Here is a 72,089-nt window from a genome sequence, read left to right as displayed (position 1 = left end):
CCGAAGAGAGCCCCGCGAGCGGAGAGGAAACTGCGAACGGAGAGACCGCGACCACGGTAACGACACAGATCCCGCGAGAAGGAGAGCTTATGGCCATTTTGGCCGCAATTTCCCAAATTAACGAAAGGCTCAGCAAAATAGACGACTGACTTAAAGCTGTCGAGAGTCAGCCTCAGACGCCATCGGCGAAGCACAAACGTCAAGCGCTAAAAGTAGCCTCAACATCGGTGAGGAACCACTTCGCGTCCCTGAAAAAGGAGCGGGCCGAAAAAATAAAAAACGCGATCGCGAAAAGGCGCAATCGACTCGAGACAGCCGGAAAGGATGATGCAGAAGCCAAGTAAGAAGCACAAGAAGACCGGGGGGGAAACCACCGTGATTTACCAATGGAACTGCCGTGGGATTCGCAACAAAGAAGCGGAACTAATGTTATACATTGACGGGCAAGAGAACAAGCCTGATGTAATTGCTCTACAGGAGACGAACGGGAAACCAAGACTTCCGGGGTACGTCACTTACACGGACCCCACGGAGAACGGAAAGGCGGTGCTCGTTCGCAGCAACGTGGCGGCAACTCAACATGTTACGGCGCAGGGCGGGTGCGAGCACACGCTGGTCGAAATTCATGCAAGAGAAATTGGCAGCGCGGGCAATTTATTTGTAATGAGCGCGTACTGTCGGCCGTTACAACGGCAGTACGAATTTGACCGCATCGTGAGTCAGGCGAAAGGGTTGGCGGGGACCAGGCCGCTCCTGATCCTCGGCGACTTTAACGCCCCTCACACAACATGGGGCTATAAGTTCCAGTCAAAAAGAGGAAAAGCATTGGCCAAAGCAATGGAGGATCACGAGATTGCCCTCCTGAACGAGCCTGACGTAACTACCAGAAGAGGCAACAGTGCCGCGAGGGACACTACGCCAGACCTTTCGTGGTTATCGGGAACGCTAGACGTCTCCTGGAGAAGCGAAGAAGTGGACCTGGGTTCTGACCACAGCGTGATCGGCATCACGATCCGAGGTTCCCGATATCGGGCTGTGTTGGGGACAGCGCGGATCACGGATTGGGACAAGATGAGAAAGTTCACCCAGGAACAAGAAGAGGCGTCTGAGGAAGAATCGGGACGAGCTGAAACACAACAGACCTACACCGAATGGTCGAGGGACCAGAAGAAGACCCTCCAAAAATTTACCCAAGAAATCGCAACGACTTCGCAGACACCGTACGTGGACGCCAGACTGACCCACATGTGGGGGGCCCGGCACTCGTTAACGCGGCGATGGAAACGTCAGCGGCACAACAGAAAACTGGCCAAGCGCATAGCAGCCTTGAACAAGCAGATCGTCGAGCACGCGGCCAAACTATGCAGGGAGAATTGGCTGAAGACCTGCGACGGCCTGCAGGGCAAGCTCTCGACGTGGAAGACGTGGTGCCTCTTGAGGCATCTGATCGACCCGCTGAGTAGCAAAACTGCGACCAATCGCAACCTTACCAAAGTATTGAACATGTACAAGGGAGACGGCCGCAGGCTCCTGGAAGACCTGAAGGCGAAGTACCTAAAGACAGAGAAGGGACAGTACCCGGAGCCAGAGAGATACGAAGGACCCGACAACGAAGACCTGGACCGGCCGTTTTCCATGACGGAATTGTGGACAGCGATAGATCAAAGTAACAAGAAAAGTGCACCCGGCAGGGATGCCATAACATACAAACTACTCAGTAACATGAGCAGTAAAGCGGCCCGCGGCCTCCTAGGGCACATCAACGAAGCCTGGGAGAGCTCGCGGTTGCCGAAGGAATGGAAGGACGCCGAGGTCTGCTTCATTCCAAAGCCCGGCAAAGCCCTCACGATAGACAACATGCGGCCCATCTCCCTCACGTCCTGCGCGGGGAAGGTGATGGAGCGTATGGTCCTTCGCCGGCTGCAGAAGCACCTCGAAGAAACAGATCAGATGCCGGAGACGATGTACGGCTTCAGGCAACATCTCAGCACCCAAGACGTGATGATCCAACTTCACGAACTGGTCGTCAAGCCGGCAACGAGGCACACGCCGCGCGGGATACTCGCCCTCGACCTGAAGGGAGCGTTTGATAACGTGTCCCACGCGAGCGTGTTGCGGAATCTGAATATGACCAGGTGTGGCCGAAAGACATTCGACTACATCAAAGAATTTCTGTCAAACCGAACAGCGACCATCAGAATAGGGGAGGAGAAGTCAGACCCTGTCGAGCTGGGTGATAGGGGCACCCCACAGGGATCGGTCTTGTCGCCCCTGCTCTTCAATCTGGCCCTCCTGCCCCTGCCCGGTCTACTCAAGCAAATCGAAGGCGTGGACCATGCGTTCTACGCCGACGATATTACGGTGTGGACAGCTCGAGCCGGTTCTGATGCCTGGATGGAGGAAGCCTTGCAGAAGGCGGCAACAACCGTGCACGAGTACGCAAAGTCATGCGGACTGAGCTGCGCTCCCCAGAAATCAGAGTTGCTTATTATCCAACCGGGAAAATCCAAGAAAGAGCTGCCGCCGAACGTGATCGTCACCATTGACGGAACGGCTATCAAGCCAACACAGCAGATTAGGATCCTCGGCCTACTACTTCAGGCCGACGGGAAGGCACACGCCGCCGTCACAAAGATCAAAACTACAACCGAACAGATACTCAGTATGATCAGAAGGGTATCTAATAGAAACCGAGGCCTCAAAGAGGACGATGTTATGCGCCTGATACGCGCATTCGTCGTGTCACGGGTTACCTACTCCGCCCCCTATCTCCAGCTCACGAAGGCGAATAGGGACACCCTAAACACGATGCTTCGTAAGGCAACGAAGCAAGCACTGGGCATTCCCATATACTCGTCCACACAAAGACTGCTGGACATGGGCGCCCACAACACGGTGGAGGAGCTCATTGAAGCCCACCTCTCTAATCAGAGAATCCGGCTCAGTCATACGAAACACGGACGAGCCGTCTTACGCAAGATAGGATGGCAGATTGAGCCAGTACCCCTCAAGGAAGCCCTTCCGGAAGACTGGAAGACGGCCATTCAGACCAAACCCCTTCCCCGGAACATGACGCCGGGCAAGGACGACGAGAGGCGCACCGCGCGGGCCAAATCCATAGCCCGAAAGCTGGAAGAGAACCCCAGGGTCCTCTACGCGGACGCCTCGCTCCGAAAACACAGTGACCGTGCAGCAGTGGTGGTTACGTCAAAAGACAGGCTGATCGTCAGCGCGTCCATAAAGACAACAGACGCCGCAGTTGCAGAAGAAGCGGCCATGGCCCTCGCACTCGCACAGCCGAGCGTGGACACCGTGGTCACTGACTCAAAGACAGCCTACAGAAGCTTCCGCAGAGGGGTAATATCCTCCGCGGCCCGAGCCATTCTATCCAAGTGCAAGCCTCCGGGAAGAGCTATAGAGCTCGTGTGGGTCCCGGCTCACTCGCAGGTAGCAGGCAACATCATCGCAGACTACCATGCCCGAGAAATGTCAATCCGGGGCGAGAACGAGCCGGAAGAGCTACCGCATCCGGTTACCAGCTTTCGGGAAATTACAAGCATGTACCGAGAGGAAAGGTGCAGACTGCCAGAACCGCACCCCAAGCTCACCAGGCAACAACAGACGATCCTGCGCCGAGTGCAGGCGGGATCGCTTGCGCATCCCGTATTGATGAGCCGCATGTACCCTGCGGAACACGACATGCTCTGTCCTTTTTGTAAAAAAGAAAAGGGCACCCTGCCGCACGTTTTGGCAGAATGCAAACAACTCAAAACCCCCCTCCTCCCCTTCCCGCCAACACCCCCAATCCCCAACCCCTTGAGCGATGGGAGACCTTGTTGTCCAGCCCCGCCCTATCGATCCAGCTCGCACTGACAGACAGGGGCCAGGAGCTGCTGGAAACATATGGGTCCCGCAACTAGGGAACCACCCCGTCTGGTGCAAGCATGCACCACCGAATTATTTCGGGCTTAATAAATGTTGATTCCTCCTCCTCCAGCGACTCCTCTCTTCTCATCAATGACCAAAGTAGCTGAGCTTTAACTTTAGAATTTGACCGTCTAATGAGCAGTTAGGGTTCATGGTCGACAATATCGACTGATTTGATCTTCTGGCAGTCCAAGGAGCTCTCAAGAGTCTCCGCTAGCACCACAATTCAAACGCGTCAATTCTTCGGCGGTCAGCCTTCTTCACTGTCGAACTCTCGCATAAATACATAACAACTGGAAAGACCATCGCACGAGTTATACGGATCTTGGTTGGCAGACTAATGTCTCTGCTCTCTACTAGGCGGTCAAGGCTAGCCATGGCTCTCTTTCCCAGAAGCAGGCGTCTCCTGATTTCATGGCTGCAGTCTCTTTCCGGGGTAATCTTGGAACCCAAGAAGAGAAAGTCTGTCACAGCTTCCACTTCTTGTCATTTGATGCTGCAGGCCTTGATAGGGCAAGACGCCATGATCTTCGTCTTTTTTTTTTAATGTTCAGTTTAAGCCCAAACTTCTGACTCTCTTCTTGTACGCGCATCAGAAGTCTCTTGAGTTCAACTTCACTTTCTGCCATTAAAGTGATATCATCCGCATATATAAAGTTGTTGACATGTTTTCCAGAAATCTTCACTCCAACTGAAGACTTGTCCAGACCGGCCTTCCTCATGATGCACTCTGCATATAGGTTAAATAGGCAGGGCGACAGTATGCAGCCTTGTCTCCCACCTTTCTCAATCGAAAATCAATCAGTAAGACCATGCCCAGTTCTGACTGTGGCCTCTTGCCCTTCATACAGGTTCCTGAGGAGACTGATGAGATGAATTGGAACTCCCATTTCTTGGAGAGCTTGTCACAATCTGCTGTGATCTACGCAGTCAAACGCTTTCGCTTAATCAGTAAATCAGAAATAGATGGGTTTCTGGAACTCTCTTGCTTTTTCATAATCCAGCGAAGGTTGGCAATCTAGTCTCTAGTTCTTCAGCCCTTACGAAACCCAGCATGCAAGTCCGGAAGCTCCCGATCAACATACTGCTGCAGCCTGCCTTGGAGGACTTTCAACATCACCTTGCTAGCATGCGAAATAAGCGCGATCGTGCAGTAGTTGGAAAAATCTTTGGCATTGCCTTTCTTTGGAATGGGGATGTAAACTGACCTCCTCCAATCTTGTGGCCACTGTAGGGTTGTCCAAGTTTGCTGACTAAGTGTATAAAGAACGTTAACAGCGTCATGGTTGAGGTTTTGAAGCACCTCAGCTGGAATGCCATCAATTCCGCTAGCTTTCTTCTTATAAACTATGAAAAGCTGGAAAGCGGCTGTAAATGATCTGGTAACTATAGATTTGTTGAAGGACAGGGGGGACATGGTGCTAGAAAACCTGATCACCTTGTACAAGCAGTGCGTGGTGTCATCGACGGTGCCGGAGCCATGGAAGAAGACAAAACTTACCTTAATTCATAAGACAAGGGACACTAAGGACCTGAAAGATTACAGACCAATTAGCTTACTCTCTGTTACGCATAAGGTATTTATTAAGGTAATCACAAATAGAATCAAGACAACCTTAGACTGCAATAAAGCAAAATATTGAGCAGGTTTTCGGAAAGAGTACTTTATCATTGACCATATCCACACCATCAATCTGGTGATAGAAATATGCTCGCAAAATAACCAGCCCTTATACATAGCATTCATTGGTTACGAAAAACATTTGACTCTGTGGAAACCACGGCGGTCATGCAGGCATTGCGAAATCAGGGTGTAGACGAGCCATACGGGAAAATACTGGAAGATGTATATGTATAGTGGCTCCACAGCAACCATAGTTGTGCATAAAGAAAGTAACAAAATTCTTATAAAAAAGGTGTCAGGCAAGGAGACACGATCTCCCCACTACTATTCACAGCTTGCGTAGAGGAAGTGTGCAAAGAATTGGAATGGGACCTGTTAAGGATAAGGGAAGATGGAGAATACCTCAGTAATCTGCGATTTGCTGATGACATTGCCTTGCTAAGTAACTTAAGGAATGAATTTCAAAGCTGATTGATTACCTAGACAGTAAAATGAGAAAGGTATAGGCTTGAAGCTCACTAAGGCAATGTTCAACAGCCTCAAGAAGGAACAGTAGTTAACGTTAGGTAGCGAAGAGGAGCAGAACAGATTAGTGAGGAAGAAGTCCATCAAATAATTAGCGGTAGAGGAAAGGTGGAACAATTCAAGCTCCCCCTTGAACAATAAAGAACACTAAATTCAGAGATATTGCCGAATGCGCGTGGTAGAAGTAGGCGGCAGAATTCTTAGAGTGGATACCGCTTAACTCTCTAAGAAACGAAAGATTTGATTAAGAAACGCCAAACTACGCAAGCCTCCTGCAGTACAGAGGAGATAGAACCAGCAGAGATATTAACGCTAACCAATAAGCGCAAGGCGGCCGACATAAGGAAGCATACCATGGGGAAAATTTAGCATGCGCTAATGAACGGTCGTAGCCTGAATGCGGCAAAGAGGAAATTAGGCATAGCCAAGAATGATATGTATGCTCTAAGGGACAAGGCAGGAAATGGCATTACTAATATTGCCAAGATAATTAAGGTAGCCGAGTAGTTCTATACAGGCCTCTACAGTAGCCAAAAAAGTCCGGACTCAAATGAAATTGGATGTAGTGAAGCGCAATCAGACATTCCGCCATTAACGAAGAATTATGTGAAGAGAACCTTAGAAGCCATGAAAAGGGGGAAGCAGCTGGGACCAGGTCATCATCGTCATCATTACCACTCTGACTATACCCACTGCAGGCCGAAGGCCTCTCCCATATTTCTCCAATTAATCCGGTTCAGTCCTTGCTGCATCCACTTGACCCGTGCGAACTTATTAACCTCATCCGCCCACCAAACTTTCTGCCGCCCCATGCTACGCTTTCCTTCCCTTGGAATTCAATTTGCTACCCTAAGCGACCATCGGTTATCCTCTCTTCGCACAAAATGTCCTGCCCATGCCCATTTCTTATTAATTTCCACTAGAATGTCAGTAGTTTGAGTTATTTCTCTAACCCACTACGCACGCTTCCAATCTCTTAATGTTACCCCTACCATTTTTCGTTCCATAGCCCTCTGAGTTGTCCTCAGCTTAAAAATAGAACCCTCTTGGTAAGCCTCCAGGTTTCAGCCCCATAAATGAGTACAGGTAAGATGCAACTGTTGTATACTTTTCTCTTGAGCGAAACCGGTAAGCTGCTAGTCATAATCTGCGAGTGCTTGCCAAATGCGCTCCATCCCAATCTTATTCTTCTTGTTATTTCCTTTTCATGGTCCGGATGTGCGGTGACTACCTGTCCTAAGTAGACATATTCGCCTGCTACTCCCAGTCCTTCGCTACCTAACGTAAACTGCTGTTTCTTCTCGAGGCTGTTGAACATTACCTTAGTCTTCTGCATTTCGATTTTTAAGCCTACCTTTATACTTTTCCTGTCCAGGTATTCAATCATTATTTGCAGTTCATCCCCCGAGTTACTTAGCAAGGTAATGTCATCAGCAAATCGCAGATTACTGAGGTATTCTCCATCTACCCTTATCCCTAACTGCTCCATTCCACGTCTCTGAATATACTTCCTGTAAGCAAGCTGTGAGTACTACTGGAGAGATCGCGCCTCCTTGCCTAACATCTTTGTTTAAGGAAATTTTGTTACTTTCTTTATGCAGAACTATGGTTGCTGTGCAGCCACTATTTATATCTTCCAGCACTTACACGTGCGGCTCTTCTACCCCCTGATTTCGCAATGCCTGCATCACCCCCGAAGATTCAACTGAGTCAAATGCTTTTTCGTAATCAATGAATGCTATGTATAAGGGCTGGTGATATTCAGAGCATTTTGCTATCACCTGGTTGATGTTATGGATATGATCGATAGTAGAGTACCGTTTCCGAAAACCTGCTTTATCCGTTGCTTGATTGCAGTCTAAGGTTGTTCTTATTCTATTAGTGATTGCCTTAGTAAATATCTCATACGTAACAGACAGTAAGCTGATTATTCTGTAATTTTTAAGGTCTTTAGAGTCCCCTTTCTTATGAATGAGGATAATATTTGCATTCTTCCATGGTTCCAGTAGCGTCGATGACACCAGGTACTGCGTATACAGGGTGGCCAGTTTTTCTAGCACGATATCCCCCCCCCCCCCCTTCCTTTACAGTTATTTGATCCTCTCCAGCTAATTTCCCCTTTTCATAGTTTCTAACGCTTTCTTGACCACGTCCTTCGTCACTGGTGGAATGTCTAACAGTTTTTCCCTACCGCCAATCTCATTACGGTCCTGACTACTTTGGCTGCTGTAGAGATCTGTATAGAAATCCTCGGCTACTTTGACTATCTTGCCAATATTTGTGGTGAAGTTGCCCGCCTTATCCCTTATCGCATACATCTGGTTTTTGCCTATGCCCAATTTCCTCTTTACCGCTTTAAGCCTTCCCCCGTTCTTTACATCGTGCTCAATTTTCTCCATGTTATACTTCCTTATATCGGCCACCTTGCGCTTATTGATTAGCTTTGATATCTCGGCCAATTCTATCTGGTCTGTTGGACTTGAAGCTTTCATACTATGGCGTTTCGTAATGAAATCTTTCGTCTCCTTAGACAGCTTACTGGTATCCTCTCTAAGTATCCTACCACCTGCTACTATGCTACTACAGCGCACTCAGTAACGATATCTCTGAAATGATCGTTGATTGCTTCTAGGGTAATATCGCCATCCTCAGTCAGAGCTGAATATCTATTTTGTAGCGAGATCCTGAACTCTTCTGCCCTCCTCCTCACCGTTAATTGGTTGAAGGGTTTCTTTCTTACTAATCTGTTCCGTGCCTTCTTCATATTTAGGCTACTTCGGGACCTCACTTTCCTGTATCGCACTTTTCAATTACCCCTACATCTTGCATAATGGTGGGGGTTGAACACAGTATGAAGTGAATTTCATTTTTAGTCTCCCCGTTAGGACGTTTCCATGTCCATTTCCGGTTCTTCCGTTTGCTGAAGAAGGTATTCATGATTCTTAACTTACGCTCTGCAAACTCAACTAGTAACTCCCCCCTGCTATTCCTAGAACCAATGCCATAGTCACCTACTGCCTGGTCTCCTGCCTGCTTTTTCTCTGCCTTGGAATTGAAGTCGTACATTAGTACAGTCTTCCAAAAAAACAGCGCGAACAAACGGGGACGACAGGAAGAAACAACAGGAACAAGCGCTGACTCTCAACTGAAGTTTAATCGCAGAAACCACATTTATATAAGGTACAGAAACAATAAAACACCAAAACCAGACCGCACGTGTTGCTATGTGATGTCCAGATATGCAACTTCGCAGTCACGCAGGAGCAGGGAAAGTTTGCTGACACACAATCTTTCTTTCTTAGCCATATTATACGCCTCGATGATTTCCCTAGTCAACTGGTCCCCGTTTGTTCGCGCTGTTTTTTTGGATGATGTATCACAAACTCGCCCGCTTAACTATCCTGTTGAATTAATGCAGTATACTGCGTCTTTACTTTTCGCACTGCCGATTCTACATCTTCGTAGAAGCTTTCAACTACCTGGTAATCATAACATGTGGGTGCATATTCCTGTACAACCTTCAGTTTATAGCGCTTATTAAGCCTAATGACGATGCCTGCCACCCTCTCGTTTATACTATCAAATTCATCAATATTGCCCGCTATATACTTATTGACAAAGAAACCTACTCCTAGTTCTCGCCTCTTCGGTAAACCTCGATAACACAGTACCTGCCCATCCTTCAGTACTGTATATGCCTCATTCGGCCTCCTAACCCCCCTAAGCCCTTGAGATCCCATTTCATACCCTCTAGCTCCTCTAACAACACTTCTAAACTAGCTTCAGTAGCTAGGGTTCTAGCGTTAAACGTTGCCAGGGTCAGTTTCCAATGGCGGCCTGTCCAGCGGAGCCAGAAATTCTTAGCACCGCCTGCTGCGTCACAGGTGTCACCACCGCTGTGGTCAGTTGTTCCGCAGCCGCTGGTTACTGAAGGCCGGGGTTTCATGGAACTAATCTTGAAAGGTTGCGGCCAATTACTGCACCAGGGTGGCCAACTCCTGTTCTGGTGAGGGAATGCGTTGCCGGAGGTGTTCACCGGCATCAGGTCGCACCCCACACCTGTTTATGCAATTCCATCGACACGCGGATATTTTTTTTATCCGGTGGAGAATTTCTTGGAACCGGGATTTTAACCCCGGTCCTCTTGCATGCGAAGCGGAGGAGGATCAGGCAACTACAGATTTTTTGAAGGACGGAGAGGATATTATGCTAGAAACACTGGCCACCCTATATACGCAAGGCCTGATGACATCGAAAGTACAGGAATCATGGAAGAACGGTAACATTATCTTAATTCACAAGAAACGAGACTCAAAGGACTTGACAAATTACAGACAAATCAGCTATACTATCCGTTACGTACAAGGTATTTTCTAAGGTAATCGCTGTGCGATCACGACAACCTTAGATTTTAATCAACCAAAGTATCAACCAGGATTTTGGAATGAGTGCTGTACTATCGATCACAAATTCACACTATCAACCAGGTAATGGAAAAGTGCTCGCAATATGATCGGGCCCTATAAATATCATTCATTGAAGATGAGAAAGCGTTTGACTCGGTAAAAACCTCAGCAGTCATGCAGGCTTTGCGAGATCAAGGTGTAGGTGAGCCACGTGTGAAAGTACTGGAAGATATCTATAGTGGCTGCACAGCAACCATAGTTCTGCGTGAAGACAGTGATAAAATTCCAATTAAAAAAGGTGTTAGGCAACTAGACACGATCTCCCCAGCATTCTTCGCAGCTTGCTTAGAGGGTTATTAAAAGGCATGGAATGGGAGCAGTTAGGCATCTGGGTTTATTGAGAATATCTCAGTAACCTGCGATTTGGTGACGACATTTCCTTGTTAATAGTCTCTCTCCTTTAATCCCCCTATTGCTCTTCTCCAGTGCAGGGTAGCCAACCAGAATTATTTCTGGTTAACATCCCTGCCTTCCGCCATCCTCTTCTCCTCCTCCTCTTCCTTGTCAATAATGAATAATGAATAATCAACTAGCTAATAATGATCGAGAAACGAGAAGCAGAAAAGTAGTCCTAAAAATATTATGCAGAAGACTAAGGTAATGTTGAACAGCGTGAGAAAAGAACAGCAGTTTAAGATAGGTAGCGAAGCGCAGGAAGTGGTAGGCGAATATATCTTCTTAGCACAGGTAGAGACCGTAGGTCCCGACCATGAAAGGGAAAAAACTAGGATATTAACTGGGATGGAGCCCATTTGAAAGGTACTCAAACATTATGACTAGCAGTTTACCGATATCACTGAAGAAAAAAGTGTATAACAGTTGCATCCTACCGGTACTGGCCTATGGGGCTGTAACATGTGGGTTAACAAGTTGAGGACAACGCAGATGGCTATGGAACGAAAATTGGTAGCTGTAACGTCAAGAGGTAGAAAGCGGTCACCGTAGGTCAGAGAAATAACTGAAGTGACTGATATTCCAGTTCAAATTGGAAAGAAAAATGGGCATGAACAGGACATATAGCCGAAGAGAGGACAACGGATGGTCACTAATAGTAACCAATTGGATTCCAAGGGAAGGAAAGGGTAGCAGGGAGCGGCTGAAAATTAGGTGGATGGATGAGTTAAGAAATTCTAAGAGGTCACTTGGATGCAGCTTACACGGGACTGGGTTAAATAGACGAAAATGGGAGAGGCCTTCACCCTGCAGGGTGCCGCCGCTGCTGCTGCTGCTGCTGCTGCTGATGATGATGATATATTTTTATTATCAAATACATTTGAATCACTCTAATTTGATCTTGAACATTGTTTTTGTTTTATTCGACGGTATTGTCGATATCATTCAGAATGGCTAAACTAAAAGTACAAACATCCAGAAAACATGACCGAACTGATGAGCATACAGTAGTGCAATCGTAAATATGATACAGGTTATGCATACAATAGTATTCGTATCAACGGCTTAAGAAAAGTAGAAGAATTCTAGAGATTGATTGATTGAATCTCCTTTATTGAATGGAAGGCTCATGGACATGAATGGGGATGAAGGGTAGTAGACAGAATCTTCATTGTTTAGGTCATCACTCGAATCACATTGCTCTAACCAGGGCACAAAGCGAGCCATAATTGGCAAATATCATCTGTGTGTTAGCATCAGTTTCTAAAAGGCAACCGTAGTTCAGGCGGTAGGGTTTGATCTCGGAGCGTCCAGTAGAAAAAGCAGGGCAATCCCAGAGTAGATGAGATATGCCGCCGCGAGTTAGAGTCGTACAGTGGGGGCACGTAATCATTTTCTCTGTATACTGACGCCAGCGGGCCATAATACGTGGCAGGTAAGCCACATGGGCGATGAGCTTATTCAAAAAGACTTCTTGACTTCGGGTGAGGTGGGTTTTTCTCGTAAAAGGTGGGTCTGGTGTGGCCACCTGCATGCGATGCTGATTGAGGCTACGAAGACAGGTCCGAGTATAGTGCAGAAGGGCAACAGAAGGGGTGAGTTGCCCTCCCAAGGTCGAGAAAGGATTAATCAAGGGGGTGGGGAAGTAATTGGGGACATCCCACCTGCCAAGACAGCCGCGGCGTGTGCCGCCGCATTGCCCCTGATTCGTCCGAGTGACCTGGGGTCCAGTGAATAGCGACAGTTCTGGTCGCGAGTTTATGGCGTTTAAGGAAGCGCTGTATGGCCGTAGCTGTTGCATCTTGTGAACCTGGAATAGAGATTCTCTTGTAAGCTTCATAGGAATCAGTAAGAATACGTATTGAACCAGTTCCGGTGCAAGGCACTCCTGACAAGGCTCCCCAAATCTCGAGTTCAGCATGAAGAAGGGTACCTTGAGGTAGGTGGCAGGCGTAAGCGCCTGAAAGGGAAGGGTTGTCGTCGCATACCCAGCCCATAGATGCAAATTCGCTTGTAATCGATGCGTGGGTGTATATGTCAGTCGTATCAGGGATTCGCTCTTGTCGGTGATGGGCAACGAGGAGCTCCCGAGGAATAACAAAATCACGGTTTATAGGTCCGCGATGGAGGCGTCTGACTACTGGAATCTCCCAAGGGGGAGAAGAGATGCATATAGGGCTGGTGTTTTGTCGTTACACTGTTCATCCCAGGCCAGCAGGCGACGCCCTTGGACAGTGTTCTCTAGAGGTTTTCGATGACGCGTCTGTGACTCGGTAATGATGATAGTGAGCGGTGGAAGAGCGGCCAAACGTTCAAGTTCGGCTATAGGAGTGCGCTTAGGTAGACCGGTAATAGTGCGTAGTGTTGCGCGATGAAGGCATTCAACCATAGCGAAGTCAGACTTCGACAGTTGGAGGACAGGTGTGCCATAGAGGATTTTGCCGACCGCCGCTGCTCGGGCCATCGCACGAGGCAGGCATGTTGCCTCGCACCGCCGTGCCGGTTGGACAGGCGACGAATAGTGTGTAGCAGTGCTTGCCAAAGGCATTGTAGCTGATGAACCTATTTCTGGGGACTGTTGCAGCTGGAGATGGGCAGGCCAAGAATGCGGATTTGCCCATTTGAGGAGGTGATGGTGTTGCCTCCGATGTGAAGATGGATCGGCATACTGGGGTTGGTTTTATGTTTTCCGGCGATACTAATCAATTCTGTTTTATGTGGTGCGAGTTCGAGGCCAATTTTGTTTAATGTATCTTCAAGACAAGGAAGGGCCGCCTGAAGTTCACTCTCCATAGAATATTTGTCTACGTAATCCGCTGCCTCAGTCCAGATGGTAATATCATCGGCATATATAGCGAATCTTGCGCTTGTGCTGATTTCCAGATTGTCGGCGACGCGTGTCATGGCCAAGTTGAACAATATGGGTCCGAGAATGGAGCCCTGAGGTATACCCCTATCCAAGTAATAGGTTTTCGGCACCCATCCCGGAACTTTGCCATGTAGCTGAATTGATCTAGATGTCAAAAAATTGCGGATCCAGGTTTGGGCATGAGTACTAGGAAAGCGTTTGGCGAGTTCCTCCAGGTTAACCTAATGGGGAACATTGTCAAAGGCTTTGTGTATATCGACAGCCAGGAGATAGTCAGGTAGCACTTTACGACGAGCTCTATTCAGAACTCTTCGCAAAAGCCAAATGTAGTCATGCGTTCGGAGGTTATGGCGGAAGCCGGCTTGAGCTGGATGAAATCGAGGACTTACATATTCAATGTAGTGACTAATTCGGGCATGCAGCAGGCAATCGACGAGTTTACAGAGATGTGAAGTCAGGGCGATTGGACGCAAAATACTAGAAAGTCGAGGGTTTATGCCAGGTTTAGGGATAGGAAGAATTAGAGAAAGCTTGAGATTATCCGGTACCGTTCCGGTCTCCCAGTAAGAATTAATGATATCGAGAAGGGCATCCTGGGCTGCCGAGTCGAGATTTCGAAGCTCCTGCCAACTGACTCGGCCATGCCCGGGTGTGGCGCGAGCTCGGCCTCTTCCGAGGGCTGCTTGCAGTTCTTCCTTTGAGTATGGGCGATCCAGGTCTGGATATAGGGTTTCTCACTGGGAAAATGGAAACTGCTGGTGGAGGCGTTGGGCTGGCGTGTGGGAAAAAGGTGTGTATAACTTCATCTTCAACATCAGCCGGGTTGCCATTGAGAAAGAGATCGGCGAGAGGTGGGGCCCCGCGTGTCTTGCCATTTAGGCCACGAAAGATGCGCCAAAGTTGTGATAGGCCCGGTACTTGTCCAACACGGTCGCATGTAGAGTGTCAAGCCTCACTTTGCAGGTGAAGATGGTATGCCCGGATAAGCTTGAATTGTCGTCGAAGAAGCACGAGATCTTAGTGACGTTTACCGCGTGTGCGAAAACGTTGCGTGAGGTGAACTGCGCGACGGTTAGCCAGGTGAGCATACATGCCAAATGTGGAATCGTCACAGGGGATATATTCGAGAGCTTGAGTGCGGGCATCTCGGAGAAAAGACAGGAAGGAGTCAAGGAGTCAAGGGGGTCGTAGTATTAGCACGAAACTTGTCCCAGTTGAAAAACGAGCGGGTTGTCCGAATGCGAAGACATTTACGATTGAGAGTGAGCAAGAGGGGCAAATGATCACTACCCCAAGAATTAGAAAGGATTTCCCAGCGCTGAAGAAGACGCGGTGATGAGAACGTAAGGTACAGTGTAGTGTCCGCTTGAGAGGGATGGAGACCAATACGGGTCGGCACGTTAGGTTCGTTGCACAGGGTAAGAAGAGTTTGATCAAGGGCGTTATATAGGTGTTTACCACGTTGATTACGCTGAGATGAGCTCCAGGCTGCGTGATGTGCGTTGATATCTTCGCCGATAAGAATAGGATAAGGGTGTGCTGCGTTTTCAAGGCCAGGGAGGAGTGGTTAGAGCGCCCGTCTCGGCTGCGGGAGGTGGTTAGTTCGAAACCCACCGCCGGACACCCACCGGTAAAAATGGGTACAAGCGTCCCCCGGCCTGGCGCTCGGCTTTTCCAGGGGTGTGCGTTTGGGAGAAGCTCCGTAAACCTCGCTGCGCGCCCCTCCTCCGCAGTGGGCCCAAACCCAGTTTCGAACCACGCAGCCTGCAAAGGTGGTTCTGTTTGTCTTGGAAAGGTACTTCCTTTGACCCTCACCTGAAGTGCTCCCTTCGAGCCTCAGCTGCAGCAGTCCTAAAAACTTATGGCAGGGTTCTGCCATGACGTTACCTGGCCGAAAGTAGGCCGATGCCACGACGAAAGATTTTTGGCCAGGGGGGAAGATTTTTACTCCAACAATTTCACGAGTGGGAGAGCAAAGGCACTGAAGAGACATGAGTGGCAGGACAATCGTTTCGGATTAAGACGGCCGCCTGTCCCACTAAACGGCCGTTTTTATGTTGGATAGTAGGAGTCTGGTAAGTGCAGTAACCAGGAATTTTACAAGGACCGCGCGTTTCTTGAAGGAGTATGAAAAGAGGGCTGCGCTGAGGCACGAATGTACGAAGGGTAGGACCGTTCTGATTGAAGCTTCTGCAGTTCCATTGAATCTCATGAGCCATAGTACTCATGAAAGGGGCATAGATTTACGGCGCTGTGAGTGTGGTACGTTGGAACTCCTCAAACATAGTCTGCAAATGGCTCTGCATGGAAGTGAGGGCAGCAGTAAGAGTTGCATTAACATCCTTTGGCAGGGTTTCTTCCAGCTTCTGTGTCTCTTGAGCGCGTTCCTGTCGGATTAGCCCCAGCATGTTGGTGTAAGCGGAATCAGACGCTGTTACCAGTTGCGGCCGGCGGGTAGGCGAACGGCTTTTGCGGCCCTTCTGTGAGCGGCTGCGTTGCGGAGTCTGGGAACGAGTTCGGGTGTCCATTGCTATATTGTCCTTGGTTATCATCTCCCGGAGACGCTGATTTTCGCGGTGTAGTTCAGATATTTCTGTTCTGAGGCTCTCAATGACCTCGGCTAAACCTGGAGAAGAGGTCATTTCAGCATATGATACATGTTTAAAGACAGTATGTGAGGATGTCACCTGATGCGTATTCGGTTCATCCGACTCCTTAAGTGCCGATTTGTCGACAGGCTTTGCATAAGCTCGAGCCGGGCACTGGGCACTCAGGGCGATATGCGCGGAAGCGCCGCAGGCTACGCAATGAGTAAACTGCTTGCAGCCGGGGTCCTCAGGGTGCGGGTTCTTACCGCAGTCCCGACAAACGGCGGGAAACGAGCAGTATTTGGCTACATGGCCGATGCGATGACAGTTATAACATGCGACTGGGCGCGGGCGGTATTCACGGACTCGTGTAATCTCATAGTCGAATATTAGCCGATAAGGCAATGTGTCTGATGCGAAGGTCAGAAGTAGCAAATTTGTCTTGCCGAGCATGCGTGTCCGTGATTTCAGCTGTCTCGCAGCGCTGATGTGTCATGATATAGTCCATCGTGAGGCCTTCTGTAATTCTGATCACACCTCGCGTGCTGCCAATCGCAGACTGCTTCAGTGGGGACGTGTCCACATCGAACGCTTGGGCAGAATCCCGCGTTCGGGCGACTAAGCGGGTCAATGTACATAGCTTCTTGAAATGCTCAGCGTCCCTGACAGTTATGCGGATGCAGTTAGCAGCAGAATCAAAGCGGAGAATGGCCATATCCGAAAAATACTGAGACGGAGCACTTTGCTCTATTGGGTATAACCTGTTTCGGGATCTTTGCGACATCCACTTTGTTAAATGGCCTGATCAGAGCAGTGAAATGAGGACGAATCACCCGTACTGTGTGCAGGCGTTGCGGGGACGCTTGACGCTTGCGATACGTTGAAGTCATGCTGCATCCTGTAGCTGTCTTAACCTGAGCAGGAGAGCTTTGCAGAGACAGTCAGAGCTGCGGCATCCATTTCCTCGTGCACCGTCGGCAATAGCGAGTAATCAAAGCTCCCTGTATCCTGTGGCGTTTGTGGCGTCGGAGTCAGCGTTTGGCTGGATCCGAAGTACGGCGCCGCGTTCATCTGCTCATGCCCCGCCGGTAAGAGCGGGTAATCACAACTTCTTGTAACTTGGCTTGACTGTGGGGTTGTAGTCGGTGTAACCTGTGGCGTTTGTGGTGTTGGGGTCAGGGTTCGGCTGGATGCGAAGTACGGCACAGCGTCCATCTGCTCGTGCCCCGCCGGTAAGGGCGGATGATCGGAACGCCTTGTAACTTGGCTTTACTGTTGGGTCGTTGGGCTTTACAGGCTTGGAATGTCCGGCGAGCAGAGGCCAGTAATTGTATGTTTTCAAGATTATAATGAAAAACAAGAAATCCTGAAAAATGCTCGTAAACTTAAGGGTTCAAATGTATCCATCTAGAATGATTACTCGAAGAACACGCTTAGGATTCGAAAACTGCTGTGGGACAGCGCCAAGCTTGAAAAGGATCAAAAAAGGAAAGTTACACTAATAAACGATAAACTACGAGTTGATGGGGTGTTCTACAAGTGGGATGAAAATAAAAATTGCAGAGTCAGACTACCTGATAGTAAGAAAAGGCAAACAGAAACACCATGACTTCCGCCACCCAACATGAAGACATTGAAATTATTAAATATAATCCCCGCAGTATCTCAAATAAAGTGACCAGTTGGAAGCTATCATTTTAGGTTATGATCCTCATATAGTCGTTATCACCGAGACATGGCTACGCGAAGATATAGACGACGCGGACGTGTTTCCGCCCTCATATCAGGTATTTCGCCGAGACAGATCCTCAAGGGGTGGGGGTGTGGCGGTTCTAGTTCAAAACACTATCAAAGCTTTTCCTGTCCAGCAAATTGATGGCCACGAAAGCGTTTCCTTGAAACTTTTTTGTTGGGGCTTTTCTTTGTTATTGTTTGCTGTCTATCGCGCACCTGATTCTCCGCCGCAGTTTCTAAAAGATTTGCCTGACCATATGAATAATTTTCGTCATGACAAGATGCTTCTGGTGGGTGACTTCAACCTGCCAGAAATAAACTTGAATTGCATTTTCCCGATCCGAGCTTAGAAGTGCAGTGTGGGCATTTGTGTGATATTATGTTTAGCCATGACATGCAACAAGTGGTTAAAGAGCCCACTCGTGTCCAGGGAATCTGTCACTCTGTGCTTGACCTCATTTTTGCAAGTAGGTCACTTGATCAGTATTCTGTCTCTATTGAACAAGGCATTTCGGATCACAACATGGTTTATTTTTCCTGTCCCTTACAATTACCTTCCTGCTTGCCTCCCCCAAAACTCATTTCTATTAAAGATTTCTCTCGCGCCCAGGATGAAAGTGTGCTAGATCATCTAAACTTCGAAATTGACAGCTTTCATGGAACTAACGTTCCTGATTTGTGGAATAAATTCAAGGACGTGTGCAGGTACTGCCTTGATACATTCATTCCAGATAAAATAAAGAAAACTGGCAAAAAATCGCCCTGGATTACTCGAGAAATCTTGCGTTTAACTAGAAACATTAAGCGCTTAAGATGAGGGAGCACCTGTCGTAGCATTATTCAAGCTAAGGAATCAGAACTTAATAAGGCTATTGGGGAATCCAAAGAGTACTACTTCAAGCATACCTTGCCGAATTTTATTCGATCTGCACCACATAAATTTTGGAAAACTTTATGTAAAAAGAAAAAAATCAATTGATCAAATAATGCATGACGGAGTGGTCCTCGTCGAAAAAACATCCATTGCAGAGAAATTTAATTGCCATTTTCATAGTGTGTTTTCTGAGCATTCTACATATGAGCACTATGTTAATCATGCATGCTTGGTTGTCCCAGACATTGTATCACCTTCTGGTGTGGTTGCTATGTTGTTAAACCTCAAAACAAAGACATCACAAGGACCTGACGGCATACCTAACAGTTTTCTTCGTCGCTATGCTGAAGCCATTTCCAAATTTTTGGTTATAATTTTTAATGCCTCAATATCATCTGCTAGCCTTCCTTCTGACTGGAAAACAGCACGCGTTGTGCCGGTGTTTAAGAAGGGAGACGCACAAATTGTATCTAATTATCGACCAATTTCCATTACTTCAAGTTGCTGTAAATTAGCTGAACATATTATCGCCAATGAAATTACTAAATTTCTAACTGAAAATAATGTCTTGTCTTCTTACCAGCATGGATTTAGGAAGGGGTTTTCTACTGTAACACAGCTTACCTCTGTTATCCATAACTTTGCAAGTGTTTTGAATAAATCAGGCCAGGTTGATGTTATATTTTTAGATTTCTGTAAAGCATTTGATCTAGTTTCGCACCGTAAGCTAATTCACAAACTTCGTCTGATCGGTCTTCCAAACTTCATAATTAGCTGGGTGTCTTCATATCTGACTAACCGAACTCAAGTTGTTTGCATAGGTGATCAATTCTCTAAACCACTTCCAGTAACATCAGGAGTGCCACAAGGCAGCGTACTCGGGCCGCTGTTGTTTCTCATTTATAATAATGATATTATCAATGCAATAGCTGACCCGATTCAAATTCGGCTCTTTGCAGACGATTGCGTCCTTTTTCGTGAGATTAACGATCTTAGTGACCAATTACTCCTTAACTCTAGCCTTAATAAAATTCAAGAATGGTGCAGTGAGTGGGATATGAAACTTAACACAGATAAAACGGTCTTCATTAAAATAAGAAATAAGCGAATCACACATTAATTCCAGTACAATCTTCCGTCTCATCCTTTAACTGAAGTCAGCGAATACAAATACCTGGGAGTCACTAACTAATAAACTTAATTGGAACCGACATGTTTCTAATATATGCGCATCTTCATTTAAAAAGCTTTCCCTTTTACGACACAAACTAATGCAAGCTCCGCCTATTTTAAAGCTGTTAGCATGCTCGTCAATCATAAGACCCAAGCTTGAATATGCCTCCACTGTTTGGGACCCGTACACAAAACGCAACATTCACACACTCGAAATGATCCAACGCAAAGCCGTTCGTTTTATTTTTTCCAAGTATCGTGCAATGGATTCACCAACAGAACTAATGAAGCAACATAACATCCCAACACTCGAATTACGAAGAAAGATTCAGACTTAAACTTCTGTTTTTGCTGAAACACAATAAATTGTTAATGAACTCCTGGCCTTACCTGAAACCGTTAAACACCCGTCTGACAAGAAATCGTCACGAATATCAATTAACTCCATACAATTCTAGAGTAAATGCTTTTAAATATTCCTTTTTTCCTCGTACTATAGAAGACTGGAACCGACTGCCACCTCACCTAACAAATAGCATCGACTCGATTGACCTAATTGAGTCTTGCCTACCTTAACTAACCTGTTGTGTTGCTGCTTTAAATATTTGTGTGTGTTTTAAATAACAAAAAAAAAATCTTTTTCCTTGTACTGCCGATTTCACTGACGTTTTTCATTTGATTATTGTACCAAATGTTCGATTTTTCTACCCCTGGCTGCCATGATTATTGTGTTCTAGCTGTGTATATTTTTTTCTTTATATATGATGTATTAATATTATTGTTGCCACTCCTGCTTGGGCCCACCAAAGGGCCTGCAGTATATTGTAAATAAATAAAAATAGTCGGTGGTTGGCCCGGAGTGAAGGTCACCGGACGTAAAAGTTTGAAGGTCACATCTTCCGGATGCGCTGTGGCGGCAGCGCCGCCCTGCTGTAGCCCGGGAGCAGCCGTGGTCATAATGGGCCCTGAGAGCATCGATTAGGCTTAGCCCGTCAGAAACGCCTGGTCCTTGAAAGCTTCGAATCGAACAGCGAGCCGAAAATAAAATTGTTGCAAACAGGTGCCGAATACCTTAACTGACCGTTTCGAGTGGGATCAGGCCATATCGGGTCTAAATATATTTATCGGACCGAATTGGTACGCAAATAATTAGCTCGGTGGCGGGGACACGAGAGAAAGCGCTTACTGGTTGCCGATTTACAAATGGCCGTCGTACTGTGCAATGCTCAATTTAAAGTCGCTCCAAAGACATCTAGAGAAGCCAGCCAATGATATTAAGAACACAAGAATAATATGGGCGTAGATGCGGTTTGGTGCAATCCTTCAAGATAAATATCTGGGCATCTAGTGCTACAAAGGTGATAAAATCGTATCTCAATAACCCGGAATGCGTTCAAACAAGGAGAACACGGTGCTTCTGCGTGTAGTGCGCAAAATAATAGGGCTTCACTTCAGCACCGGCTGGCAGCCGCAAATAAATACGCGGCGAAAGGTGCAGAGCTCAGAACAGAAGTCTGTCGTTTCTCGTGCACCCGTCAATGCGATAAGACGGTGTGTAAGCGATGATAACTACACAGCATCAAAAAAAGAAGTTGGTTTGTTTTCTTCCTGACCAATTTGCAATGACTCACAAATGGCACAGTTTTTAACAAACCAGTAAGACTATATTACGCACTTCACGACTCGTGAAACAAATGTTTGGTTGGTTTATGAGGTTTAACGCCACACGGCAACAAGGCTATAGGAGAGGTTGTGGTGGAAGGCTCCGGCAATTTCTACCATCGGGGATTCGTTAATTTGTGCACTGACACAGCACACCATTTCTCCGTCCACACTGCAACGAGTTCTCCGTAACATTTTTCTCTCTTGTGTGTATGGGGCCATCAAATATAATTTAGGAAAGGAAGTAAAGAAAGTCTTGAGATATGTAGATTATCGAGTTCTCAGTAACATTTTTCTCTCTTGTGTGTATGGGGCCATCAAATATAATTTAGGAAAGGAAGTAAAGAAAGTCTTGAGATATGTAGATTATCGAGTTCTCCGTAACATTTTTCTCTCTTGTGTGTATGGGGCCATCAAATATAATTTAGGAAAGGAAGTAAAGAAAGTCTTGAGATATGTAGATTATCGAGTTCTCAGTAACATTTTTCTCTCTTGTGTGTATGGGGCCATCAAATATAATTTAGGAAAGGAAGTAAAGAAAGTCTTGAGATATGTAGATTATCGAGTTCTCCGTAACATTTTTCTCTCTTGTGTGTATGGGGCCATCAAATATAATTTAGGAAAGGAAGTAAAGAAAGTCTTGAGATATGTAGATTATCGAGTTCTCAGTAACATTTTTCTCTCTTGTGTGTATGGGGCCATCAAATATAATTTAGGAAAGGAAGTAAAAAAAGTCTTGAGATATGTAGATTATCGAGTTCTCAGTAACATTTTTCTCTCTTGTGTGTATGGGGCCATCAAATATAATTTAGGAAAGGAAGTAAAGAAAGTCTTGAGATATGTAGATTATCGAGTTCTCAGTAACATTTTTCTCTCTTGTGTGTATGGGGCCATCAAATATAATTTAGGAAAAGAAGTAAAGAAAGTCTTGAGATATGTAGATTATCGAGTTCTCCGTAACATTTTTCTCTCTTGTGTGTATGGGGCCATCAAATATAATTTAGGAAAGGAAGTAAAGAAAGTCTTGAGATATGTAGATTATCGAGTTCTCAGTAACATTTTTCTCTCTTGTGTGTATGGGGCCATCAAATATAATTTAGGAAAGGAAGTAAAGAAAGTCTTGAGATATGTAGATTATCGAGTTCTCCGTAACATTTTTCTCTCTTGTGTGTATGGGGCCATCAAATATAATTTAGGAAAGGAAGTAAAGAAAGTCTTGAGATATGTAGATTATCGAGTTCTCAGTAACATTTTTCTCTCTTGTGTGTATGGGGCCATCAAATATAATTTAGGAAAGGAAGTAAAGAAAGTCTTGAGATATGTAGATTATCGAGTTCTCAGTAACATTTTTCTCTCTTGTGTGTATGGGGCCATCAAATATAATTTAGGAAAGGAAGTAAAGAAAGTCTTGAGATATGTAGATTATCGAGTTCTCAGTAACATTTTTCTCTCTTGTGTGTATGGGGCCATCAAATATAATTTAGGAAAGGAAGTAAAGAAAGTCTTGAGATATGTAGATTATCGAGTTCTCAGTAACATTTTTCTCTCTTGTGTGTATGGGGCCATCAAATATAATTTAGGAAAGGAAGTAAAGAAAGTCTTGAGATATGTAGATTATCGAGTTCTCCGTAACATTTTTCTCTCTTGTGTGTATGGGGCCATCAAATATAATTTAGGAAAGGAAGTAAAGAAAGTCTTGAGATATGTAGATTATCGAGTTCTCAGTAACATTTTTCTCTCTTGTGTGTATGGGGCCATCAAATATAATTTAGGAAAGAAAGTAAAGAAAGTCTTGAGATATGTAGATTATCGAGTTCTCCGTAACATTTTTCTCTCTTGTGTGTATGGGGCCATCAAATATAATTTAGGAAAGGAAGTAAAGAAAGTCTTGAGATATGTAGATTATCGAGTTCTCCGTAACATTTTTCTCTCTTGTGTGTATGGGGCCATCAAATATAATTTAGGAAAGGAAGTAAAGAAAGTCTTGAGATATGTAGATTATCGAGTTCTCAGTAACATTTTTCTCTCTTGTGTGTATGGGGCCATCAAATATAATTTAGGAAAGGAAGTAAAGAAAGTCTTGAGATATGTAGATTATCGAGTTCTCAGTAACATTTTTCTCTCTTGTGTGTATGGGGCCATCAAATATAATTTAGGAAAGGAAGTAAAGAAAGTCTTGAGATATGTAGATTATCGAGTTCTCAGTAACATTTTTCTCTCTTGTGTGTATGGGGCCATCAAATATAATTTAGGAAAGGAAGTAAAGAAAGTCTTGAGATATGTAGATTATCGAGTTCTCCGTAACATTTTTCTCTCTTGTGTGTATGGGGCCATCAAATATAATTTAGGAAAGGAAGTAAAGAAAGTCTTGAGATATGTAGATTATCGAGTTCTCAGTAACATTTTTCTCTCTTGTGTGTATGGGGCCATCAAATATAATTTAGGAAAGGAAGTAAAGAAAGTCTTGAGATATGTAGATTATCGAGTTCTCAGTAACATTTTTCTCTCTTGTGTGTATGGGGCCATCAAATATAATTTAGGAAAGGAAGTAAAGAAAGTCTTGAGATATGTAGATTATCGAGTTCTCAGTACCATTTTTCTCTCTTGTGTGTATGGGGCCATCAAATATAATTTAGGAAAGGAAGTAAAGAAAGTCTTGAGATATGTAGATTATCGAGTTCTCAGTAACATTTTTCTCGAAACCCACCGTCAGACACCCAACTGTGAAAATGGGTACAAGCGTCCCTCGGCCTGGCGCTCGGCTTTCCTAGGGGTATTCGCTTGGGAGAAGCTCCGTAAACCCCGCTGCGCCCCTGGTGGGCCAAACCTAGTTTCGAACAACTTCGCAACCTGCAAAGGTGGTTCATGTTCGTCTTGGCTCTCCCTCTGAGCCTTGGCGCAACCAACATACGACTATAAAAAAAAAAGGGCCACATAATGGGCTTTTGCCGCGCGAGGCGGGCTTATTGTTGTCCGATGGCGGAACTGATCACTGCCACATCGGCGCAACTATTTAGGAAACCGAAGCGGTGGCCTTGTGGTAGAGCATCCGCCTCGCATTCGGGAGGTAGCGGGTTCGATCCCTGGTGCCGCCGGGTACCCACCGGTTATAAAATGGGTACAAGCTATCCCCCGGCCTGGTGCTCGGCTCTTCTGGGGTGAAATGCTTGGGAAAAGGGGTCACGGCCCAAATAGTTGCTCCGATGTGGCAGTGATTCGTTCCGCCATCGGACAACAATAAGTCCGCCTTGCGCGGCAACAGCCCATTATGTGGCCCTTTTTTTTTTTTTCTTTGTTGCTGTTGCTGCTGCTGCTGCTGATGTCGAGGCTCAGAGGGAGAGCCAAGACGAACATGAACCACCTTTGCAGGTTGCGAGGTTGTTCGAAACTAGGTTTGGCTCACCAGGGGCGCAGCGGGGTTTACGGAGCTTCTCCCAAGCGAATACCCCTAGGAAAGCCGAGCGCCAGGCCGAGGGACGCTTGTACCCATTTTTTACAGTTGGGTGTCTGACGGTGGGTTTCGAACTGACCACCTCCCGTAGATTATCGAGTTCTCAGTAACATTTTTCTCTCTTGTGTGTATGGGGCCATCAAATATAATTTAGGAAAGGAAGTAAAGAAAGTCTTGAGATATGTAGATTATCGAGTTCTCAGTAACATTTTTCTCTCTTGTGTGTATGGGGCCATCAAATATAATTTAGGAAAGGAAGTAAAGAAAGTCTCGAGATATGTAGATTATCGAGTTCTCAGTAACATTTTTCTCTCTTGTGTGTATGGGGCCATCAAATATAATTTAGGAAAGGAAGTAAAGAAAGTCTTGAGATATGTAGATTATCGAGTTCTCAGTAACATTTTTCTCTCTTGTGTGTATGGGGCCATCAAATATAATTTAGGAAAGGAAGTAAAGAAAGTCTTGAGATATGTAGATTATCGAGTTCTCAGTAACATTTTTCTCTCTTGTGTGTATGGGGCCATCAAATATAATTTAGGAAAGGAAGTAAAGAAAGTCTTGAGATATGTAGATTATTATCTCGTTTTTGTTGAAGCCAGTGATCATCAAAAAGACGGGTGGATGAAGTTTTAAAGATTTGTCCGACATAGGGTATGGTGTCAAATTTACTTTCGAAATACAGGAATGAAATCAGCTCCAAGTTCTGGATATTAACACGCAAGGGAAGGAGGATCACGTTTGTTCGTCTTTTTTACAACGATCAGAGAAGCCTTTGCTTAGTTATCATTCATAGCATTCGAAGATACTGAAGTGTGGCATAGCAGTGTCATGTTTGGGATCAGCAATTACTAAATCATGCGTCCACGATATAGACCAATGTTTCAAGCAGCAGGTGCCGAGACGAAGGCTAGACAGCTTTCCGAATGACGTCATAACACTTCCTTGCAATACAATCCTTGAAAAAGATAAAGTCGCTTGGTAAGCATGATCCACAGAGGCATTCCAGTAGAGATAAAAGAAGTATGCAGTGATTCCATATCCGTTATCACATAGGCTTAAACAAGTTGGCACTACATATGGGGTTAGGTTGTTGTTTTCGGCTCCTAATAAGCTGGGGAAAATGTGCGCTATTGTTGACAGAACACCCAAAAAACGACAAGAAAAATGAAGCAAAGGATAAAATCCCTGCCAATTGGAACGTGAGTGGCAGTTTGTGCCATGTCCAGAGGTGTGTCCTATGACATACATTTTAAATGCGGCAACAACTATATAGCCCAAACCGGGAAATACATTAACACGCGCTTACGCCAGCACAAAACGCCTTATAATGGTTTTCCTTCATCAAATTTTGTCCTACATTACAGAGAATGTCATCTTAAGAATCAAAGTGTGTCTAATGTGTCAATTAAAAACATGGACTCCTCTTTTAACAGGGCGAAACTTATGTTTAGAAATCAAGATAAATTGAAAAGGGAACTGTGTGAAGGGTATTATATTCACAAGAACAGCAACACGGGCGTGAGCACCCCTTGAGATAATGTAAATGACTGTGAAAATTCATATCTAGATTTTTAACTAACATTTTTTTATTTATGGGCTGAAGGGGAGCGCATGCGCTTCTTGTCTTTTGTGAGTATATTACCTGCGTATTTGTTCTCAAATAAACTTCAGAATTGTTAGTAGTGCTTGTCCTTACTCCTCTTTGTGTCCCCTAGCTGTCGCAGAGATGGCAAAGTTTTCTGAGGTGGGTTATTCGCCGGTGGGTTTTGAATCAGTCACCTCCCGAAGCCGAGACGAGCGCTTTGAACACTAGGCCACAACGGATGGCATAAGTCCACACGAGGGATCAGCCAAGAATTGGGGTGGAGAGATATTTTTGATGTGTATATTTACATAGCGAAAAATAAGATTATTGCTGGGGAATAGAAAAGTAAGCGAAAAGATGAATTGCCGAAATAAGAAGCAGAAATTATTACGTGCGGCGGAGATGAACACTGGGGGATTTGTATCCATGTGATCTGCATTAGCAGAAAGCTCTACTACCTCTTTTGGTGCAGATGATTGGAGCATTCCCGGATCTTGTGGCACTGTATTCATCCAGCGAGGACACCTCCTTGGAATGCGTTATCATTACGCGCACAGACTACAATGAAAAATCACAACTGGCCACCTACGTCTGGAATCTTAAAGGCAACGACAATTCACAGTGAGTGGCTGCAAACGTTCAAAAGCAATAGATTCTTCAGAATGGTTAGCCCTTTCTTCTTGGAAAGCAGATGATGCAGGATTAAGAACGCATATAAGGTCCCTAATGAAGCCAGAGTAGCGAGCTTACTTTTTATGTGTCCTTCAGCGCTAGGAGGTTAAAAAACAACCCTAATTTGCAGATGAACCGACAGCCATGGAGCATTCTGCACTCCACTGCCATTGTAATGTTATTAGTTTAGGTACTGTTTTCACGCTTGTTGTCGTCTTTTATTGCTGCTTTCCACATATTTAGTAAAAGCTTCTTTTAAATGTTTACCTAGATGCCCCCAGTTTATGCCCTATTTTACTGTGTTACGAAAGAATCAGCGCTTGCGACTAGGCGGAGACACGTACCCATAGGGCGGTATTCCACTGACCGCCTGCTGAAATGGATATTTCGGCTGGCAGCTTACTTCTAGCAGTGTCGCAACAAGTGCATATGTATTACTAAGCCGACACCGTTTAAGGCGCCGTTCCCTATAAAATACTGCGTTATGGCGATACAAAGTGCAGCCCTGCCTGCGCCTCGCCCCGATCTCTCGCTAGGTTCAGTCCTGGCCGGCTCGAGGAATCAAATCACGCCTTATTACTGTTATAGTAAATAAGCCATCCTCTTCATCCTGTCGGCCTCAAACAGGTTGATGCAAGAAATTGAACACTACGGCAACGCACTCCCTCACCAGAACAGGAGTTGGCCACCCTGGTGCATAAATTGGCCGCAACCTCTCATGATAAACTCCATAAAACCCCGGCCCTCAGTCACCAGCGGCTGCGGAACTGACCACGGCGGCGGTCAGACCTGTGATGCAGCAGGGGGTGCTACGAAAGCCTGGCTTCGCTGGACAGGCCGCCATTGGAAACTGACCCTGGTCGCGTTTAACGTTAGAACCCTAGCTAGTGAAGCTAGTTTAGCAGTGCTGTTAGAGGAACTAGTGGGTATGAAATGGGATGTCATAGGGCTTAGTGAGGTTAGGAGGCCGAATGAGGCATATACTGTACTGAATGATGGGCGTGTCCTGTGTTATGGAGGCTTACCAGAGAGGCGACAACTAGGAGTAGGTTTCCTTGTCAATAAGTATATAGCGGGCAATATAGATGAATTCTATAGTATTAATGAGAGGGTGGCAGTCATTGTAATTTGCCGTAATAAACGGTATAAACTCAAGGTTGTACAAGCCTATGCACCTACTTGTTGTTATAATGACCAGACAGTTGAAAGCTTCTACGAAGATGTAGAATCGGCAATACGAAACGTAAAGACGCAGTATACTGTACTAATGGGGGACTTGAATCCCAAGGTAGGGAAAAAGCAGGCAGGAGACCAGGCAGTAGGTGACTATGGCATTGGTTCTAGGAATAGCAGGGGGAAGTTACCAGTTGAGTTTGCAGAGCGCAATAACTTGAGAATCATGAATACCTTCTTCAGCATACGGAAGAACCGGAAATGGACATGGAAAAGTCCTAACGGGGAGACTAAAAATGAAATTGAATTCATAATGTGTTCAACCCCCGCCATTGTTCAAGATGTTGAGGTAATCGGGAAAGTGCGATGCAGTGACCACAGGATGGTGAGGTCCCGAATTAGCCTAAATGTGAAGAAGGAACGCAACTTATTAGTAAGAAAAAACCCCATCAACGAATTAGCGGTGAGGGGGAGGGCAGAAGAGTTCAGGATCTCGCTAAAGAATAGGTATTCAGCTCTATTCAGCAGATATTCAGTTATATCTCTGACCCACTCTGCACGCTTCCTATCTCTTAATGTCACCCCTACCATTTTTCGTTCCATAGCCCTCTGAGTTGTCCTCAACTTAAGTAGAACCCTCTTGGTTAGCCTCCACGTTTCAGCCCCATAAATGAGTACAGGCAAGATGCAACTGTTGTATACTTCCCTCTTGAGCGAAACCGGTAAGCTGCTTGTCATAATCTGCGAGTGCTTAAAAAATGCGCTCCATCCCAATCTTATTCTTCTTGTTATTTCCTTTTCATGGTCCGGATGTGCGATTACTACCTGTCCTAAGTAGACATATTCGCCGACTACTTCCAGTACTTCGCTACCTAATGTCAACTGGGGTTCCTTCCCGAGGCTGTTGAACATTACCTTTGTCTTCTGCATATTGATTTTCAAGCCTACCTTTCCACTTTTTTTTTGTCTAGGTCATCAATCATTATTTGCAGTTCATCCCACGAGTTGCTTAGCAAGGCAATGTCAGCAGCAAATCTCAGATTACTGAGGTATTCTCCATCTACCCTTATCCCTAACTGCTCCCATTCCACATTGCACTTGTTTGCTTGGCGCATGTGACGTGTTTTATTGAAAAGTTTGCTCAGATATGCACGCATTATCACCATTTGCCTGTATCTTTAGACAACAAAAATAAGTACTGCAGAGAACGTTATGACGATACTCCCTGGTTTTTCTAAATAAAGGCAGAAAACATTCCCCTTTATTGCTTTGCATTTTAGCTTTTTGATAGTAAGGGATACGCGCACGCGGCGTAGTACTAGCTTCATGCAATGATTTGCTCAGTCACTTTTTGCGTTCCCTTTTCACCGTTCACTCCCCTCTGAATGTGTACGGTAGCCTACTGGGCATTGTTTTAGATAACATCCCTGCTATTCCGTTTTTCTCTTTCTCTGTTTCTCTTTCGATGACATGTTTCGCGTTTCGCAGGAGCCTTTCACATGCCAGCGCATGAAAATTTAACCAATTGTATAGAAGCTCCAGCATGTGCTTTCCACTTAATAGGTAGCGTGCGTGTGTGTGTGAAAGACGCATACACACACTCGCGCACACAAACGCTCTCTCTCTCTCTCCCTCCCTTTGCGCTGCTTTCCGGGCTATACACAACTCAAGCCGACACATAGAAACATAAGCAGATTTGCTTACCTGACGATACCCTGTCATAACTCGGCTTTTCGAAAAAGCTGAGCAGTAAAACCAGTGGCTAACACAAACTAATACTTTTAAACATGGACAATGCCGGCTACGCGGGCACCTTTTCGCCAGTGCTGGAGCTACTTCGCAAATCTGTCAATCCCTTCTGTTTACATTAGGTCCTTAAACGGTTTAGTTTCTGCATTCAAATGCTACTGATAAGTGAACGTGAGAGGTCATCGGCGCTTTTAAGGAGAATGCCACTCTCCGCGCTCATCCTTCGCCAGATCACTGTAAATATTCCGTTGCCATTATTGCTCTTCAACTGCAACTCTCCTCGCGTCTCGTAACCTCGCTCAGCCTCTCCTTGTGTAGCAGAGACCGCTACGCCGCACTCACCCTCACTGCAATCCTAGGCGTAAGAATCGCGCAATGCTCCGAGCGGCTCGGTTTCTGCAGCATCGTTTTTTTTTTCATACTTGACGCCAATATTCAATAGGAGAGGAAAGCGCTTTTTTTTTCTATCCTCTTTTTCTCCTTTTCTTCAGAAAGCGTAACCGGATTGTGTGCTTACTTAAACTGGCAACGTCCTACTGCACATGTCCCGAGTACGTCAAAATTTAAACAAAATGGCGAATTGTCTCGAATAGGGCATTTCTACGCGAGAGACTTGCAGACAATACTTGTAAATCACCTTACACGCAAGCCGGGAACACGCTGAAACTATTTAAATAATATTGTGAGCATACGTAGTGCGAAGCGTGCTAGTCTCATAAGATGCTCTTCTTGCGCGCGTATCCACGATCACTATAACCAAACTGTCCTTGTCAATTTCATACGCACTGGCGACGCTCCAGTGCACCAATTGGCCCAAGTTTCTTTGTCCTGCCTAACTGCGCACCGTGTGTGTTAGCGTTTATAGAATCCCAGCTTGACTTCACTTTTCATCACAAAAGGCTCATGACTAGGGCTATTTCCCTTGTTTATAAATTTATATTCCTGCCCTCTAGCCACAACCGAAAGCATTTTTTATCACAGTTGGAGCACCGGGGTGCTTCCGGACCGCACAGGTTTACGTGTCCTGTCCATGCTTTCTTTGTTTGGACACCATAAAGAAATTACTCTTGGCAAGGTTTCTTTGGCAACTTCCGGAGCAGCCATGTAACTGCTATTTTTCTAAGCCATTGTGTTTGTAATGGTTGAATCTTTTTTGCCTCATTGCTCGCTCTTTTTTCAGCAACCAGAGTGTGTTCCACATAACGAAGGGAAACGCCCCGGATCAAGTATATTTCATTCTCGACGATGGTGAGCAATGTTTTTCATCATTCTGCACAACATTCAATCGAAAGGGCGGACTTTACGTCAGGATTTTTGCTCACGACAATATATTTGGCATTTCTCTGAGAAGTTATGAAGAGTAAATATCTGATGAAGAAGAGTACCACTGAGTAAACAAAAAGGACGAAAAGGCAAACATGCGCGACGCCTACTTTTCCTTCTAACCCTTGTCCTGTCTTGAATGGTTCTCCTCTCTATTACTGGGGAACTGGCGCAGATGTCCACTTTTTAGTAGTTATCTATCGCGCCGTAACGATGCCGGAATAGACGAGCCAGTCTGGTAGACTTGTTTTGATTTCCGGGCGGTTTTATTGGACTAGCTTTTTAAGCTTAAAATATATCCGTGATCACCGTTACTAAGTACACTGCAAATAAATTTCTAAAAGCCAAAACTTGCAACCAAATGTATTTGCATTCTCTAATTTGCTGAAACATTTCATCAATTGTTGGCATAGAACACCCGGTAAACCCGACGGTTTTCGTTTTTGGATACAATTATAGCTAATGCGGTCTCAAATAATGAGGTATCTATTTCCGAAAATATCGTGGCGCCTGAAGGAGGCGAAACGCGACCGCTTCGACTTAGACGACACTGTTGCTGTGATTGGCACGCAGGCAGGTTCCGTTTCTGTTGCGCTGGTTCTTCCCATTACTCTCTGCTGCCGTCCTGTCAGGACTGGACAATATTTAGACACCATGGATGAGTAATGGGGATACTTTGGCGTTATTCAAATATACTTGTAAACATGTGTAGTGCCGTCACTCGGACTCAAAAAAGATGGCACTGAGGACCACTTTTCAATCTTAACAGTTATTTCAGAAAGGCACAGCTGTACATGCATGGTCTTCCATGCAGTGGTGCATGGTCTTCGAACCATACTAATTCTGTGTTTTCTTCTATCCGCTCAACAAAAACTATGCGCCCAGTATTTCTACTGTTTAGGCAACATCAAAACCTGCATTGCCAGCACACTCTAATATTCAACCGATTTTTCTGCTCCCTGGTCAGAAGAAAATCTGGCCTCACTTCTCTTTATCTGCCATGAAAGAAAGCTGGAGTGCCGAGAAAATGTTTCGTATTTGCAAACAAGGCCCCTTCCACTTTTCAGCGCTCGCGATACGATAATGGTGTGGGAGCATGAGGCAAGGCTGTCTTCTTATAAAACGGAAATGTCGGACATTATCAAGAGTTCATTGCTGACCTTATTTATCTCATTGAGCAGAGCTGAAAGAAAGAGGAAGTCAGGACACGAAAAACGCTTTTCGTGTCTTGATAATAAAGAAAGAAGCATATATATCTAGATACAAAGAAATCAGAACCAGAATATTATCTAGCAGACATAGGGGGATAAATATTTCAATTCCTTCTCAGACAACGCAACGTATGAGATCCTGATTCACATCATGTCCTGGTGATGAATGTGAAAAGACAAGGTTATTCGCGTGTGTCGTCAATTGTGTGCCTTTGAGAATGCCGTCTATCTTGTGGCACGTCCATGACTGTTTTATTTTCACTAAAATCAGCTCCAGCTATTGTTGTAGCCTTTCGGACGCCAGCACTTTCTTTACGTTTTTCCACCACTACCACCGCGTAGTAAACGTGCGGTATAGCCTGTGTTCTTGAAGTATACATTTAAATACTCATATGAACCTATTGGTATGCCGGAAGGTTCCGAGGATTAGAAAGAGATCAACGAAATGTTTACCAGGTGGGATGGCACACAGCTTTGGAAGCAATATTGGCGTAATGAAATGCTCACACCTAAGGCCGGAAAGACACAGGACACGCGTCTGTCCTATGGTGTAATGAAATGCACACACCTAAGGCTGGAAAGACACAGGACACATGTCTGTCCTCTGTCCTTCTCTACCTTCGATGTGGCCTTCTTATTACGCTATCGTTCCTTCGAAAATAAATACTTTTCTTTCGAAATTTCCCTAAGTTATTAATACTGTCTTAAAAATGGGGTGAGGTTTTGAAATATCTGGTTTCATTCGTCTTATTGGGTTTGACGACCCAAAGCGACTCAGACTATGAGAGAAGCTGCAGTGGAGGACTCGGGAAGTTTGGACCATCTGGACTTTTAAACATGAGATGACATCGCAGCGCACACGAGCTTATGGGTTTTTGTCTCCATCGAAAAGAGGGCGCGCGCTCCAGTTCGATCCCGTTACCTTTGACCGTGCGCCCTAACCACTGAGGCTTAGGCTGGTTGGTAAATCATCCTAACTTTTAAATCATAGCGCGGGAAGAACGGAGGACAAGGATAGCGCTAATCCTGTGTGGTCCCTTCCCGCGGTTTCATTTCTGAGCTAACCACTGAACAACCACGCCGTCACAACGACCATTATATATGTCATGACGCAATTTATTCCATACGCGAAAACAAAGTATTCCCCAAAATTTCGTGGATTGTCAAAGCTTCTCGGAATGATCAATATAGCATTCTTCATTTTTCGTTCAAATGATATTTCCGGTTCCTCAGGCACTGCCTTCGTTTCGCTAGAAGCGGTCTTTGTTAAGTGAACGGAGAAATTTACAAACAGCTATGTAATCCAAAATCAAACGTCAACAAGCCGTTCTCCTCCGCTGTTTTGATCTTATAAGAAGCCTCTAAATTCAGACTGCACACAATGAGGAGACCTTGGACATGCTCATGCGCCCTTTCTTCTCCCAGCAAGCATTTTCAGGTTTCAATGCCAATTTTGTGTTGCATGATTACTGCGGTAAACTAGAATGATTGCCGTCTGGTTTCTATTTGTTTTTTTTAAGGCGTTGAAGAAAAGCTCCGCTGCCTCAAATGGTTGTAGGGGGGTAAAACTTGCTTCCAAAGCGCGGCTGAGCGCATTTGAGAAAACTACTGGACCTGGTGAAAAATACGAAAACATATTATAGTAGCTGTTCAGCAATGCTTTCTTGTATCCGATAGTTTTGCATTACTCTACTGTCATTTAAACTGCGCAAACATCAAATATTAATAACAATAATTCAGATAAGTTTTATTCCATACAGGCCCGCTTTTTAGGGGTGTTATTTAGGAGGTGGGAATATACTTGAATTGCGAACAAACAGAGCTGAATGATAATAGTTTTGTGGATAAGGATGCGGGATCGAATCCCGGTCGCGGCAGCTGCTTTTCATTGGCGGCAAAAAGCAAGGTGCCTTTACGCTGTGCGATGTCAATGCACGGTAAAAAACCCCAGGAGGTCACAATATCCGGAGTCCTCTACTACGGCGTCTCCCATTGCTTGAGTGGCTTTAGGTTAAACTACACTAACCAACCCAAATAATACTCGGTCTTCTAACAATAATACTTGATTATGTATCCCTTTTGGGTGACCCAGACATTTTGGTTGACGGAGGAGGAGAAATTTTGATCGTTGCCACAGGCTCACTGTGAAAACTACACGGAAATATTGTCTAATACAATAACGTCTCTTTAGTAGTTTTCAACTGGGTACTGAAAGATATGCCAACGACAAGCCCTCAGCACTCCTATCTGACATTCTGCGTCTTTATAATTTGTGTACAAACAAGCTGCGTGCCTAGTTTTTATTGAAATATTTGATCCGGATATGTTTTCAAACCCCAAACCACGCTAATCTCTTTCAGATAAGAAGCACCTCCGCACGGCCTACTACAACTACACCGACTACGAGAACTGCATCGTCACGATCATTCCGTACTACCATGAAGACCGTAAGAGAATGAATACGCAAATCGAAGATTCCCACATTTTTGCTTGGGACGTAATTAGAGCGGAAAGCTGTATAGGATGCCCAGAAAAAATTTACCCCATGCTACGCCTTCATCATTCTGCTGCAGGAGTGCATGCGTCCTGAAGCATGTTATGTTTCCATAAACAAAAAATAGTTCTGGCGGAAACTTATCTTTAGTCTGTGCTCTGTGCTATCGCGCAATACAGCGGGTGACAACGGAAGTTTGACACACGGTTCACGCTGCTTGCATGGACTTGTCGCGTAAAGCTGTAACAAATGCCAGACGCACTTCTTTTGTCAGGTGCTTCATTTCGGCTGTTGAAAATGGGTTCGCGCATGATTCTGGCAACCACTGTGACTTTTAAGCGTTGACGATAAAGTGGCCGCAGATAAAAAAGCGAGTGCAATTCGTGTTCTCGCTTTCCCATAGTTCACAAAAAGCCGCATCTATGAATTTTACGCCATCTTGGGCGGTGTTTCGAACGCTGTATACACACGCTCTGACTATGTCTCGTCCACTTACGTCGCACTATACGGCACACATATCTCCGCACGTGAGCTCTGGCCTTTCAACACCTGCGCTCTCATGAGTACACGATATGTGCTGTGTGCGCCTTTCGAAAATGGAAATGCGGTCATGGTGTTTGAGGTCAACAAAGAAGAATTTTCAAGTGCAACTGCCTCGTCATTCTTTATGAATCGCCGCGACTCTTGTCTGAATAGCAGTGCTGGACCCAAGTGGCAGAAAGGCGGCCGAAAACAGTGGGGCGCACGCGATAGAAATTTGCGCATACTAACACTCCTGTGCCTTCGCAATGCCATTTTTTGAAGGTAGTAAATCGAACAGCACTGTTCGTATTCAATACGGCCCCGCTGAACGTTATATCGAGGCAATAGTGATTGCAATAACATGCGACAGTTTTCGAAACGGTTCTCAGCCTACCAGGGCACAAATGGATAATTTAAGGAACCGTAGCGGATAAAGCGAGTTGAAAATTTGGTTATTAAATACGTTATAGCGCGAAGGTTTGAAAAAAGGCTCGTGATATAGATGCAAGCCTCTTATGCTGTGTTTGATGTCATACAACATGGAGTCAAACAACATGATGTAAGACCGAAGCGTGGCATTGTGGTGGAGCGTCCGCCTCATGTTCGGGAGGTACCAGGTTCGATCCCTGGTGCCGCCGGGTACCTACCGCCCTTTCAATAGATACAAGCTTTCCCCCGGCCTGGTGCTCGGCTCTTTGGGGTGAAATGTTTGGGAAAGGAGTCATAGAAAAAAGGGCCACATAAAGGGCTTTTGCGGCGCGAGGCAGACTTACTGTTGTCCGATGGCGCAACGGATCACTGACAGATCGGCGCAACTAGAACATTGGGATGGAGCGCATTTGGGAAGCACTCGCAGATTATGACTAGCAGCTTACCGGTATCACTCAAGAGGAAAGTATACAGCAGTTGCATCTTACCTGTACTCACCTATGGGGCTGAAACGTGGAGGAACGAAAAATGGTATGGGTAACATTAAGAGATAGGAGGCGTGCAGATTGGGTCAGAGAAATAACTCAAGTTACTGACATTCTAGTGGAAATCAAGAAGAAGAAATGGGCAATGGACGGACATATAGTGCGAAGAGAGGATAACGGATGGTCGCTTAGGATAACAAACTGGATTCCACGGGAAGGAAAGCGTAGCAGGGGGCAGCTGAAAGCTAGGTGGGCGGATGAGGTTAAGAAGTTCGCAGGGGTCAAGTGGAGGCAGCTAGCACAGAGCCGGGTTCGAGAAATATGGGAGAGCTAGGCTTTCGCCCTGCACTGGGTATAGTCAGGCTGCTGCTGCTGCTGATGATGATGATGATGATGAACATGGAGTAGCGTAAAGAAACGTAGGCCAACTGCAAAAATATACAGAAATCGTATTATGATACCCACACATTAAGATCCGAACAATTAAAATGTCATATCGTCCACAGTAATCCGAAGGTACAGTCTGGAACATGGTAAAAATACATGTAAGACATTAATAGAAACTCAAGCTACCTCGTCAGCATAACCGTAAGATGTGTATCTGACGGCCGATTTTGGAACATTCTAGAATAAATATTTTTGATTTTGGTTTTACTTCTTGGTTATGGCATGAAACCGCAGAACAAGAACTGGTGGGCTAGTATAAGAAAGCCGTGTGTCCTCACGTCTCGTCTAGGCTCCGTGCCGTTGCACTGCATCACTTAATGTTGGGGCACGAAGCCGCCACCTCAAAGTACCTCAAGTTTAAAATTGCAAAGAAAATACTTCCCCTTTCGAAGCTATAAAACATAAGCAAGAACGTACTAGCACACGTTCATTTTGAGGATTGCGTCATAACAAAAATGTTTATCTTTTTGGCATGTCTTCCTGCGGTCCTCCCTGTTCATAATTTCATCAAGTGCACATTTCATACACCTCTGCATTTTTGGTTTCTCGAAACCATTCACTCCAACCGCCCCCTGCTGCGTCCCACTCCAGCGCCCACCAAGTGTTCGTTGCTGCAGATTTACTTTTTCGTACCAGCCCGTGTGAATGGTGTAACAGCCTGAATATTACAAGGATATTGAGTAACTGGGCCAAGCACCACGGCGCTCACGCAGGGCGCTCTTTTGAATGCATGCAAATCTGCGACTTAGCGCACTACCCTCTTCGTAGGATTTCTCTCTCCTAACCAGCCATGCTGTTCACAGGCCACACCTGCCGCCCTCTTCAAACTTTCAGTCCCACACAGAGCGGCCGTCTCTCGCTAACTTGTTCTGCACACCACCTTTAGATGAGAGCGGGACGTTCCCTTCCACGCCTGTGGAATGCAGCGTCCGCTCATTTCAGCCACCCGCTTGCTGGAAGGTTTGTTTTTATGTAAAGAAGACAAAGAACAGAAAAACGCTGCGGCATCGCCATCACCATCGCTTGTCTCCGGCGCCCATCTCGCTCGCGCTGAAGCTGTGCCCTGTGGCTGGTAATTCGACCCTGCTGTGCCCGAAGTACTGCCAGTGCTAGACGTTCCAGCCAACCATTAAGTCCACATTTCACTTGGTGGAGGTCAATCTGAGGTTCCCTGTACCAATCTCGCCCTGGAACTTCGCAGCAGAACATTGACTACCCCAATGACGGAGCCGACTTCATTGCACCTACCTCCGCCAGTCACCTGCACAGGTGCCGTTCGTCAACGGGACCCGGCTACTTTCAGTGGAAGCAGCGATGACGACGTCGACGATTGGCTGACCACTTACGAACGGGTCAGCCGTCACAATAACTGGGACGACAACCGTAAGCTCAACAATGTCATCTTTTACTTGAGCGACGTCGCTAATCTGTGGTTTCGAAACCACGAGTCGGACTTTGCCACCTGGGCGAATTTCAAGACGAAATTTTCTGATGTCTTTGGCCGCCCCGCCATCCGAAACCTCCGCGCGGAACAGCGTCTTCGGTCGCGACTGCAGCTGCCCGGTGAAACGTTCACCAGTTACATTGAGGACATTGTTGATATGTGTCGTCGCGTTGACCCGACCATGACCGAGGCCGCTAAAATACGTCATGTCCTCACAGGAATTGATGACGGCGCTTTTCACATGCTCATCGCGAAAGGCCCCACTACGGTCAAGGAAATCTATGACCTCTGTCAAAGCTACGACGAGCTCCGGAGGGAGCGTGCTTTGATTCGCCAGCCTCATACATCACTTGCTGGACTAGCCGCGGAGGGGGAGTCATCTAGCCTCTCTGAAGACATCAAGGCTTTTGTACGCCAGGAAGTCGAGCGACAACTGTCCCTGCAGCCCTATGTTAAGGAGTCGTCAACAACTGGCCTTGTTCCGGAGCTTCGCCATGCAATCCAACAGCATGTATCTGAAGTCCTCCCTAATCCTGTTCCTCAACCAGCTCCGGTCGCACCTTCAATGCCGTTACTCACGCCCACAGTTTCATCGTCCGGCGTTGCGCCACTGAGCTACGCTCCAGCATTCGCGCCGGCTCCTCCTCAAGTATTGCGCCGCACGAATGCCGAAGTCACTTCAAGTCCACCGCCTGAGCCAGCATATGCCTATGCTTCGCCCCCCATGCGGTCGGCACCAACAGCTTTTGCTCCCCCCTTGCTTCCGACACGATCTCCATGGCGCACATCAGACAACAGGCCTATTTGCTACCACTGCGGCATCCCTGGGCACACTACACGCTACTGCAGGCGCCGAATAAATATGGCCTTTCCTGCACGGCCTGCGCCACCTTATTTGGCCCCCCAGTTCTCAGTCCCATCGGGTCCTCCAACAGCACCCCCTGAACCTCCGGACTTCCGCCCTCGTCGTTCGCCATCACCACGTCGCCGCTCCATTTCGCCAATGCGCCGACGACCCGCTACCCAGCCGGAAAACTAACCGCCGCAGTTCGCGAGGCACGAACTGCGTATCCGACCGAATTTCAAAGTCCTCGTCTTAATCCCGCGAATGTTATTCCTGTCATCGTTGAAGGTGTTCATACTCTTGCGCTCGTCGACACCGGTGCCGCTGTATCAGTTATCAGCCAAAAACTCTGCCGCTCCATCCGAAAGGTGACTACGCCTCTCGAGGGACTATCGCTTCGTACCGCATCCGCTCACAGTATACAGCCGACAGCTATCTGCACTGCTCGCGTCGTCATTGCTGCAGCCTTGTACATCATCGAATTCGTCGTTCTCCCCACATGTTCTCATGACGTCATTCTCGGCTGGGATTTCCTGTCCCAGCATCATGCTATCATTGACTGCGCCAGTCCTCAAGTAGAGCTCATTGAATCGAGTGATGCACCGTCTGATGCCCTGCTCCACGAGCCGTGTCCTCGTTTTGCGACCAAACTCCTCGTAGCACATGACACAACCATCCCACCCGTTAGCGCTGTTCTGGTTCCCCTCACTGCATCTTTTACCACCGCCGCGACAGTCCTCTTTGTGCCCTCTAACGTTGTCTGCCGCCGCCGCCACTTACCGCTGCCGTTTGCCGTCCTTGACATGAAAAACGGCGCAAGCACACTTCTGGTAGCCAATCCTCTTCCGTCTCCCGCTATGTTGATCGAAGGGGAGTGCCTCGGCCGCATTGAGCCCGTGGACCTTCTGTTCACCTTTGATGATGAGTCATTTTCTGTTTGCCAAGTTGACGTCTTGACTCCAACTCGTGTGGCTTCAGATCCGCTACAGCGGGACCTTCTTGACCATTCCGTGGACAGCGCTCTAGAACCGCGCCACCGCGAGCAACTTCTTGACCTTCTACACCAATTCCGCGCCTCCTTCGACATTCCGCAATCTTCCTTGGGCCGCACGACGACCGTTTCCCACCTCATCGACACTGGCGCTCACCCACCTCTCCATCAGCGGCCGTATCGGGTGTCCCCGACTGAGCGCCGTGTTATTGCCCAACAAGTCGATGACATGCTGCAACGCGGAGTAATTAGAGAATCCTGTAGCCCATGGTCGTCTCCTGTGGTCCTAGTTAAAAAGAAGGATGGCTCCATGCGATTTTGTGTTGATTATCGCCGCCTCAACAAAATCACTCGTCGTGATGTGTACCCCCTCCCACGAATCGACGATGCCCTAGACTGTTTGCAAGGCGCAGAATTCTTTTCCTCACTCGATTTACGCTCCGGGTATTGGCAGGTGCCCATGGCAGAGGCGGATCGTCCTAAGACCACCTTTATTACTCCAGACGGACTATACGAATTTAATGTTATGCCATTCGGACTCTGTAACGCCCCAGCCACATTTGAAAGAATGATGGACACTGTACTGCGCGGCCTGAAATGGAACATCTGTTTATGCTACCTCGATGATATCGTCGTCTTTTCAACCGACTTCCCGACCCACCTGACTCGACTTCGCCAGGTCTTCACCTGCCTAACCCGCGCCGGTCTTCAACTGAACCTCAAAAAGTGCCGCTTTGGTGCCCGCCAGCGCACAATACTCGGACATGTTGTGTGTAAAGATGGCGTTCTGCCTGATCCTGAGAAGCAGCGCGCCGTCGCTGACTTTCCGAAACCGACCACTTTGAAACAACTGCGAAGCTTCGTGGGCCTCTGCTCGTACTTTCGTCGTTTTGTTCGGAATTTCGCAACCATCATAGCCCCCCTTACACAGCTCTTGAAAGGCACCCCTAACTTCTCCTCTTGGTCGCCAGCCTGCGATGATGCATTCGCGACACTGCGCAATGTTGTGACGTCACCACTAATCCTTCGTCATTACGACCCTACTGCACCTACAGAACTTCACACCGATCCCAGTGGTGTCGGCCTCGGCGCCGTCCTCGCCCAGCGCAAGCCTGGCTTCTCCGAATACGTTGTCGCCTACGCAAGCCGTGCTCTCACCAAAGCCGAGTCCAACTACTCCGTTACCGAAAAGGAGTGCTTAGCAGTCGTGTGGGCTGTAACGAAGTTCCGCCCTTACTTATACGGCCACTCCTTCGAGGTAGTTACAGATCATCACGCTCTCTGCTGGCTCGCTTCTCTCAAGGATCCGTCTGGCCGTCTAGGGCGCTGGGCTCTCAGGCTTCAGAAATACGACATCCGTGTAGTGTACCGCTCTGGCCGCAAGCACTCTGACGCCGACGCTCTTTCTCGGTCACCGGTGCGCTCGCCTAACTCATCGTCCCCTCCTCAAGCATTCTTGTCAGCACTCACCATTGAGGATATGCCTTTCGAGCAACGACAAGATCCTTGGGTTTCTAACCTGCTGAATATTCTTGGCACTACTTCCGCGGCTACGCATCCTCGGGCACTCCGCCGACAGGCCTCCCATTTCGCCATTCGGGACGGCCTTCTCTACCGCAGGAACTACAACTCAGACGGCAGAACGTGGCTTCTTGTCATTCCGCGCCACCTCCGCTCCGAGGTTCGTGCCCACCATCACATTGACCCTCAAAGCGCTCATGCCGGCGTCCTCAAAACCTATGATCGAATTCGTCAGAGGTACTACTGGCGGGGAATGTACAATTTCGTACGGCGCTACATTCGCTCTTGCACCGCCTGTCAACAACGCAAGATTTCTCGCCACCCCGCTGGCCCTCTCCAGCCTTTACCTTGTCCAGCTCGCCCGTTTGATCGCGTGGGAATCGGCCTTTATGGTCCGCTACCATGCACTGCCGCTGGTAATCGATGGGTCATCGTCGCAGTCGATCACCTGACCCGTTACGCCGAGACTGCTGCACTTTCCGCGGCGACAGCCCGAGAGATAGCCCATTTTCTTCTGCACCACTTCATTCTTCGACACGGCGCCCCTCGCTAGCTACTGAGTGACAGAGGTCGTGTCTTTCTTTCCGAAGTAGTTCAAGAGCTCCTGTCGTCTTGCAAATCGATACATCGGGCTACAACCGCGTATCACCCGCAAACAAACGGCCTCACGGAGCGCTTCAACCGTACGCTTGGGGACATGCTCGCAATGTATGTTACATCTGAATCGGGAAGCTCCAACTGGGACCAGGTACTGCCATTCGTAACGTTCGCGTACAACACTGCCACCCAAGCAGCAACTGGGTTTTCGCCCTTCTTTCTTTTATATGGCCGTGAACCATCTTGTACTCTGGACACAATTTTGCCATACCATCCAGATGCCTCTGAGTACAGTGCTTTGTCAGATATTGCACAGAAGGCCGAGGAATGCCGTCAGCTAGCTCGCACGTTTACCTCCAACACTCAAGGCTATCGCAAAGATCAGCATGATACCGATACCCCTGCTCCCACGTTCCTGGCCGACAGCTTCGTTTGGCTATGCGTTCCTGCCACCAACAAACTAGACACCAAATACCACGGACCTTATCGCGTCTTGGAACGCACATCCCCTGTGAACTACGTCATCGAGCCAGTCACCCCTTCTTCCGACCACCGCTGTCGCGGCCGCGAGGTTGTCCACGTTAACCGCCTCAAGCCATATTACAAACCTCTGGTCGTCTCTTCTCCCTGAGTCGCCAGGATGGCGACTTCTTCACGCGGGGGAAATGTAAAGAAGACAAAGAACAGAAAAACGCTGCGGCATCGCCATCACCATCGCTTGTCTCTGGCGCCCATCTCGCTCGCGCTGAAGCTGTGCCCTGCGGCTGGTAATTCGACCCTGCTGTGCCCGAAGTACTGCCAGTGCTAGACGTTCCAGCCAACCATTAAATCCACATTTCATATAGGCCAGTTGGCTTAAAAAAACAAGAATACAACAAGAAACAAGAAGAAAAAGAATCAGCTGCTTGCTGGCTGATTGCAGTGAAATAACATTTCAGAGGGAGCCTTGCACCCACCTAATAAGCCGGCCGCGAAAGCCGCGTATCCATGGACGCGAAAGGCGAAATTCGTCAGTGTGCTGCGTCATTGTCCCTTTGAACGTCTCCCCGAGGTCAGAATTACTGCGGTGCCTTTAAATGGGGGGGGGGGGGTGCGGCAGCCCTTTCATTTTTCTTCATTTTCACCACGGCAGTAGTTTCACCACGGCAGTGAGGCAGTTACTACGCTTTAAATTGCGACAAAAATTAATTTTAAAGGGATAGTCTTAAATTTTTTTCAAGTTCAGGTTGTGAGGTACAGAAGAAAGGATTTTGGCTCATGGAGGGATTCAAACAGCCTACGTCAGTGCCCCATGCGACCCCACTAGCCACTAGCTACGCTATGAACTCTGCATAAACTGTTACGACGTTTCCACACCAAAACTGTGCAGAATGCAGCCCATCTTAGGAACACACAATAAAGAATATGGAGTGCACAACGCGCCATAGTAAGCAGTGCCTATTTCGGTTCGAACTCTCTGATCCATGCGCGGGCGTCCTGAAAATCACTCTATAATTCATTGTCTACTTTACGTGCCTGTTTCGCATACTGTATTGCAGCAAACGTCTTTGACCTCTATGTTTCAAATGAGTGTTGTGAGGTACAGAAAAACCGAGCTTACCGGAAGAGGCAAAGAGCAGAGCCAGAGGACGATCCTGATACACGATGACAGAGAGCAAGTTCGAGGTTTCAATGATATGTAGGTGATGGCGCCGTAAAACGGTCTGAGAACGACGGCATTACGCTCGCCCGTCTTGTATACGTCATCACGTGGACTCAAAGCTATGGGTGACGACGCACCAAGCGCTCGTCGCAGGTGGTGAAGATCGATAAAGTTTCCCACGGCAGCTCGAAAAGCCACTCTTCGTAACCGCCGCCAGAAAATGTATGGACGATATGTGCTCTGGGGATCTAACTGTGCGGGAGATAGGGATGTCATGGGGTCTGGAATAAGATGTAAAACGTTCGAGGAAACGCTCAAATGTGCTTTCGATTTTACATTTCTAGAAAGTTTTGACTATCCCCCTAAATGGCTACCTGCCTAAAAATACCTCGTTCACGTTGAGCGATAGGGTGCGGCCTGCAAAAAAAAAAAAAAGAGTGCTTGAAAAAAAAAAAGCTTTGCCACTAATGGTGACAGCAAAGGGATAAATAAGAGCATGATACAAAAAGGTGATGTCGGTTAGAGGTTATCACTAAGGTTGTTAACGAATTATGTGGACCAAACTCCTTTGATCAAAATAGCTCTTTGGGCCAGCTGGTTCCTACTAGCTCATAAAAATACCAGCGCCCGTCCTGTCTTTTTCTGTCCCTTTGTCCCCGTGTTTTGCGCTGGTCTTTTTATGAGCAATTATGTGGACATTTAGCTTATAATATATTTGAGCCCAAGTAGGTGTACATAACGTACTATTGGCCGCTAGACAAACAATTATTCTAGCTTAAGGTGGCGACTGAGTCACACGGCCCTGCAACCAGTAGATTAAATTTACTCCTCCCATCATACCTTGAGACATTAAAGGCGACTCGATCACGTAACGGCGCTAAATAAAACATTTTTTGCACACGTGCTTCTCCTGAACTCCTGCCGTCCAGAGTGCGTAATTTTTCTGCATTATTATCTTCTCTTCCAAAGGGATCGGCCTAGTCGGCCACACGTATGGGTACTCTAACTGAGAAGACTTTTTTTATTTTTTTCTGAATTGACGTTTGCAGCACTTTCTTGTACGTTGTATCTGTGGCAGGTATGGGACGACCAATTCGGCTACCGAAATATGGAGTCCTGAAACTTTGAGAAGCTATAAATTAGAAGAAAAAATCAAACGTTAAAATGGTTGCACCGAATACTGTGCGCAGATTTAAACATAAAGAATAAAAGTACTTGCGCGCACCTGCTAACCTTAGCGCCACGTTGAATCATAGCGCAAAGATAAGGCCATACTTTGCGTGCACAGATGTATTTCATTTTCTTTTTCTTTTCCTGATGTAATGGAGGTGTGGAATGAAGTATGGTGCTCCTGTTGTAGAGAATTGGTTGGTTTATAGGGTTCGACGTCCCAAAGCCCCTCAAGCTATGAGAGTCGCCGTAATGGAAGGATTTGGATATCTATACCACTTGGAGTTTTTTGACGTACACTGACATCGCACAGGACACATGCGCCAGCGGTTCGCCTCCATTTAAAAGCAACCGCCGCGGCCGAGATTCCATCCCGCACCCTTAATAACAGTAGCGGGGGCTGTTGTAGAAAGTGCCAGTAAAGTAGGATTCCAGCGAAGTCTCGAAGAATACTTTAATCAATGTTAGCATGTAGGTGCCTGTTCGTTGCTTCCAACTTTGCACGTGAATTATTGTTTCTATGCACTTGTGTCAGCATAGCAACTGCTTTGAGATTGTGTTTACATATTGAGAATTCAATATGTTTGTTACTTTATTTTCTTATATTTGAAATTTTAGTATGGGTCATTGGTCTTGTATTATTGATTTCCTCCATGTCATCACCCTAAGTAAGGGTTAACCGCAAGGATAAAGTAGTAAATATAAGTTCACTGGCACTCGACAAGTTCGTCAAACAAAACTCTTGCCCGAACCAGCGTGAAGAACGCAAAGCACATAAGAAAGCTGTTTTGTTATCTACTTTACTGTGTTAAATTTTGTTATAAGCAACAACGTGGAAATTTTCCTGGCACTAGTGGCTTAGCAACAGCAATACTCATATCAACCATTTATTTCGAATAGATATAGAGCAGCCAAACTCACGTACAGGTGCTGTGTGTTCTCTGGATATCTCTCCAATTATCGTCCCTTCACAAAAGTCTATCATGAAAGTTGCCACCCAGCCTTCTAAAAACACGCATTACGGCAAAGGCGCCATCACGACCTCATCAGTCATATCACAGTGCTGCCGCGCCATGTGCAGGAGCTAGAATGATTGAAGGAATGAGTTTTGCATGGTATGATAAGAGGATCATTGGTTCAGACAGTTGAGTACAGCCTTTCCATTCAAGCGCCAAGAAAACTTTGCTTCAGCAGTCTTGTGGTTCAATGACAACGCATGTGCGCACACAATTGGCAACACCATTGAAACCGTTCGGGTTTTCAGCTTTTGAACACCTCGTCCCCATCTCCTGCAGTCCAGATCTTAACATCACTTCAACCTCTTCGGGTCACTCTAGACACTTTTATGGAGTTGGCAATCTTTCAAAAACCAATACACGCGGAAAATTGTATGAAAGTAGCCTTGTCAAAACTTGAAAACCGAGTAACCGTCAGGAATCGAACCACCATTATTTCACTCCTCAGCCCAGCATGCAAACAACTACGGAAGTTATCTCACTGTGTCCTCCGGTCATGTCCCGAAGGAAGAGTAAGGCGGACTGCGTGATGCCACTCGTTTCGTCAGGGGGCGGATAGCTGTGATGTACTGACATACCATCCACCTCTGGCAAGGTATACATCTGTCTGACGGGACAATATTTGCATGAGCGCTTAAAATAGCATCAGCATTTGTTTAAATCAGTAAGTACTTTCTTCTCGCCGAGTTAGTTCATATTAGCAAAAATGAATAATCTTGCGCAAAACGCTGATGAAGAAAGCGACGTGATGACAGGGCAGAATTACGCAAACATCCAACTAGCTGTATTAGATAAACAGCACCTACATTTTGCCTCGCATGCTTCTAATCTTTACTTGTGAATTTTCGACAGCCGCTGGCATGCTACCTTACCATATGATTCTAGCGCACCGACCTATTCTCTAATCTTTTTCCATGTTCGCTATCGCGAGATGCTGCTTTATCATTTTCTCTGTCGCACAAGATGCGTCAAGTTGTATCTGCAACATTTCGGCCACTTGCGTGCATTTCTGCAATGTGACAGGTTATGCTAGTCACGGTGTGTCGCTTTAGACGTTTCTTCGCCGCCTTTAAATTGAGCGTTGGCGCTTGCAACGAGCATACTAGTTCTACCACCAAAGATCCCGTTTGTTGTTACCGCCGCGGCCACGTTGTTAGTCCCTTTGCGGGCCCAAGTCAGCCCAACAAAGAGTTGATTGCTGTGCGATCACGCCCGTCTTCTATTTCAGTTTTTAAGGCCTTGTCACGAACACGGGACACCTGGTGAAGGGTCTGCGCTTCATCTTCCGGTATACCCCTTCAAGCAACCAAAGCCCTGTTCCTACCCCCCTGGGGGAGCAGCCAACAGGCCACCGAACCAGCCGCCGACTTCAAGGACTCCAGTCCAAACACGGCCTGCTGCCGGACCCCGCTCGACCCCGGCAGAAGGCTTCAACGTTAGCAATGTCCCGGTCGACAGTCCCAGTTATACAGCAGCCCCGAAAGTCACCCGTTTTCCTTGGCACCCAGGGAGATCTCGAAGAGTGGCTTGACCAATACGAGTGAGTGGCAGCCTTCAACAACTTGGGCGACATTCTGAACCTCCGGAACATCTTCGCGCTTGATGGCACCACACGTACGTGGTTGGAGAACTAAGAGTTTTTCTTACCATGGAAAGTGTACAAGAAGGCGCTGTTGGAGGCCTTTTCGAGGGTCTGAAGAGGGTAAGAGCTGAACTCCTCCTTCAGTCCAGAGTCCAGCTCTTGAGTGAATCCGTCCTACTATGCGTGAAAGAAATGAAGTGCCTTTTTCGTCGGGCCGACCCCGTTATGAGCGAGCAGAAAAATTAGATTTTTGATGCGCCGACTCCTTCCATCGCCTATGCAACCTGAATTTGCGTCGCTCGTGGTCGTCGTCAGTGAAGAAGCTCAGAAGCAATGGGTGTTCTTCAAGCGACATCTCCGGCTGCTGCAGCGCCAGAACCCACTGTTATGAACTATGCGGGCACTTTACGCCATCCTGCGCTGCGACGAGACTCGCCAAGCTTTCCTCGTCGCAAACAAGCCGCTGCTGAACGGTGCCGCTTGGCTCCCACCCGCCAAGCCTACGAACGACCCCCAAGCCCCAATAAGTGCGACGCCTGTAGGACTGCGAACAACTGGCCATTAGGCTTCCACTGCGGTGAAGCCGGCCATATTCTACGCCACTGCCCGTACAGACCCGTCGGCCTGCGCGGCCTCGCTATCGAAGCTCCACAACCCCATTCCGGTGAATGACCACAGTAAATCGACGACTACCTGCGCGGGGCAGAGTCAAGAAGCCGTCGGTATCCCTCCCCATCGCCATACAACGTTCTATTTGCGTCGCCGCTGTTATGTACAAGTACGGTCTCCTAGCCTCAGTAGGAGAAACTGAAGGCAAGAACGTTTGAAGGTAAAGTTCCTATGTGGTGGTTTAACGAAGATCGAAGGGAACAAAATGTAGCGCACCAAGACAAGAACAGAGAAAAAAGACACACACAGCGCTAACGAAGGTCCTCCGCCGCCGACGACGAGTGCAAACGACAAAGTCATTGCGCTGACACCCCTTATTACGGCGCCCTAGACGATCGCGCGCAGACACTACAAAGTGAAACCGCCGCTACTCACCACGGCAACATTGTCGACAAAACGACCGGAATCCAAGTTGATACCGCCGCCCAGCGGGGTGACAACGGCGTGCCCCGGCGGCGACCTCAGCACACAAAGTAGGCATCGAACACCGAAGTCTATAGGCAATAGTGACCGCATTTGTCGATACCGGAGCCGATTATTCTGTCCTCACCGGAGCGTTCGCCGCACAGTTCAAGAAAGTGACGATCACTTGAGATCGCCCGGTAATCCGCACTGCTGGTGGTACCCTTACTACGGCGTCCGGACGATGCACCGCAGGAGGGACAGTAAATGGACGCACTTACGCTACGAGCTTCGTGGTCTTACAGCAGTGCTCCCGTGGCGTGGTTTTGCGTGTGGACGTTTTGAGTTAGTATCGGGCGATCACCGATCTTCGCTCCAAGCTAATCAAGCTCTGACGGACAACGCCATACCTACTGCAACGACATCGATTAATCGCATCACTATAAACGTCTTCGGTGGAGACTTAACCGTGCCGCCTCAATCATATGTCGTTTGCATGGGCAACGTCGACATCGTAAGTGCCGAAGGCGTCCTTGAAAAAAATGCCCAATTACTTTTAGGACGAGGGCTCGGCCTCGCAACAGGTATCGCCCATTGCACGCATGGAAAGGCTCACGAGCTGGTCACGAAATTTACTGAAGAATACCGGCAAGAATAAGATTGGGATGGAGCGCATTTGGCAAGTACTCGCAGAATATGACTAGCAGCTTACCGGTATCGCTCAAGAGGAAAGTATACAACAGTTGCATCTTGCCTGTACTCACCTATGGGGCTGAAACGTGGAGGCTAACCAAGAGAGTTCTACTTAAGTTGAGGACAACCCAGAGGGCTATGGAACGAAAAATGGTAGGGGTAACATTAAGAGATAGAAAGCGTGCAGAGTGGGTCAGAGAAATAACTCAAGTTACCGACATTCTAGTAGAAATTAAGAAGAAGAAATGGACATGGGCAGGACATGTAGTGCGAAGAGAGGATAACCGATGGTCGCTGAGAGTAACAAACTGGATTCAAAGGGAAGGAAAGCGTAGCAGGGGGCGGCAGAAAGTTAGGTGGGCGGAGGAGATTAAGAAGTTCGCAGGGGTCAAGTGGATGCAGCTAGCACAAAACCGGGTTAAGTGGAGAAATATGGGAGAGGCCTTCACCCTGCAGTGGGTATAATCAGGCTGATGATGATGATGATGATGATGATGACCGGCACCTAACAAGGGCATGAAGATTGCTTTTCTCCATGATTCAGCAGACATTATGGACATCTTCGCTCTCCCCGAACAACCAGAGATGACGCACTTAATCAAGGCTACCTACCAGCCCGCATTAGACGTCAATCCAGTGCTACACCGAGTCAAATGAGACCAGATACGCATCCTTCGTCAAAGCTACAGAGAATGCTTTTCGTCAGCAATGAAGGTGAGTTAAGCTCGACTGCCTAAGCACCGCAGTATCACCTACGAACATACCAGACCTTTGCGAAAAGCCCCTACCGTGTATCACCACGGGAGCGCCAGGCCATCCGACATCAACTTAAGGAAATGCTTCGCGAAGACGTCGTCCAGCCATCGAGGAATCCCTGGGAATCAACAGTTATTCTAGTGTAGAGGAAAGACGGATCACTCCACATCTACGTTGGTTACTCCCGCTTGAATAACAAACAAAGAAGGATGTCTACCCGCTTCCCCGCACCGACGACACACTAGACCATCTTCGAAATGATAAGTATTTTTCGTCGATGACCCTAAAATGCGGGTACTGGTGAATTGAGGTCGACGAAAAAGACCCCAAGAAGGCCGCGTTCATAACAAGCGACCTCTTCTAGTTCCAGGTAATTTCCTTAGGCCTCTACTCCCCACCAGCCACGTTGCCGCGAGTAATGGATACTGTACTGGCTGGCTTGAAGTGGCCGATTTGTCTGGTGTACTTAGATGACGTCGTTGTCTTCTCTTCCAACTTTGGAGACCACTCGAAAACGCTTCAAACAGTGCTCAACGCAATAAAGTGTCAGGGTTAACATTGAAACGAGAGAAATACCACTTCGCCTACGAGGAACTGCGGTTTCTAGGTCACATCATTAGCAAGAATGCTTCTCAAAATAACAGCTTGAGGGGCGAGTTAGTGCTGCATAATAACCATAAATATGGCACAACAAACACACTCACATGTTAAGAAACACAACACATGCGACTGTGTTGTGTTTCTTCTTATGTGATTGTGTTTGTTGCGCCACATTGCAAGGTACAAAGCAAGAATGTTGTTCGCCCAAACCCCGAGAAAACGGCTGCTTTTGCACAGTTTTCACCGCCCGCCGACAAGAAAGCGATGCGGAGATTCCTTATGCGATTACTATTGATGATTTGTCAGGAACGTGTCGCGCATTTCCGAACCGCTGACACAGCTCCGTTCGTTGACAGACGGCCGTAGCGTTTAAATTTGAAGCGCCGCAAGTAGAAGCGTTCGACGAACTTAAGCGCCGCCTACAGGCGCCTCCTGTTCTGGATAATTTTAATGAAAGCGCGAAGACCTAAATTCACACTTACCTAAGCAGTGTGGGCCTATGTTCCGTTCTTGTTCAGAAGAGATACGGACAGGGGACGATTATCGCGTACGCTATCAGGTCTCTCTCAAAGCCGAAGCCAATTACTCCACGAGCGAAAAGGAGTGCTTTACGATCATCTGGGCCACTACAAAGTTTCTCCCGTAACTATACGGTCGACACCTAGCCATTCAAGGTGGTAAGCGATCATCACGCGCTCTGTTGGCACGACAACTTGAAAAACCCCTCCGGTCATCGTGCACACTGGAGCTTACACATTTCACGTTATGGTAGTCTGCAAGTGTGGCCGCAAGCATTCCAACGCAGACTATTTTTCACGGGCTTGACGTGCCCCTGACGGAGGATGAGGCCGATGCCTTCTTAAGACCGGTATGCACCAGCAGGTTCGCAGCAGCAGCGCTCGGACCCTTAGTTAAGAGACCTAGCCGATTACCTAGCAGGCAAGACCACTTCTCCTCAGACAGTGTTCAGGCGTTATTTTTTGTCCTTTCGGTGCACAATGACGTCATTCTGAACAACTTCGCTCCCTACAGGACCACATACCTCCTTGTCGTGTCGAAGGAACTACGAAAGGAAATTCTGCAGGCTTTCCAGGATGAGTTGAAAGCAGGGCATCTCGGTCTGGCTCGCACGCGGCACCGAGTCCGAGAGAAATATTATTGGCCGCGTTTACCTGCCGACGTTGCACATCACGTGAAAACGTGCCGTGAGTGTGAGCAACGCAAAATGCTTCCGATCAGACCTGCTGGGCTATTGAACCCCATAACACCCCCGACCAAACCGTTTTAGCAAATTAGAACGGATTTCCTCGGCTCCTTTCCGACTTAATCTACAGTTAACAAGTGGGTCGCCGTGGCCATCGATTACCGTACCCGCTACGCCGACGCAAAGTTTTTTGTCGAGCACATTCTTCTGCGACACGGCGCCTCCGAAGTGCTCATCACGAACAAGGGAACAGCCTTTACAGCGCAGCGCAACTCAATCCATCTTGAAGTACGGCCAGACAAGCCACCAGGTGACGGCCGCCTATAACTCACAGACGAACGGAATCACGGAGCGTCTCATAAAAACGATTGCGAACATGATTGCAATGTCCATCGACGCCAAACACAAGACCTGGGACGCCATCTAACGTACGGGATCTGCGCGTGTAACATGGCCATCCAGGAGACAACCAGACCCACGAAACACAAAAAGAGCTAATTGACATCTAGAAAATGTCTAGGCCAAGAAATGAGCACTTCTAAAAGAAGTCTCATTTGAGACGGTCTGTAGACTAAAGAGCTAGAAGCCTTCCTGCAGCTGCGATTTAGCTCTGCTAACGCTACGTTAGTAGAAGTCTTGAAAACTTCTCTCCTAGAAAGTTTTTATACTTTTTCTAGACATTGCTTCTAGCTGTAGCTCTGCTATAGCTGTGCTAGTAGACATCTTTAAATTCTCTTGGCTAGAACATTTCTATGCTTGTTTTAGGTGTGTAACGGTTGTGTAACGATATGCAGTTTCTGCTCAGTGTCCTCAATTCAGCATGTGATGTCACACACAGCGCTCTGCTTTAAGAGCGTTTTTTTTTCTAAATTTAAGGAAATTACACAGTTAACTGGGGAGAAGGCAAATTGATGAAGACTTAATTGCACTTTGTACAATGCAATAAGACAGCTAGAGATGCCACAAAATCAGTCACCTGAAGAGAATTCAAATTAATTTTTTTTACAGAATTTAAAATTTTGTCTCCTTTACCATGTGCCATCTCTAGCTGTGTCTGATAATACTGTAGAAAATGCAAGCCTTCAACAATTCACCCTCTCTCCAGTTAACAGTACAATTTAAAATTTAGAAAAAAATGTTCCTAAAGCGGAGCATTGCGCGTTGCGCAATCTAACAAAGTTGACACAAAAAGCCACAGTGGTCTCATCGCGGAAACGAGCAGCAAATGAACGGAAGCGAGAGTCTTTCATATTTTCACCTCGTTAGCAGTTTGAAGAGCAGTCCTGTCAATTTTATTGATCGCGGTTTTTATTCTGACTCCGAAATGTAATACAAATGTGTGCCTAAAACACGGAGAGCGGCAAGGGGGTGCTTCATACTAACGACGAGTGTACCATCCTTAGCACTCATAGCATACGTTTGATAGCATCTTCAGAGAAATTCAGCATTTTGCAAGGACAATGAAAACTGAATGTTAAAATATTTTACTACCGTGTCTTAAGCTCTCACAGAGGAGACGTTCGAGCTAGTTCCTATGAACTGATGAAGAAAACTGCTCAATCTATGAGCACAAAGGACAAGAAGGAAGGTAACATAAGGGATTTGTTGTCCTATGTCTTGCCTTTTCCGTTCTGCCTAAGGTTGCAGACTTTTTAAACGCATTTTAAGCTGGACTACCCTACACTTTTCTTTGTGATTCTGGCTTGTGATATTCATCGCAATCTTGTATTTCCTACACCATCGGCAGACACCTGCAACCGCTTCTCACTAAACACTTATTTTGAAAAGTATTTATCGCTACTTGCAATGAGATCTATTTGCTATCAGGAGGATCGCACTGAACACATTCCGCTGCAGCATAGAATCAGTGTGCGGAAAAAGAAACAGTTGATTCTTTTTCGCATGCTTTTGGTTTCGTTCCTGTGCGAGCATTCTCCTGCATTCGAGAGCACGCGCCACGTTTCTTGCATTTCAGACTACTTGCTATTGTGATCTAAAATGACGGCATTTTCTTTGTCTTTGCAGTGTGTATGATGTTGATTAAGCCGGCGTCAGTGGACAACATTCCAAAGGACTGCACAGAGGAATATGAAGACACATGCAGCGCAAAAATTAAGGACTACGACAAAGAAAAATGCAATGATCTGGCCAGAAGTGCTGCGCTACCTTGGAAACAACCGCAAAGCAAAGGTGCTCCCTGAAATTCTTTCCGGAAGACTCTTGCTTTTAGAATTTTTCACCTCAAACGCTTGCGGTGTCTTTGAACAGCATAGGTAACAGTTGCTAGTCTGTCGTTCTGAAAAAGCAGTGTGTATCACTTTTGAGGAATAAATATTTCTAATATATTTGTAATACATCTTATGACAATATTTCTAAATTGTCATTGTCATATTTCTAAATTGCACGTAGCGCGCTTATCAATGCACCACTCCACGGGCCCAATTATGGTTTCTTTGTCCTTTTCGATAGCCACAGAGACCAAGAAAGCCATCTATACGAGGAGAAGATAGAGGGGAACCTTACTTGACTCCGGAGCTTAGAGTTCGGAGAAAAACCGCGCTTACTGTGCTTAAGGTCTTGAGCCATCTTACCACTCGAGCAAATCAGGAGGTGGGCGCAGTAGGAAAATAACGCCCCTGTTACTTAGCGGCCATCAAAACACGGATTATGCTTGCCGCGTTTATGTCTGCCCTACGTCTACCATATGGCTTACGCCTGCCCCAAGGAAACTGCTGTGCATTTATTTATTCTATTTTTATTTTAAAATACTGTGCACCATATACCAGGTGTCCCAGCTAACTTAAACAAGGAATACAAAATAATATATTTCAGGTAGGTCAGTGAAACCAATTGCACACAACTGCCAGCCTCCTTGCGCACTACAGGTAATTTTTTGTTTTGCAATTACCTTATTAGCTAATTATGCTAATTTTTTAATTTATTAAATATCGACTTCAGACCAAAAATGTGAATTGGAATGTTGTAGAGCACCTTCAGAAACCCCCATTCCATTAATTGCGATACAGAAAGTCTCACATGTATCTTTTTTTCCGAGCTAAGCCCGCGAAATACAAATAATATCAAGTGACTAGTGCATTTGTGCGTCGCGATTGTGGTGCTCTCAGTCGTTGTTTGAGCGAACGAAATTACCTGCGGCCGTGTCTCCTTGGCCTTGTTAAAGTGGCAGGCCGATATGCTTGCGATGGCTTCTTCGCCCGCGTCAGACAGCTGGACCACGTGACGGTGCAAGTAGCAGCGATAGCAGTGAGCCGACACCACCGAGCTTCTAACAAGGCCTCCTTATCTCCCATCAGCTAACGTCACGACAAACGGATGAGCGAAAAGGCATCAGCCACTGAATCTGCGCATACAGGCTTGGGTAAAGGGGCGAGATGACATCATGTGACTCGACTAAAATTAGCGCTGCACCTTCAATTGCCGGTTCTTTATCGTCATCCGCCTGTCGTGATGTAGGCTGCTGCGGTGCACAAGACTGGCCAAAATCGCGGCGGCGACGTGCGCGCTCGAGCTTGCTCGAACCATCGCCAACATTTCTGCCTGCCGCTGCAACGGGACCATCGGGTCTCGGCTGCAGCTGATTTTTTTCGCTCAAACCACGACTGAGAGCACCACAATCGCGGCGCTCGAATGCGCTAGTCACGTGGTATTATTTGTATTTCGCGGGCTTTCTGTTGTGCCCGGAAAAAAAAGATACACGTGAGACTTTATCGCATTTAATGGAATGGGGGTTTCTGCAGGTGCTCTACAACTTTTCAATTGACATTTTTGGTCTAAGGTGAATAATTAGTAAATTAGAAAATTTAACATAACTAGTCAAGTGATTTCAAAACTAAAATTGCTTGTAGTGCGAAAACAGGCTGGCAGTTGTATGCAACTGGTTTCACTGACCAACCTCAAATATATTATTTTGTACCCTTGGTTCAAGTTAGCTGGGACACCCGGGATATACATGGTTCAAGCAGGAGGGGCATCAGCCACAAAACCATAAAAACACCTGGAACACGCTTATGGTTGCACAAACAAATCACATACAGGTGCGGATATAAGTAAACGGAGCACATTTTTTCGTTCAAATTAAAATCACACCTTCTGCGCTGGAGATCTCAAAAACATTATTCGTCCAAGTGAAAGGGCACTGGTGTACGCACATACCACAACTGCCAGTTTCAATTATGGAAAATGTGAAACATCTTAGAAGGAATATCGTGCTCCCTTTACTCTTGTTCGCACCAGTAAAACATTCATATCGAGCGAAACGCCGTCAACACAAGAACTCACCCCCCCCCCCCCCCCCCACTTTGACAATGTCGTTGGCAGCGAAATTGTGCAAGGTAAAGAAATTCCACTCAGTGACTATTCTAAGCAAAGGCTGCGTTCAAATGTTTGTTTCTTGCAAAAATTTTAACCAAGAGTTCAGCATCAGCCAAGTAAAAAGTGGGGTGCCCAAATACATCATTGCTGTTGAGATTAGGAAGTAAATCGTTCCTATGGAAGTAGATTCTGGAGCTGCCAGATCGATTATAAGTGGGAACAATTTTCAAAAGCTGCAAGTGGCCAAACGAATCAAGTTGGGAGATTGCAGCACGCAACTCGTGACCTGGACAAAGGAAGGTCTCGACGTGCTGGGAAAAGCGTCCGTGCCCGTGAAGTTCAAAGCCAGAGAATTTCAGTTGCCGCTACTTGTAGTGAAAAATGAGGGAAACACTTTGCTGGGCCAGGATTGGTTCCAGCCTTTGGAAATCTGCCTAACTGGTCTTCACAGCGTCCACGTCAGACCAGAAACAATTTTGGAAACGTTTCTAGTTGTGTTTAGTGAGATGCTGCCCGGCACTGCCTTACCACGCATACATATCGAACTGAAGGAGGGCGCACAAGCGAGGTTCCTGAAATGTCGTAGAGTTCCGTTTGCCATGAGGAATGAAGTCGTGACAGAGCTAAATCGCTTGGTGGAAGAGGGAATTTTGCAGCTCACGCAATATTCTGACTGGGCAACGCCAATTATCGTGGTGCGGAAAAAAAACGGCTCCCTCAGAATATTCGGGGGTTATAGAAGCACTGTGAACCAGGCCGTCGAAAGTAATGTGTACGCACTTCTCACAAGCAAAGGACTTTTTGGTAGGTTAGAAAGGGGGCGTTTTTATTGCGAAAGCAATACTACTCTAGGTTACGAGCCTTCAGCGTATCAAGCGGTTGGCGTAGCGCGGTGGTAGCCACGTCTTACAAACGTGACCCAGTGACATCATACCCCACGTGACACTACGGTGAGAGCTGGGCTACCAATTCAAACGGTCGGTGTAGCGCGGCCGTAGCCACGTCTCACCAACGTGACGCTGTGACGTCACACCCCACGTGACACAAAAGCGAGATATGGGCTCCCAATTCAAGCGGTCAGCGTGGCGCGGTCGAAGCCGCGGCTCTCTTGGCAAGAGCTGCACACTTGGGTCTCTCGTTTCACATGGGACTGTTATGTCAGAATCAGCCTGCTAGGACCCTGGCATTTACGTTACCCCTACAGGCCACTAAGGCACGTTCACACGGCTTTGTTAAAGCGCGGCTTCATATGTGAGCTGAGCAAGAAGAAAATAGAAGAACGCTCAGTCACCCGCAGCTAATGCTTTCGCTCAATATTTGCTTCAGCAGTGTTGAACTCCCGTAATTTTTTTTCCAAGTTGGATCTGACACAAACCTATCAGCAACTGTGGGTTGATGACGTAATGGCGGAGTTACAATTAACACCATGCAGGGACTGTACAAAGTTTGTCGGCAGCCGTTTGACGTGTCCGTGTTCCCAGGGGTTTTTCAAAGAATCATGAATACGGTGTTGGCCGCAATGCCGCAAGTCGCTGCATATCTAGGCGGCATGCTGATCGCCAGCGAGGCTACAGCGGAGCATGAAAGAACGTTGGTCGAAGTCCTCAGTTGCCTGTCCAAAACGGGGTTCAGAGTTCAAGCCGGGAAGTGCGAGTTTTGCAAAGAGAGCCTTGAATTTCTAGGGCATCGGATTGACTCTAAGGGTATCTACCCATCGAAGGTCAGGGTCGAGGCCATCCACCAGGCTCCGGCTCCCAAGAACAAAAAGGAACTGCAAGCTTTTTGGGTATGATCAATTTCTATAATCGTTTTTTGAAGGGCAAGACTAAGGTGGCGGAAAAGCTGTATCGTTTTTTGGATAGCAATGCAGCATGGAACTGGGGTGCAGAGCATATGGAAGCGTTTGAGAGTCTGAAGAAGTTGTTAACATCTAACTCGTTGCAGGTGCATTTGAATGCAGATTCCCCGTTAGTGTTGTAATGTGACGCATCACCTGTGGGTGTGGGAGCAGTTTTGGCTCATCGCGACCGCAAAGGAAATCAGCAGCCTGTGGCGTATGCGTCAAGGGCACTATCTAAGGCGGAGCGAAATTATGCTCAAATTGACCGTGAGGCTCTTGTCGTGGTTTTTGGAGTTAGGCACTTCCACCAATACCTCTATGGGCGGAATGTTCTTATTCTCACGGATCACAAGCTCCTACTAGGAAATTTTTAGCGGCAAAAGCAAATTCTTGAGGTCATTTCTCCCCGCATGTTACGGTGGACGCTAACGCTGTCAGCCTACGATTACGTGCTTGAGTACAGGAACACCAATGATCATAGAAACAGACTGCCTAAGCAGGTTACCGAAGCTCCTAACCCACCAAGAGACACATGGGCCAGGTGATATACTCCTGCTGGAAGCTGTCGAGTACCCTCCTGTGAGCGCAATTAAAATGGCAACATTCACCCGGCGTGATCCCCAGCTGTCACAAGAGAAGCAATTGATCCTTGAGGGCTGGCCGCGAGATTGGGTAGCCTTGAAGTATTCGGCGTATTGGATAAGAAAAAAGGAGTTGTCCCTAGACAAGGATTCTGTACTGTATGGAAGCCGGGTAGTAATTCCTGAGGCATTGCAGGCGAAGGTTCCAAGTCTCATGTACGCTAACCATCTGGGAATTACGGCCATGAAGGCAATCGCTAGGTTGTACGTGTGGTGACCGAAGATAGAAAAGATTATCGAGTGTGTGAGGCACTGCACGCCATGCCAAGAAAACAGGCAGAGTGAACCAAATACGCCAACGCATTTCTGGAGGAAACCTGAACGGCCGTAGGGTAGAATCCACGTTGATTTCGCAGGCCAGATGGTGGTGGTAGACGCCCTGTCGAACTGGGCGGAAATCGAAGTGATACCGTATCTGCAGTCGTGTACTGTAATCGAGAAGTTGTGCAAAATGTTTGCAGCGCATGGACTAACAGACTTGGTCGTGTCGGATAATGGCACATCTTTTGCAAGTAGAAAAATGCAATCTTTCCTGAATCTAAATGATACGCAATAGGTATATAGCTCCCTACCACCCGGCAAGCAACGGAAAGGCGGAGCGTATGGTTCGTCAACTGAAGTGTGCATTACGGAAACAGAAACAGGGCAGCGTGTTATGCAAGGTTTCTCGGTTTCTATTCAAACAGCACTCTACGCCGCACTCCGAGACCGATAAATCACAAGCCGAAGTCATGTTGCCCCGAAAATTCAAGGCCGCCTTATCAAGCCTTCACCCGGATGAGAGAGACTCAAGATGCTTACTGCAGCCGCCACCACGAGGTTTCCAGTCGGGTGACTCTGTGCACGTGCGGACCGTCTGGCCAGGGTCTGAGTGGTGGCCGGCGCGCGTTGTACGACGGATAGGACACGTCATGTACGAACTGCGGATTGCAGACGGAGCAGTACACCGACGTCACAGGAACCACGTTCGCAGAGCGTGGCGTTCTGAGTCCTCTCCTGGTCTGTGACCAGGAGATCTACCCCTCGTTCGCTCTGCCGGATACGTCAAGCCCCGTCCAGGGACCTCCTGAACAAGAGACGTCGCCGCCGCTCCGGCGTTCCACTCGCCAACGTCGTCCAGTGCGACGGTACAGCATCGATGACTAAGAGGGAAGAGATATGATAGACTCTATAATCACGCACTGTGTCATCGGTGTGTTTCAAGAGAGCATGCGCCAGGTATTGTGCCTGTGTTTGTTATCACCAGATGGCGTTTGACGTAGCTATTTAGCAGCGGCATTTTTCCAATAAATGCTTGATGATTCCGTGCAGCTCGACTCGGCGTCCTTTCATTACAGAACTTGTGCGAATTCATCAACAATACAAACAATTTTGGTAACAGTGAACATGTGGTTACTGAAACCTTGCGTATACTGTGATAGCAGGTTGCGGCTTTCTAAGAATTCTCGAATGCAGGTGAAAATGACATGATCTAAGAGCTTACAGCACGTACTCGTCACTAATATTGGGCTATAGTTTGGTATAGACAAATGATCACCTTTTTGTAAACTGGAATCATACGTTCTTTCCTCCAGTCGTATGGTATTTCCCCTGTGTCAGGCAATAAGTTGAAAACGTCTGTCATGAACGAAGATAGTTGTTTCGCGTCACTTCGCAAAAAGGAATTTGGTAGACTGTCGGGACCGGCAGGTTCTTTAGAATTTAGTTTCAAGAGCGTAGTTATGACCTATTCCCTAGACACAACGAGTTCATTGTGCCTGCTGATTGTGTATTCTAAATTCTCAATTGTTTTGCGGCTGCGAATACACTTTGAAAATTAACGTTGAAATGTTCAGCGCTCCGAGAGGGATCAGTTAATGTTGCGTCCCCAATTTTACTTTCTTAATTTCCTTCTTGCTTCTATTTAGGTGTTTTTTAGGTTTAGGTTTACATTTTTGTTTTTCACAACGTTTACAGGGAATGATGGGTGAGTAGGCATCTTCTATTGTCATGCACATTTCTAATTTTATAATCAATTGCGTCTTATTACACCTAAACTAAAAATTAGGGCACTTAATCTCCGCCTAAAGAGTAGACGCAATAGCGCCTCCAAATCCGGTTATTCATCTAACGAGTTTTTTTAACTACGTTTATGAACTCTCTTGCAACTTTACATTTACTCTTGCTGCAAGATTGGTACCCATCGCCAGCAAAGATTAGCAAATTATGTGTAGACCCGAACCCGTTTTCACTGGATGCCTCTCTAACACAGCACCTTTCTTGGCCTATGCGTTGCGATGCCCACCTGATATGCAGCAGACCTCTGTACGAACCTCCTTGACAAAACATTATTTTATTGAACTGTATATTTTTTTCGCACGGTTTCTGGATAACGTCTCTTTGTGGTGACGGCTTTTCTTCAGAATAAGCCTAATACACCATTGCGTGAAAAAAAAAATATTTTCGAACGAAAGTTCTAATTATACCCAAGGTACAAGCCAGAGTTCCGTGTTCCTTTGCTCGCATGGCCATCAAGCACCACCAAGCCCGTTTCAAGGATTCACCCACAATAACACAAATGTATATCTACGTGTAGTACGACTATGCACGACAACAGCACGTAGCCATACATTTGATATTTAGACCTGCTGTTTTATCCTTTGTCCTCTAGACTTCACTAACTGACCCTTACCGCCGCGCCAAGGACTAGCTGCGAAATGGAAGATTAGATGATTATGCGTCGTGTCCGCATTGTGCGTTTTTGGAAGCGAAACACATTTTATTGTGTAATGGAGCCTTGCACGTGAGGTTTAGTGTTTCGATAACCAGCAATGAGCCGCATCTAGATATTATTAGGAACGAGGCATTGCGACTCGAAATAATTCACAGACTAGAGCATGGTGCCACTATCGCGCGATGACTTCGGCGTCAATAACGGCAGCAAAATTTGACAAAATAAACTGCAATAAAGTGAAATTAAGGTTTTCTGCATATTGCTGTTTTGGAAATCGTAAAAAAGAAATTTTATTTTTTCCGCGCTAGTTTCGTAGCACCCGTAACACGCCCAGCAATTATTTTGTCAAAAGCGCGCAACATAGCACGGGGTTTCATAAAAACATCAATGAATATCATTTTTATTAGTGTGCAGCTTTAGAGCAATCAGCGATTTAGCCGTTGTCTCTGGAGACCCTGCTATACTTTGAAAGCGTAGTTGAACTGCTGTGTTATGAACTAAAGTACAGGTCACCGTGGTACAGGTGGTTGAGGAGAGCTGGTATTGAAGGCTTGCACTCTTGGGGTGGTGCCGCCATCTGTATTGCCGTTCGAGAACCATCTGTCGTTCTCTCGCCGTGTTCGCTGAATGGCGTAAGCTTAGGAGACCGGTTAAACCGCATTTTGTCATCAAAACGGAAAACAATTCTGCCATTTATGAACTCTAAGATTATAAATCTCTTAAAACGCCACCCTAACGCTCAATAAATTTCAAGGATTTAGAGAAAACAAATTTTACATAGCAGATTTCGATAGCAGATACTGGCAGCAGATACGAAAGCGTAATTTTGAGCCGGCGCCAGCTGTGAAGAAAGGTTTGCGGGCACGAAGACACGTTTCGCACTACTGCATACAAGAAACTGATATTCAACTGTGCAAGTTATGTTATGAATACCGCCACTTCAATATCGCGGTATAGCGAGGCACTAATATATTGCCGCGAAACCTTCAAAACTGTATTTGTTGTTTTTTAACAGCCGCCGGCATGCGGCCTTATCATTGTTATTCTGGCGCGCTTATCAATTCTGTATCCCGTGTTTGTTCTCGTTGTCGCGATACGACGCGTTATCATTATCGTTGTCGCGAACGATGCGCCGAGATCTGTCTCGAAGATTACGATCACTTGCGTATGTTTCTACAATGTTCCAGGTTGTGCTAGTAGCAGTTTGCGACGTTATCTAGATGGTTCTGAGCAGCCTTTAAATTGAGCGTTGACGAGTGTGACGGGCATTCTTTGTTCTACGATCGACGAACACGTTTGTTGCTATCGCCGCCGCCGAGTTGCTTAGTTCTTTTGCGGGCGCAAGTCAGCCTAGCAGTTACTTCAGTGCAATCCCCGACTCTTCATTTGTATCATCGACCCTGGTCACCAACACGTGAAATCTGGGGGAGGTGCTGCCCTTGATCCTTCAAACGAAGACCTCAGCCTTGTTCCTGTCGCCCTGGAAGACCAGCTTACAGGTCACCGAGCCAGCCGCCGACTCCAAGGCCTACAACCCAAACACGGTCTGCTACCTGCCAAATGCATCAACATTTGAAATGGCCCAGTCAACAGCACCAGTCGTCTTCGTGCAGCCCAGGTAGCCCCCCATCTTCCAAGGATTGCCCAGGGAAGATGCGGAAGACTGGATGGACCTTTTCGACCATGTGGCAGAATTCAACGGCTGGAACGATGCCACAAAACTCAGGAAAGTCTACTTTGTCCTTCAAGGACGTGCCCGAGTTTGGTTCAAAAATCATGATGCAGCTATGAAGGATTGGGAGATTTTAAAGGGAGCGTTTTTGACTGTCTTTTCAAGCGTCGTCCGAAAGGAAAGAGCCCAGGCCCTCCTTCAGTCCAGACTCCCTAACGATCCAGTCCTGGCATATGTTGAGGAGATGAAGCGCCTCTTTTGCGGCGCCGTCCACAACATGACCGAAGGTGAGAGAGTCAATTTTTAAAGCGGGGCGTTAAAGAATCGCTTTTTGCAGGTATTGTCCGAAATCTGCCAAGAACCGTGGTGGAATTTGAAACGGAAGCGTCTACCATCGTGAAGACGTTGGAAACCCGGATGCGCCATTACGAGCGACCGCTTCAACCGGACTACTCAAGCAACTACCCCAGTGCATCTGCAAGCGGAGAGAATCTTCGGGACCTCATCCAGGAGATTGTGGGAGAGAAGCTCCGCCGATTGCGGCCATCATCACAACCCCAGTTGGCGACGCTCGCTGACGTCATACGTCAAGAACTCCAGCAGGCACTGGGCGTTCCTCAAGCGACGACTCCGACGGCTCCAGTGCATGAATCAGCAGCGATGAAGTGTGCTACTGCATTACGTCGTCCTCCACCACAACGTGACCTCCCAAGCCGACGCGACCTCCCAAGCCCTCGTGGCTACTATTCTGCCCCCGAAAGCCGCCCCTAGGCCCCCACCCGACAATTCTACCAACGATCTCCAAACCCCCGGAAACGCGACGCCTGGAGGACATCTAACAATCGACCACTCTGCTTCCATTGTGGTGAGGCAGGAGACATCCTCCGTCATTGCCCGTACACATCGTCCTCCGTGGTTTCGCTGTCGACGCCCCACGACCCCGTCCTGGCGAGCGACAACAGGAAATCAACGATTTCCAGAGCAGCGGAGAGCCCTCGTCGCCAAGGCTCCCCATCACCGTACAATGTCCGATTTGCGTCGCGTGGCCGCGGTTACTTGCAAGGACGGTCTCCAAGCCCCCATAGGGGAACTAAAGGCAGCAACCTTTGTAGGTGAGGTTGCTCAATGGTGAAAAGACGAAGATCCTCCGCCGCCCACGACCACTAACGACGACGCAGCCATTTCATTGCCGCTCCACACGACGATATCGACAACACGACCAGACTTCAAGCCGACACCGCCGCCCTGAGAAATAACAACAGTATACCCCGGCCATGGCGTGAAGGAACGACGGAGCCGATATCGGACACTAAGGCCCAAGTGCAATACGAGGGCGCTAATAAGCGACCTTGAAGTTGATGTCGACGGTCGCAGAGTCATTGCCTTAGTAGACATCGGAGCTGACTATTCAGTCATCAGTGGACCGCTAGCCTCTCAGCTCAGAAAAGTTACCACCGCTTCGGATGACCTGCTGCAGGTGGCAACCTGATTACTCCATCGGTACGATGCACTGAAAGAATAACCGTAAATGGGCGTACTTACCCCCCCCCCCAGCTTTGTTCTCTTGCAGCAGTGTTCTCGAGACATGATTTTAGGCGTGGACTTCATAAATGAACATAGGACTATCATCGACCTCCGATCCTAGCTCATCAAGCTCTCTGCAGACAAAGCTGTACCTGGTACGACGACTTCGACGCAACACGTCACGCTAAGCGTCCTCGAGGGAGAATTGACCGTGCCGCCACAATCAAGCATCGCAGTCAGCGTAGGTAGCGCAGACCGGTGTTCTTGTACGTAGTCTCTGATTAATACACCGTCCTGTTTGTCCTATATAACTGGCAAGAGTTTTGAAAGACAAGTGACAAGAATTGCAAAGGCCGGTTTCGGGAGTCAGTTATTATTGAGGCCAGTTGCCGGGTACTGAAGAGCCTTAAAAGAACGCACAGACTGAAATCCCTGCCCAGCATGGGTGAGAGGAAGAGGAAGGTTGCAGTGGTACCGTATGTGCACAGAATTTCGCATGGCCTCAAAAATGTAGGCAAGAGGTATAAGGTTGACGTCGCATTGACCGCCCCGCTCAAGATGAAAAGGATCTGCCCGGCTATTCAAAGGGAAAGAGAAGCGAAGAAGCAAGAATATCGGGTGAAACATAGAAACTCATATGTTGGATGCAAGACAGGTGTTGTGTGTAGGCTTCCACTCTCTTGTGGAGCCAGTTATATAGGACAAACAGGACGGTGTATTAATAAGAGACTACAGGAACACCGGAACAACTTGGAAAGTGGAAAGGACAAAACGTTTCTGGTATCACATTGCCAGTCATGTGAAATAATGAAGAAGGAGAAGAAGTGCACTCATAAGTTTGACAGTGTTAGGATTTTATATCGCCACAAAGAGAAGATAACGAGAGAGATAGTGGAATCATATTTTATTTCAACGGAAAATAAGTGTGTCAGCAAGACTTCTCTTGCTCTTTCAAGCAAAGAGGTGTCTTTTTTAAGTAATTTTTTATGCAGCAGGTGAACCCAGGGGTTGTTTCACGTGACTGTTTCGTTTTCTTCATGTTTGTTTTTTCTGGGCCTTGGAGTAAAGGGCTTAGGCTTAGTTGTGAGTCAGCGCTTGCACTGTGGCTTTCTTGTATCTTGTCCTTTGTCTTCGTGTGCGCGCTGTTTATATTAATAATGGCATCGAATGTCGGAAAGTTACGGCGCATAAACGCATGAGCTCTTGAACAACATCAGCAGTGAACTGTCGGCCCCGGTCAGTGATGACAATTCGTGGCGGCCCGTGTCGTAAGATGACTGAGTGCAGCAAGAAAAGCGACACCTGATGCGCCGTAGCAGATGGAAGAGCGGCGGTTTCACAGTAACGTCTGAGATAGTCCACGCAGATTACAATCCAGCGATTTCCATCCACGGACTTCGGAAACGGACCTACGAGGTCAATGCCTACTTGATCAAACGAAGCTGTCGGGGTCTTCACAGGGTGCAGCAAGCCAGATGGCGTTGCAGTTGGACGTTTGTGGCGTTGACATTGCTTGGAACTGGCAACGTATTGTTCAATTGTCGAGCACATTCTGGGCTAGTAAAATCTTTCTTGAACAAGGTAGAGTGTTCGAACCAAACCAAAATGCCCTGAAGTTGGATCATCATGCATGAAACTCAATACGTCATTGCAAAGCGTCTTGAAAACTACGAGTGGGTATTGCTGGCCAACGGGGGAATAACTCGTTTTCAATAGGAGGCCATCACGAACACAAAGACGGCTCGTATCTCCGCTGGCTTGGGCGGCGCAAAGAGAGGCTGCAGACCGCTGTCTGTTTGCTGTTCCATTTTGAAAAAATTCGTGTCGGGGAATGATTGCTCGAGAATGAATATATAGGGATCGAAATCGCCACTGTCAGATCAGGTCACGGCCACTGGTATCCTAGAAAGACAATCTGCATCTGCATGACGCCTCCCGCTTTTGTACACCACTGCAGTCATACCCCTGCAACCAGAGTTGCCCACCGTGCAAGGCGACCACATAGGGCTCGAAGGTTTTGCAGCCAATAGAGTGAATGATGGTCAGTTATGATAGTAAACGACCGTCTGTACAAATATGAACGGAAACGCTGCACAGCGAAAACGACTGCCAGGTATTCCTGTTCGGTGACTGTAATTTCGCTCTGGCTTGCTCAGGGTACGACTTGCGTAGGCAATAACATGCTGTCGTTCGTCGTGCTGCTGAACGAGGACTGCACCGAGACCAATTCCGCTAGCGTCCGTGTGAACTGTCACTGCCGCAGAAATAAGTTACGTAGAATGGGTTTCGATATTAGAAGAAATCTGTTGACGGAATGACGTGTCGCAGTCTGGTGTCCAGTCAAAAGTGGAGTTTTTGTTAAGAAGGCACGTCAATGGGTGAGCAACGTCAGCAAAGCGATGTATAAAGCGTCTAAAATACGAACACAGACCTAGAAAACTGCGCAACTCCTTCACTGTCATCATTGTCCTTTCCTCTCAATAAATTTTAATTTGTTTACAGGAATTTGTTTATAAAGGCGCAGTATCTGTCCCACTTTCTGCGGCATACGGCACGTGGGCGTTTGGACGATACACAATCACTCCTGTCACGTGGCGTACCTTGGCACGACTTCTTTTATCGGCATCGTTGCAGTGCTATATATATATATATATATATATATATATATATATATATATATATATATATAATTTGTTTACAAGAAAGTAAAGGCGCAGTATCTATCACACTTTTTCCGGTATGTTTGGGCGGTACACCATCGCTACTGTTGCGTGGCATTCTGGCAAGAGTGGCATTGTAGATGGCTTGGACGCATTCCCGCATCGGCCAGTCAGAACGCCGTAAAAGCGGGACACACTTTGTACACAACAGCATGGGCCATTAAAGGCTGTCGCCTTAATAAGGGCAGAATTTGGTGAACGCCCAAACAAATGCGAGGCATTCGCGCTCTGTAATGAAGTAGTTGCGATCGGACGGAGATAGCAGGTGGCTGCCATAAGCAAACACACGACAGTGGCCGTGCTGGTACTGGGCAAAGATGGCGCCAATACCAGGCCACTAGCGTCGTTGTGTAGTTCTGTTGCCACAGACAGGTCTAAATGTGCCAAGGCGGAGCGTTGATGGTAGAAATAAGCAGCTCCAACAAAAATTCACGTTTTTTTTTTTTTTTTTTTTTTTTTTGCAGACGGGAGGTAAGGGGCCCTATGTCAGCGAAGGCCCGAATGAACAGGCGCAATTAGGAGCACAGTCCGAGAAAACTTCGCGCATCACTTAAAGGGTCCATGAAAAGGTGGCTGCTGAGGCATCGAATCATTCATCAATCTCCCGCAAAACATTTTAATCAAGCTTGCGTAGAACCAGAAATAGCGGCTAATAAAAATGACCCCCTTCCTTTTCCCTCTCAACTCGTGCTTGGGAGCGAGCCATAAAAACAAACATTACAAGTGGGGCCCAGGCTCCACCCAAAAATACACGTCATCAATCGAATTGGTTTGTTGGCTTCCGATTTGGCCCCGCCGGGGTGGTGCAGTGCTAAGACGCCCGACTACTGTCCGGAGTGCCCGGGTTCGAACCCAACCTCGGCGGCTGCGTTTCGATGGAGGCGAAACGAAAAGGCGTCCGTGTGCTCTGCTTTCAGCGCACGTTACTACTGCTCCCCCTTCTCTCTTTCCACTTTCACTCCCACCTTCATCCCTTCTGTTACGGCGCGGTTGAGGTGTCCACAGAGCAAGTGTGACAGATACTGCGCCTTTCTCTTCCTGTGAACCAACTATTATAATTATTATTATTATTATTATTAAAGATCCCCAGGTGGTCGAAATCACTCCGTAGCCCTTCACTACGGCTCCTCTTTCTCTCTATACTCTTTCACTCCCACCCTTATTCCTTCCATTACGGCGTGGTTCAGGTGTCCACAGAAATAAGCGTGACAAATACTGCACCTTTCCCTTCCTGTGAATCAATTATTCTTAATATTATTCCGATTTGCGCGCTCTGTCGCTCGCTCGCTGTCGTCGTTTTGGTCTCGTTCCCGTTGCTTTTTGAAGATGGAGCCCGAACTCAGGGAACGGCTTCTGTGAATGTGAGAGGGGTTGTAGGCTATGTGGCAGCTGGCGCAGGTGCCCAGAAAGTATGCCCTCCGGCTATCCTGTCGGCAGCCTCATTGCCGTCGATTCCCTCGTGTGCCGGTATGCACAGGATTGTGTGCTTCATGTTGCCCGTCTTTTTAGAGCGCAGCTATTTGGCGTCCGTTCCTGGGTTTCGCGTCGGCGTCGGCGTCGGCCTCGTAACCAGCTCCGCCCCCCTCTAATCCCCCCAGCGCTAGCAGCGACCGACTGATACCGCTGGATGCCGCTGACGCTGCTAGAGAGTCAAGATAACGTGACTGCGTAGAACACCGTCGCCGCCATGCAGAAAGAGGAGGGGAGGGTCCCCCCCCCCTGCTCCTGTGTGGTGGATAGGGTGCTCTTCAGTTGCCAACACGCCGGTTATTTCACGCAGGCCCGGCACGTCGACGAATACGTGACCACCTTCCCACGGCTAGACCTGGTTCTTGGCGCTGCGGAAGCGAGGGTATCATATTGTTTGCGTCGGCATCGGCGGCGTTGTCCCTGAAACCAACTCCGCAGCTGGGGTTGACTCACTTTTGGCGTCAGCAGCATCAGTCAGTCGCTGCTATCTCTTCCCTCCTCCCTTTATTGCGTTGTCCACTTGCTGCGCGCGCTTCTGCCCCCATCGTTTGCCGCTGGGTGTACACGCCGCCCCCCTCCCCCCTCTTCCTGCGAGTCTCCGGTTGTCAAAGCGCCGGCTCGAACTTAATTCCTTTCTTCGCTCCTCCTCCAATAATAATAATATAATATAAATTGTTTATTTATTTCAAAAAATTACATACAAATACGAGCCTGCCCAAGCCAACAATGAGCTTGTGGGGCAGCGCTCGGCAGAATGGAGCAAGCCCAGGGGCGGCACAGTAAGTCAATTGCACAAGACTCAAACTAAAAACTATAGAAAGGCAGTAAGAAATGACGGGGAAGAAAAAAAAAATAAAAAAAGAAAGAAAGAAAAGAAACAAAATTACACATACAGATCAAAGATATAAGATTTTACTTCTTTCAGCGTGCTGGAAGATAAAACATTATCTGGCAGGTCGTTCAACACATCAGGTACATAGAAGGTACGGACACGTTTCCCGTATCTTGTCCGTACTCTTGGTAAGGAAAAGCGGTCACGTGGACGTAATGTTCTGGCGGGGACATACCGGACGCAGAACTCATTGTTCCATATATAGGAAAGGATTACTGTTTCTTTGAATAACAGCCTGAACGAGGGCATGTGCGAGCATGAAAAAAGACCGGGATTGTTAGTAACGTGCACACATTACTAACATCACCGCCCGAATTATGAATTTTAGTAAAGAATCAACTTTATTGCGCCAAAACACTGAACAGAAATAAAGAGAACAAATTCCATATCTCAGCACACTGTACGCCAATGCATGTGCTATTGTTTTCCTTACGTAAATTGGGCATAGTGCTTTAATAGAATACAGCAGGCAGGCTATTTTGCGCAGCCTTTCACAAACGTTAGCCAAGTGAGTGTTCCAGGACATGTTAGAATCGAAATGAACACCGAGATAATTGACACTTGAGAGGTATGGAATAGGAGAGCAAGAACAATTGTTACAATTGTTACACATTGTTACCGCACTCCATCATCAGACGTCCTTTTTTTGTCACAGGAGACTGGAATGCTAAGGGGGGGAGTGAAGAAATATGCGAAATTACAGGCAAGTTTGGTCTTGATGAGCCAAATGAAGCTGGGTAGAGGCTAATAGAGTTTTGTCAAGAAAACCTGATCATAGCGAATACTCATTTTTAACAGCACAAAAGGCGCCTGTATACATGGACTTCACCGGACGGTCTGTACAGAAATCAGATTGATTATATTATTTGCCGGCAGAGATGAAGAAATGCTATACAAACAGTAAAACCAGGGCCTGGTGCCGATTGTGGCACCGATCAGCTCATTGGAGCCAAATTTAAGCTTCGCTTGAGGAAAACGCAGAAAATAAGAAGCCCTTTCAGGTATGATCCGAATCAAATTCCATCAGAATATGCTGTCGAAGTGAGGAATAGATTTCATGAAATAGGTCTAGAAGACAGAGAGCCTGAAGAGATGTAGACTGATGTTTGTGATATAATACAAGACGTTGCTACTAAGGTAGTTCCAAACCAAAAGAAATGCAAGAAAGAAAACTGGTTATCTGAAGAGGCTTTGCAAATTGCTGAGGAAAGGAGGATGGCAAAAGTTATGGGGGAAAGAGAAAAACCCAAAGTTCTCAATGCGTATTTTCAGAAAAAAGCAAGGACAGATAAGAATGCCTTCCTGAACATACAGTGCCAAGCAGTTGAGGGCAACAGCCAATTGAGGAACACAAGAGCTCTGTATAAGACAATAAAAGATATCAAAAGAAGCTTCTGTGCTAATTCAACAGAATGGCAAAGCGGGCGAGTTGGTGATACATGGTTTAAAAATAAAACAGCGCAAAACACACAGACGAAAGAATAGAAACCGACACCACAAGCGCTGTGGTGTCTGTGCTAAGCTGGGAGTGATAAAGGACCAACGAGGCAGGGACCTCACTGAAGCCTCACAGATGAAGAGGTGGAAGAGGTGGCAGGAATACACAGAAAAACTGTACAAGAAGGACCCGGATGTGCGAACTCTATATAAGACGGTTGTGATTACCGATATCGAGCCGGCCATCCTGAAGTGTTAAATTAAATGGGCCTTAGCCAGCCTTGCTAAGAACAAAGCTAGCGGAATTGATAGCATTCCAACTGAGTTGCTTCAGAACCTCA

General features: G+C 46.9%; 1 protein-coding gene across 1 annotated transcript; it reads left to right on the top strand.

The window, feature by feature from the left end:
- Nucleotides 1-27,012: 27,012 nt before the first annotated feature.
- LOC146177835 (uncharacterized) lies at nucleotides 27,013-54,795 on the top strand. Its single transcript, XM_084581646.1, has 5 exons — nucleotides 27,013-27,030; nucleotides 27,344-27,492; nucleotides 31,646-31,713; nucleotides 35,360-35,446; nucleotides 54,533-54,795. The coding sequence occupies exons 1-5, from the start codon at nucleotides 27,013-27,015 to the stop codon at nucleotides 54,706-54,708; spliced, it is 498 nt and encodes a 165-aa protein (XP_084437772.1). The 3' UTR covers nucleotides 54,709-54,795.
- The last annotated feature ends 17,294 nt before the right edge of the window (nucleotides 54,796-72,089 follow it).

Source organism: Amblyomma maculatum, chromosome 10, assembly GCF_055883805.1.
Source record: "Amblyomma maculatum isolate TAMU_Amacu chromosome 10, ASM5588380v1, whole genome shotgun sequence".
Classification (NCBI taxonomy): Eukaryota; Metazoa; Arthropoda; class Arachnida; order Ixodida; family Ixodidae; genus Amblyomma; species Amblyomma maculatum.
The sequence above is the reverse complement of the archived record's forward strand: the minus strand, read 5'-3'. Positions and strand labels throughout refer to the sequence as shown.

Coding starts and splice junctions, on each gene's coding strand:
- LOC146177835 (XM_084581646.1), top strand. Junction 27,493..31,645: donor AAAGGCAACGACAATTCACA/GTGAGTGGCTGC, acceptor CTCTTTTTTCAG/CAACCAGAGTGTGTTCCACA. Junction 31,714..35,359: donor ATATTTCATTCTCGACGATG/GTGAGCAATGTT, acceptor AATCTCTTTCAG/ATAAGAAGCACCTCCGCACG.